General features: G+C 43.7%; 6 protein-coding genes across 10 annotated transcripts in view; 2 read left to right on the top strand and 4 right to left on the bottom strand.

Moving 5' to 3' along the window:
• LOC118782485 (PCNA-associated factor-like) overlaps positions 1-2,008 on the bottom strand; it is a 4,217-nt gene extending 2,209 nt beyond the window's left edge. The window contains exons 1-3 of the mRNA XM_036535869.1: positions 1,946-2,008; positions 927-1,010; positions 512-686 (exon numbers count right to left, since the gene is read on the bottom strand). Of these exons, the coding sequence (XP_036391762.1) occupies positions 512-686; positions 927-1,010; positions 1,946-1,991 (305 nt within the window). The 5' untranslated portion in view covers positions 1,992-2,008. The remainder of the gene's footprint in view (positions 1-511; positions 687-926; positions 1,011-1,945) is intronic.
• Positions 2,009-12,225: 10,217 nt separating this feature from the next.
• On the top strand, positions 12,226-14,363 carry ppib (peptidylprolyl isomerase B (cyclophilin B)). The gene is made up of 5 exons (XM_036534802.1): positions 12,226-12,439; positions 13,125-13,238; positions 13,364-13,457; positions 13,573-13,757; positions 13,976-14,363. Exons 1-5 carry the CDS (start codon positions 12,305-12,307, stop codon positions 14,096-14,098), a joined length of 651 nt encoding a protein of 216 aa, XP_036390695.1. The 5' UTR covers positions 12,226-12,304; the 3' UTR covers positions 14,099-14,363.
• Positions 14,364-15,223: 860 nt separating this feature from the next.
• On the bottom strand, positions 15,224-25,167 carry snx22 (sorting nexin 22). The gene is made up of 7 exons (XM_036535560.1): positions 24,812-25,167; positions 17,624-17,707; positions 17,409-17,513; positions 17,155-17,249; positions 16,653-16,685; positions 15,923-15,990; positions 15,224-15,486 (listed from the first exon to the last, which is right to left on the bottom strand). The coding sequence occupies exons 1-7, from the start codon at positions 24,893-24,895 to the stop codon at positions 15,320-15,322; spliced, it is 636 nt and encodes a 211-aa protein (XP_036391453.1). The 5' UTR covers positions 24,896-25,167; the 3' UTR covers positions 15,224-15,319.
• A 4,986-nt stretch (positions 25,168-30,153) lies between these two features.
• On the bottom strand, positions 30,154-44,728 carry snx1a (sorting nexin 1a). Of its 4 annotated transcripts, none has more exons than XM_036534806.1 (16): positions 44,588-44,728; positions 43,539-43,710; positions 41,281-41,548; positions 38,744-38,880; positions 38,256-38,322; positions 37,471-37,514; positions 37,104-37,245; positions 36,446-36,524; positions 35,984-36,059; positions 35,553-35,666; positions 34,920-35,013; positions 34,347-34,552; positions 33,399-33,542; positions 32,936-33,016; positions 32,759-32,830; positions 30,154-32,415 (listed from the first exon to the last, which is right to left on the bottom strand). In XM_036534806.1, the coding sequence occupies exons 2-16, from the start codon at positions 43,653-43,655 to the stop codon at positions 32,365-32,367; spliced, it is 1,692 nt and encodes a 563-aa protein (XP_036390699.1). In that variant the 5' UTR covers positions 43,656-43,710; positions 44,588-44,728; the 3' UTR covers positions 30,154-32,364. The 4 variants fall into 4 exon arrangements, with proteins under 4 accessions (XP_036390699.1, XP_036390700.1, XP_036390702.1 ...); XM_036534807.1 differs by lacking the exon at positions 44,588-44,728 and adding an exon at positions 44,274-44,336; XM_036534809.1 differs by lacking the exon at positions 44,588-44,728 and adding an exon at positions 44,292-44,310.
• Positions 44,365-54,874, top strand: sv2 (synaptic vesicle glycoprotein 2). Its single transcript, XM_036534810.1, has 13 exons — positions 44,365-44,613; positions 45,724-45,813; positions 46,890-47,051; positions 48,168-48,330; positions 48,475-48,596; positions 50,399-50,556; positions 51,478-51,558; positions 52,656-52,745; positions 53,152-53,240; positions 53,686-53,822; positions 54,028-54,123; positions 54,245-54,404; positions 54,522-54,874. Exons 1-13 carry the CDS (start codon positions 44,529-44,531, stop codon positions 54,703-54,705), a joined length of 1,617 nt encoding a protein of 538 aa, XP_036390703.1. The 5' UTR covers positions 44,365-44,528; the 3' UTR covers positions 54,706-54,874.
• A 1,995-nt stretch (positions 54,875-56,869) lies between these two features.
• On the bottom strand, positions 56,870-66,300 carry cpeb1a (cytoplasmic polyadenylation element binding protein 1a). 2 transcript variants are annotated; one of them, XM_036534991.1, is made up of 11 exons: positions 66,203-66,300; positions 65,836-66,024; positions 63,558-63,778; positions 62,610-62,853; positions 61,977-62,090; positions 61,624-61,740; positions 60,448-60,584; positions 59,506-59,704; positions 58,378-58,472; positions 57,962-58,042; positions 56,870-57,425 (listed from the first exon to the last, which is right to left on the bottom strand). In XM_036534991.1, the coding sequence occupies exons 1-11, from the start codon at positions 66,228-66,230 to the stop codon at positions 57,315-57,317; spliced, it is 1,536 nt and encodes a 511-aa protein (XP_036390884.1). In that variant the 5' UTR covers positions 66,231-66,300; the 3' UTR covers positions 56,870-57,314. The 2 variants fall into 2 exon arrangements, with proteins under 2 accessions (XP_036390884.1, XP_036390883.1); XM_036534990.1 differs by having other exon boundaries at positions 61,651-61,740.
• Positions 66,301-69,980: the final 3,680 nt, after the last annotated feature.

Below are 69,980 nucleotides of genomic sequence, written 5' to 3'. Positions count from 1 at the left end.
GTTTCTAGTTTGAAAGCGCTCTGACACGCGGTTATGCTGATGACTGTTGAAAGTTCTCGACCACTCCTCTTCCATCACGACACACATTTTAAATAACCAATTATTCATTACAGAAATGTAAAAGCGAAGCCATAGGCTGTAAATTAAGATAAACCGTTAATTTAACCGATTTTTCATGGGGTGGGCAAACGACCCTTTTGGGTGGGCAGTGCCCACCCACGCCCACCCACAGACACGCCCAGTGACTGGAAGAATCACCTGACACATAACTGCTTGCAACTTTGTTTTTGAAACAATGTTTTACGCAAATGCATGCAAGATACGGGTGTTTAAAATGCCTGTACAATCTAATGCCACTCATGCTGGTTACATTAATGTATGGAATTTAGAACCTTGAAAAACGACGGTAATAGACAAACGCATCATAGCATGCAGTTGTGCACACAGGACTACTCGACCTGAAATGTCATTTCTACTACAGTGCAGAGGGAATAGAGTAGGTCATACATACTTCCTTGGCGCCTTGGAGAACCCACTGCCCCCCGCTTCCTCGTCGTCGGATACTGGGACCTGAATCTCCCTCTCCGGCTTCCTGCTCGGGCCACCGAAAAAATCGCCAATCCCCTTCTGCCAAGTGGGTGTGGGCCGTGGGCACACGGGGTTTCCACCTGCGTACTTATTTTTGGCTGTTAAAGATGAAAATATCAACGTATATCGCTTGTTAGAAGCAATAGTCTAAAGTTTGTCAGTTTGTAATGCTGCCAAAACGGCTGGCATTACAGCTGGGCATGACTACGATAATGGCAATCTGTCAATGTCAAGCAAAGCGAGTTAAATCGGTCCATCTTAATGACAAGTTTTTTTTTGTTTGTTTGTTTTTTTTTTTTAAACAAAGTGAAACTGAAGACCAAACAGTACAGGCTCACCAGGCGTGCCAGCTTGAGAGCAACTTGCGGAGTTCGCGGAGCTGGAGGATACAAGCGACTTTCTTGGCGCTGTCGCAGCCACAGCTGTAAAAGTTAACATGTTGCGTTAACGTCAAAGAAAATTCTAATTACCAAGCAAATTTGTTCGCCGTACAATGCTGAACATGGCAAAAAAAAAACAAAGCAAACTTCAAATATCTGTCGGAAAAAAGTACCTTAGTAGCTATTCATTATTATTCATTACAAGTTCCTTGCAGTTGCATTCATTGTATACATCCCCATCTTGTCCGACACTGGCGGCAAATATAGGGCAGATCTGCGCCAATACACGTAATAATCTTTACGTCATCCAAATTGCTCATTGCAGTCCCTGTTGCCTTGTTATCTGCCGAACTAGAGGAACCAGTTTCAAGAAATCAAGAGATGCATAATATGCAAAATTATAAACAGGATTACAATAAATTCACTTTGAATGGGAACACGGGCTATACTTTTGGCGGGAGCAAAAAATTTAAATTACCTGGCATCTCTCGCAGCTAGCCTTGCTGATTGATTGCATTTCCGCAAGACACCTAGCAACAGCTAGTCAGGAGCGAGGTAGTTAGCTGACTAGCTAATGTTTTAAACAGCGTTTAGGAGCCAAACCAAGTACAGTAAACAAGCGGCTCCACCACAGAGCGAAATTCACTCAATTTGCTATTAACTGTACTAAATTTACTTGCTTAGATAATCGGCTAGTTAATCACAGGCAGCTGACTACGCAAAAAACGGCGGGAGTTAGAGCAACGTAAGATTCCAATAAAAATTAATGTTTAAAATCTAAATCTAACGCTACTTATACCTATGGAACAAGCTAAAACAATTTACTAGCCAATCAACCAATTCCGCTTTAGCAGTTACTGCTACCTGGCCGTAAGAACACGGTACTGTATACTACAGCAAGATGTCACGTTTGGGGGCATCTGAAAGCAACTAACTAGCTGACTACATGGTCTGCTAACTTGTAATTTCATACTCACCTTTTCTGTAGGTTCCAGGGACGCCATCGGCCTTTGTCCTCACCATGTTTTGATTCTCTCGACCTTCGCTGTTCCACAAAACAAAACTTCCCTAGTGCAGCAAATGATTATACTTATACTCCCCGCCAGTGTTTAAACCCCTCAACGTCATCAGGCTCAGCAGCTACGTCATTACCCTCCAGACCCAAATTTGGTTTCAGCACAGAGCCGGGGTCACTGAGGTCAGGGAAGAGGTAGAAAAAATAAAGCATGAAATCGCGTGAATCAAGTAATCAAATACTATATGTAACACACAAACATAGTTCTAAACACTGACAAGAATCTGCCTGTGTTAGACCTTGACTGAAGTATAGTCTGATGCGTTGATCACTAATGGGTACTCCTGACATTTTCATCTTAAATCAGTTACTACAGTTGCCAAGATGCCATCTATGCATGCTGGCATGGCACTCCTGATCTCTGATAAACATTATAAGCAGAGGTGGAAACCCCGGCTTCAGAAAGTAAAAATCCTTCCACTTTTTTGTTCCACCCATGCACCACACCAGCTGAATTTAGCACAACTCTTCAGGCAGGTAGAGGAGCTAATTAGTGAAATCACCTTGTTTAGTGAATGGCTAGAACAAATACAGGACTATTTAGGTAGGACTTTTACTTTCTGAAGCCGGGGTGTCCACCTCTGATTATAAGTAATAAGAAGAAACAACCTTTTGTTTTCTCGTGATAATGAAATAACTCGTTATCTTGACATAACGAAATAATTAACTCATGATCTCGAGATAACAGCATTAAAAAATAATTGCAAGCACGGCCATTCTCGGCTTCCGTAGTGATTCTTGTCAGTGTTTAGAACTATGTTTGTCTGTTATAATATAGTATTTGATTAGTTGATTCACAGCACCACATAAAAGCAAATTGAGTTACACTTCGAAACTGATTTCTTGCCTCAGATGCAATGTGCTGCTTGATTGAGATTCAGACCACAGACAAAGGTGGATGATTAAAGATCTGTCTGTCATAATAACCCTGAAGACGCTTTATCCAGGAGAGTGTGACACCTGAGGGATTGCCACTTACCTCTTGTGAGATTTCCTCTGTCACTATGGCAAGATGTTTTAACTAAATAACATTATTACATTGCATTATTATAGTGACTTACAATTTTATCCGTTTATACAGCTGGATATTTACAAAACAGCCCTGCCCCCTGTTTTAAATGATAAAACTACTCGCTGTGTACCACAAAATACTGGTCCCGCGTCCTCCAGGTTGCAGTTTAGCTTATTATCTTGTACTTTCTCCAGTTTACCAGACGTGAGCCTCTTACAGCTGAAAGCTTATGGTCTCTGTATCAGTTCAACAGACTCATTTCTTCATTACTTACGTCCAACTCTGGCATGTGCTCTAAAGACAATAAACCTAGTTAGCTCATGATTGTTGCCCAAAAGAAGTTTATTCATTCAAACTAACCAACTCCAAACTTGTGTGGTGCATTACTAGCTGTTTTGTCATTGGGATTTACAGCAGAGTTGGAGTTAGTTCTGTTTTAATTCAGTCAATTCAGGGAATTAATTTAATTTCAGTTAATGAATTGAATATTGCCTGGTATTTTAAATGAGTTTTCAAATATTGAATTGTTTTTTTTTATTCATTTCCTGAATTGACTGAGTTGAAATGGAAGTGACCTAAGCTCTGGTGCTCATTTTAAGAAATTACATACAGTGCTGAAAGATTCTCCAAGATATGCGTATAGGCGACACCCTCATTTTAGTCTTTTAGACGTTTTAGTTAGTATAAAAAAGTATCTCTGCTTTTTGGATGACAGATCCACCATCTCATCCAAAAAAAGTTTTTTTTTTTTTTACTTTTCCTGCACAGCAAATATGCGTGCCAATCATGTATCCACTATGGATTTTACGTTCATAAGACATATCTATAGTAATTGTTTGAATGAATTCACTGGACATGTGATTTATGAACAAAATTACTTTTTTCCCAAGATCAGCAATATTTTTTAGCGGATAACAACTAAAATGTACATCTTTCTGTCTTGCAAAGCATGTTTCGCGGGCTTCCAGATCCAATGGTTTGAATAAGCAACACTTTGTGTGGGCACTGCTTTCTTTTGGCATGTCGGTGTATTTATGCTTGGATTGCTCTGGCCATCCTACCATTAATTCCAGCCCATTTATCCCTTTATTCTATTCTGTTTACACACAAGTAAACATAAGTCTTAGTTTTCAGAGTTTATTCAGTGTTTTCAGAAAGACAGTTTGTCCCAAGTGTATTAGTAGCAGCTTGCACCAACCAGAGTGTGCTAATGTTTGCATCTATATATAGTATGACACATAATGAAGTCATATTATGTTCAGTTATTGCAGCACTCCACAAATAGTGCTTGCAGATAACAGTTTACATATTAACCTCAACTGTTTGTTAGTATTAAGGCAGAATGAAAAATGAAAAATTAGGCTAGGGTCTCATTAATCGGGGCAATGTGAATATGCTGAATTGAATTTCGCAATGGTTAATATTACAGCTGAATTGTGCTAAATAATGTAGAATATCTAACTGTTCACCCAAATATGTATTAGTCTCTCATTGTTATTAATATCAGTCTCTCGTTGTTTTTAATTTAATTTCCTGGCATAAAACTCTCACAGGAAGATACATTTGTACGCATGTATGTTGTACGCAAAAGTACATATACATACTGATATTTTTCACAAATCCACGTTCTGCCTGAGATCGTGATGTGAATCCCGGTTACAGCACAAGTTCATGGTACCTTTACCTACGCCAGTTAGCATCAGTGTGTCCCTGTCTGCAAGCTGGCCTGTCTGCTACTGCTGCACTGTTTAGCTGTCTGGGCCTAGGGGTCTACAGCTTGTGTTGTGCATGTGCTGTAACTCTGGGTCATAGGCTGTGGCATGCTTCATGTGTGGTTAAAGAGGTAAGACATTACATTACATTACATGTATTTAGCAGACGCTCTTATCCAAAGTGACTTCCATCACAACAGAACATAAGACAGCCAAGAATGCAGTGTATGCAGTGGAATGTTCGGCTTGGTCTGTGATTCAGATGTGAATACTTGGCTCATATTATGGAAAGCTCATTTCTGGCTTTTAGGCAGGTTGGGTTTTTGTCTGTGAGTGTTGACAGGTGCTCAGTACAGGTATGCTTGAATTGAAAGGATTCTTAATATTAGATTTAGTCAGATACAGGGTTGAAATAATTAATCTTAACAAAACTAATAATTAACAAAATGTATATGTAGTAAAAAAGATATATACAGTCTTAATCGTATCATTAAAGATGTTGTTTGAATGTTTGGGGCCATTTGCATTATATGGCCTGCAGGGGGCGCAGCTGATCTGTGAAATTCATGCTGCTGCTTAACCTTTCAGAGTTTTGCTTTCATGCAGTTAGTTTTTATGTCTGTTACAAGGCATCTTTACGATGATGGAGCCCAATAAATTATCTTAACTTCAAACTCAATGTACGTCTCTCCAACCGTTTATCATAATCTTTTGTTTCCTTTCAACATATATGTACCTAAATCACACTCCTTGTCTAACTCCTTTAGACACATAAATTCTCCGGTAGGTACTATACATAAATCCTCAGGGAGCACCCTATCTTCTGTCACTGTAACTAGATGAACAGTCAATTGGCTGTTCATATATATATATATATATATATATATATATATATATATATATATATATATATATATATACAGTATAAGGCGGGGGGGTGGCTTAGGAAATACAGTAATTTAGACTCATGCTTCACAACTTTAGAGCCTGAGGGTGCTGTGTCTGCTTGTATCCATGCATATGTTTTAATAAATAGTTGGCTGCAGATTGTAGTTCTGTCTCCAGCTGGGTTCATGACTCTGCCCATTCACTGAAGCTCCTGGGATGAAGTTTCTCCCTGTTGTTTGGCGTGACAAACAGGGTAAGGGTTTGAGTCATAACTCAGAGGCTCACTGGCCTTCACAGCCCAGGCAGAGCAATCAAGTGCACTGCATACATTTGCTAAACCCCTGAGCTACTGACAAAATATTTGTGGGAAAAGTACCAAACTGGCTGCAGTTTATCTCTGTGCTTGCATGATTATTACGCCGTGATATTGTTTTCTGTTATCGTCACAGAATGAATGGTTGTGACGCGTCAGGGAGGCCAGGAGCTGGCGCCTTGACCAGAGCTGTTTGCACCCACAAGAAGGCCACCTCACGCTTAGGCATCCAGTCTAGTTCCCCTGAAGACTCCCCCCCCCTCCTTTTGAACAACTCCTGTGGGGGCCATATTATTTCTGCAAACCTGGGGACCTACATAGTGGTAATTTAGTAGTTGAGCGAACCCACTATCTCTTGCAGATTGCATATTCACTGGTAGGGACGTTTCTGGCACTGTACTTCTCCTGTCTGTAGTCAGACACTTTTCCCCTTGAGAAGTGACTGTGCCCCAGTACACCACCTCTTTCTGTGCCAGTGGCGCCATCCTCAAGAAGACCTTGCACCCCCCCCTCCCCCTCCTCCCCAACCCATTGAGGTCTTCTAGTTCCCTAAACAATACTCCCACGTGAGCTACTTCTGTCTTGGTAGCTATCAGCAGGTCAGGTCAGGGCGCTACCAAAAACAGTCAGATTGACCTTGCTAATACACCTGCCATGGCCTTGTGAAATAAGGTGGGAGGAGCTATACAGTGGGCCAGCTATAGTTCATCTTGCTTTTCCCAAAATTCCAAACTGCTGTCATTGCGCTCGAGTCTATGGAGAGAACCAAGCATCTGCTGCCACTCACCGGGGGTGAAGACCTCATATCTGTAAATGTGTGTTCCAGCCTCCCCATCCGACACGGTGTCCACTGCATCCAGTTCCTCTCTCTACTTCTCACGGTTTGTGTGCTTTTCCCATCTTTTTTGCTTTTCAATAATTGTCATGGGGGTCATTTCAATAGGGTCACTGCTGTTCATCCCCTAGTGTTTTCCCTAAAAAACATCAGTGAGGCTAATGTTCTCACCCTATTCAATATTGATGCCCTGTTCGCTACACTTTCTGTCTCTTCTAACCCTATACCCTCTTCTAACCCTACAGGAACAAAGTACCTCACCCCACTTCCCTCCCAACAATCACCTGCCCTTATAGCACACTTGTCACACTTGAGTTGACCTAAAGAATGCAGGCAAACTGAGAACAATTAGAGAGACAAGGAAGTCACAGCGTGAGGCCACCTTGTTAACCAAAGATGTGCAGGTGAAAAGAGTAAAGGACATCCGTGTGAGTCCCATCTCTGCTTTCATGTCCCCTGAGGGAGGGGTCCCACACCGATGCCAGTTTGACACCTGCAATACAGAACCTGGCGGAATTTCACAGATGGGTCATGAAAAAAGTGACTGGGTCCCCAAGGCGGTATGGACAATAGTGGTTTCACAAGAAGCTATCATTCAGAAGGGTCAGTCACCAGCAACAGATTCATCACAGGCCACTGAGTTGGTTGCCTTAACTCGGGCCCTGAAGGAGAGGCATGGTAGGAAGATCATGCTGACAGTCGGTATGTCTTACCCACCTGATTCCTCTTCTTTCAAAAGGAGGGTGGCAGTGTCCAAGGTGGACGTCATCCCTCTCTTTTATAAATGCGTGGAGAACTAAATTTTTGTACTGCAGGCAGGCAACCTCCAGACCCCCCCAGTGATGTACCAGGAGAAACGTCCCAGAGGGACAAGGGTGAACAGGAAGCTCACTTTGCTGCTGGAGGAGTCTGTTGCAGTTACTTTGCTACCAGGGAGGGAGGGATTCTGTTCTGTATAGGTCTATTTATTCTTAGACCGACAGATGGAGCAAACTGTTTTAAAGGAGGGAGGATTGTAGTGGGAGCACTGGGGTGTCAGGTGTGACTGTGTGGCAATGGCAAATGGTTTACATGGCTCACGGGTCAGGTAGGAGGGCCCCTTAGCAGAATTTTGCTTAGGGCCCCAGGGAGGTCAAGACCGGCTCTGGAGGGACAAGAGGCGGTACCCAAACAACTGGGGCAGACTAATACGAGTTACAGGCAGTCGTGAAGATTGAAGTTTCGTCTCTGGCTGGGTTCATGACTCTAATCATTCACTGAAGCTGCTGAGGTGAAGGTTCTCCATATTAGGGAGATGGTGAGAGGAAATTAAAACCATTGACACTATGGGCTACTGAGGAAGTGAGACTGAGCACACAGGGCTGTCTCATATAGGTTGATTCTGTTTAACACTTCCTCATCAGCTTACAAAAACCAAATAAAATAAAGCAACTATACTCTCTGATATTGAAATATTAGGTTTTTTTTGGTAATGACACACAACCATTTAACACTATAATTTTTGACTATTCAAATATCTTGTAACACTATTCCTACAGTCTACAACTATGCAGCAAACATTGTTCACAGAAAAATCATTTCATATTCTTACATGCAGACATGTTACATAATTCACACCAGGCTGATTTTAGTCCAGGTATTGAAGTCAGCTGCTCACTGAAGCAATATTGTCTTGACTGGACAGCTGCAGGGAACCATTTGTCCGTGAGATTGTTCTGCGCATCCCTGAATTTGTATGATATGCTGCAGAAGCTTAACATAGAACACACCACAATGGGAGATGGAATCATAGCGGTGCACAGCTGCCACTTATGCCCAAAATACTTAATCTGTTTCACTTTAGGCATGCAGCTTTCTCCTCTTCTTTCTGCAAAAATTGCATCAGTAAAGAAGGCTGTACTTCTTGGCCTCAGACAGGTGTCTGGAGGGAAACTGATACTCCAATTAACAATAGTCCTGAAGGCATCTCAGTGCGATCTATAAGACTGATACTTCGTCTGACACTGCCACCTGTGATATCTCTCCATGCAGTGCAAGAAGTAATGAAACTATTGCACTGCAAAAAGTACAGTAATTGGGAGAGGTACTAATACAATACTAATCAAACCATGGTTATCAGTGCTGGACATTAAGTATATAAAGCACATAGCCCATAAAACATACCAGAACTTTATAGAGATAAAATCTCTAAATGATCTTGATAACTTACCTTTTTTGTGTCATCCAGAGCATAGCCACTCATTGGAGGATAGACACTACTTCACTGATGTCACCCAAGCAATTTGCAAGCGACTCATGTATCACAGAGTGCCTGAGAGTAGTGAGACAGGGAAGTCCTAGCCAACCTACCCAATCCCATCCTTGGCAGAATGAAGTCAATTTGCTCTGTCACTTTGTAATCCTTGACATTATTAGCAAATAATACGACTGGGTTTGAGCTCGGGCCAAAGGGTTCAGCCTACACTCAAAGTAAACGGCTTGTCAGCTTAGTCATGTGGGACATGGTACAATCTATTCTGACAAACACTTAAGCATATATTAAATGAGTCATCTGTGAATTTAAAAATGTTTAAACATTTCAATCATCTATTTTTGTGGATGTGTAGACCTCATCCAAAGCATGGAACTCAGATAAAAGCTCTGCTGCTGAGAATCTCAATAGAGAAATCAGACAGGTTAACATTAACATAGAGAAGGATATATCCCCCATTCAGCAATGACTGACAATGTTTCCATTGCAATCAATATAATGATGAGAGTGTTTTCTGATAATTCATATTCAGCTGTGTACCCCACAGACTTCAGTGAAAGGTTTGTAGAAATGATTCTAATTGTGTTCTGAAGATGCAGAATGAGCTGTGTGTTTTGGCTAGGGCATGGTCATTCATCTCCTTATTGATCTAGGACAGTCATGGGACAGCATGGGACTTTCAGAGCCTCCAGCACCAGCTAGAGAGAACCTACCACAGACTGCCAGCTGTCCACGCATGCAGGTGACAGTCAATTCACACTGATTCACAAGCAAAGGACATCATTTTTAAAACATGACCAGGTTTTGCAAAATGAACCCCCGGCAGTGCATGAAAAATATATATATATATATATTGTCATTCTGTCAGAGCTGAATAATGATACATTCCATTGATTCTGTCTCAGAAACTATACGGAACTGCAGACGCTGTCGCGTAATACAGCTGACACAGCTGTGTTATCCGTGAGGGCACATGTGGAGAACAAGGGCTGCTTTGCTCTCGTTGGTGAATGCACCTTTGAGACAACGTGGACAGTAGTGTGGCGTAATGGCAAGTATCAAGGCTTGTAACCCACAGGCTGATACCCTTCAGCATGTTATCTAACCTGAAATGCCTCAGTAAATGTCCCGTGGTGTAAACTGCTGCTGTGTAAGCTATTTAAATCACTTGAAAGTGTCTGCTATGCTAATAAAGTAAAAGCAAAATGTGAGACAGCTAAGTGTACTCTTCCTCTTCCTGCAGTTTGCGACTGTGTGAGAAAACCCGAATGTGTACACAGCCACGCTCTACACAAAGGAATTTTCTTATCCCGGTTCTGCTTCATCTGAAGCCCTGCCCCCCCATTGGAAATTACCTTATTGACAGAAGGCCTAGATAAAGCAAAATGAGTCCAGCTGCATAAACCACATGCTATCTTATAATGTGTTAGTGAACAAATAAAGAAAGGGGGGGAGTGTCTGTGATCAGACAGACACAGGGTGCTGTTCTCAGATTAAGAATTAAAACATTCCTTCCTAACCCCCCTTGTCTCAAGGACAGAATGACATCCTCTCCCTGCCCACCTCATTGTGGCCCACAGTTAATTCATTTACACTTTCCTGCTGCTTCCTTCCTCTAAGCAAGTCTCCTTCTAAGGTTCCAGGATGAGTCTGTGAGGTTCAGGCAGAGTTTGCAGTGGACCACGAGTAAACACTCACAGAAGACCATTCACTCCACATCAAGGCCTGTCACATCCTAAGCCAAATATTGTTCACAACAGGGGTTACAGAACTGTTGTTTTTGTCTTTGCAGACTCTAATCCACCTCTAACAACCTCTGGCATTCAAGACAACCAATTAAAACAGTAAAACAAATATGCACGGATGGTTCAACCTCATGTACACACATATGCACTGTTTTTCACAACCCTGCCAAGGTCTGCCTCTCTTACATGAGAGTGATAGCTTCAAAATTGCACCCATGACAAGCAGTCACAAAGCATGTAAGCAGGAAATTGGTAAATTTTTTGAAAAACAAAAGAGAATTTCCTCCTAAAAATGTGGGCAAAAGCAACTCCCTATTCAATGGTTAACAATTACACCAAAAATCTGATATTTTTAATGTTTAGATGGCGTATTGGACATTATAGACATGGATATGTGTGATCCTCAGCTGTGTTTCTACTCTTTTTTTTTTTTTTTTGACGTGATTTAAATTTTAATTTGACGTGTTCCAAGACGACTGCTCACTTAATGAATTAAAAAAAAACCTTTAACGTTCAACACTGTCCTAGTTTTTTCTGATATGGGCACGCCATAGAGACACTTTGCACGAGCCAAATTGCAGTAATAAACACTCATCGCCTGACACATTCCGCAATACCATTGGAGGCTTACAGTCCAATGGAATTTCGGAGTGGTTGCGATTCGCTGCCGCATACGTCACAAAGAGGATGTGACGTAAGGACCAATCAGAAGCTAGTGCGTGTTGCACAGAGCACGATGATCTTCAGTCAGAAGTTGCCCGCAAGTGCTGCTCTGGGACCAGTTTTGCTGTTTAATTATGATTGTTATGATTAGACTTGTGCCTGGGGAGTCTGGTCCTAGATCTGCGCTTACAGGCAACGTCTGTTGGGGGGCAGGTTTTGCCTGCTGACTGGACACGGGCAAATAAAAACCATGACCGTTTTATTAGCACCGAATAATACATTAAATTGTCTTTGGCAATCAATAATGACACAATTCAGCGTTCAATTTAAGACATAATTCAGAAAACACCAGATAAGTCACGGGCTACATTTTATCCACAATAACAGTTTTTTAAGTTTGCTACCCAACGAAACCAGCTAATACCAACTATACTACTGTGAATGTTACAAATCGTTTAAAAAATTATCCGCCGTAATGGTGCCATACAGAATGATCACATTTTAATTCACTACTAAATTTAACTAATTTAGGCTAACTAATTTTATTTACGGTGTAGTAGTCGCTGCAGAATGCAAATACCGTGCATTTGACAAGTGCGCTCATTGAAATAAACGCATTCAACATTGATTGGCTCAGTTGTTCGACGTGGGGAGTTTATCCACTCACAGCCTAACGCGTTGAGTTCCAATGGGAAAAAGTAATTACGCCTTTTCAGACAGGGCGGGCTTTAAAATGCTAGCGATCGTCCGGTGTCCCCTCCCCGGATATACGGCGTTTTTTTCACTGGGCTATACAGTAAGATACATATTTCGCCGCCACGGCTTCCTTTCGTTTGCGTTTCATGTTACGGATCTGCGAGAGAAGGATGAAGTTGCTTTTCGCCATTGCGATCATCGCCGGTTCGGTGATTTTTCTCCTTTTCCCCAGCGGATCCGAAGCCGAGGAGAAAAAGAAAGGACCAAAAGTCACGGCCAAGGTAAGCGGATAAAGCCCAAGCAACCAGCTTGTAAGGAGGTGGGTAGTTGTTTGCAGATTAAAAGGAGTGGCTAGCTCGCAAGACAGCCAACTAGACTGTATACTTAGCTTAGAGTTTCCAAGATACTAATAATTAGCCGATGGCAAACATTATGGATCACCCTACAGTATGATCGCTTAATTCTCCCCGCCGGAGTGACGTTCCACTTATAATGCAAATTTGATAAAGTAAGCATACATTAGCGGCTAAATACACAGTGAATGCGCACGCAAGATAGGCACTCGTACACTAGGTTTACAGTGACATATTGCACCTAGGTAGGTGTCCCGAATTTTGACTGCTTAACCCAGATTTGCTGAAATGGAAAACGCATTGTAATTCATTTAACTTTAGCCTCCCATAAATTAACTTGGTAATTTGGGAACAGATTGCAAGCAATCAGTGACAGCTGGTCATTGTCCAATTTGGAGCATGCATTTTAAAGAGAATACAGGATTAAACCATTCTATCTCAGTGTAGCCAAATCGCTTTAAACGAAAGTCAGACATTCATAAGAATTTTCATAATGACACTCGCAGCACTGTTACGCCGTATAATATCCATGTGCGTCGATGCAGGAGCAATCCAAAGACGGTAGGGCCATTCTCCCTTCAGACGTTGGCTGATTGCATTTCGCTTTTGCCAGGTTTACTTTGATATCAAAATTGGAGACGAGGATGCTGGCCGGATTGTCATTGGATTATTTGGGAAAACTGTCCCCAAGACTGTTGAAAACTTTGTCACACTGGCAACCGGAGAGGTAAGAACAAGGCCAAATCTACATTTACACCTCATATTAATTTTGCATTTCTGCATTTTTTTTTTCATGGAGGTGCCACTAAAACAAATAACCAATCAGTTAAATGACCTCAATGCCCCCAACAGAAAGGATTTGGCTACAAAAACAGCAAGTTCCACCGCGTGATCAAAGACTTCATGATTCAGGGAGGAGATTTCACCAGAGGAGACGGCACTGGAGGTAAGACTACATTACCCAGCCATACCTCAGAGGTGTCTGGCCTTTGAAAAGGGTCCTTTCCCCCTTTACAGTACTGGGGATTGTACTGAAGATCTTTCTCATTGTGTTCTGAAAGGAAAGAGCATCTACGGGGACCGTTTCCCTGATGAGAACTTCAAGCTGAAGCACCATGGCCCGGGCTGGCTGAGCATGGCCAATGCTGGGAAGGACACCAATGGATCACAGTTCTTCATCACCACCGTCCAGACACCCTGGCTGGATGGGAAGCACGTGGTCTTTGGCAAGATCCTGGAGGGGATGGTAAGTCATCCGTGCAGCAAAACACAGGTCTAAACCTTCCTGATGGAAATCCCCTTCACTAAGTATACTGCAAATGCATGAAGGTGACCGGGTGTTGCGTTTCATGCGTTTGCGTTTGGTCTTTTGTGTGTGGCTTGTGTCTGTCCTAATGGCCTTTAATGTAGAGTTTCTTGATCATTTTTCATTCATGACTACTATTGCTTTTTTTCTGCCTGCAGGATGTTGTGAGGAAAATCGAAGGCACCAAGACAGACGGCAGGGATAAGCCTCTCAAGGACGTCACCATCCACGACTGTGGCAAAATTGAAGTGGAGAAGCCATTTGCTGTTGCAAAGGAGTGAATGTGGGGGGAAATGGGATTGTGGCTTTGGGGGGTTTTGCCAGTATGGCGAATTCTAGGCGGGTATTTACCGAAGGGCTGTCACCACTAGCCCTGAGGCTCTGTATGGGTTCCCCTGATTGGACAACCCAGACTCTCCTCTGGATTTGTGTGGCTGCTGTGCCTATCCAATGAGCACACTAAGTTAGTCCACTTTTTTAAAAAAAGGCATTCAGAACTGTTGTCCAACCTTTTGTAAACAACTTCAATAAAGGATCAAGGTTGTTGTTTTTTTTAAGATCTTGTTGTAATTCTTCTGAGTAATAACTCATTAACGGGCATACAGTCCAGAAATCATAGCAGCAACGGTTTCATTTCAGATGAAGTTCCACTTTAATATTCTTCAATTTCAAGATTATGCTTTATTAAAATAACACATTTTTGCACATGTGTGAAAGAACAACCCTTCCAACCCTTGGGAAATGTCCTGGCAGTTGGCTGATATAAGCACATTGTTTCAGTACAAAAGTGATGTCTTTTTTTTTCCTTCTGAAAACCATTACACAAAGTCCTAATTGAACAAACTCATGCTTGCCTAAGGATAACTAGCATTCAATATATACACAGATGGCACATTGCATCTATGAGAACTTGTACAAACTTATATTCTGAGAAAAAGACCCATGTGAAGGGAAAACAGAAGACAGACTCACAAACTAACTGCTCTGCGGCTGCCTGTTGTGGATGTATAGATATTTTTAAACCACTGGCACCCAAGTGGACCCTGATGCAGAAGCACCTAATTACTAAGCTGTTGTACCTGCCAATACGTACTACATTGTGACTTTGGGGGGTTGAAAGAAAAGCACAGCAGTTTTATGCCTTTTTTGCTAATGAATACTTGAGATGAAACAGAATACATTAACACTCAGCGGTGTGTTTGAAGCACACATATACAAATGATGAGAACAAAAATTAAAGCACAGTCGACAGAAACAGAAATACTTAACAATTTGTTTTTTCCATCTTTGACATGCATGTGCTTATGTGAAGAGAGGAATTCAAAGGAAAAAACTATTCCAACTTTCGAACTTAAATAACTATTTTAAATAATACAAAAAACTAATCTCATGGCAATGAAGGCACGCAAAAAAAAAAAAACTCTGCAGAGGGTATAAACGTTCCAGTCCAATCCTTAGAGAAAGCTGATGGCTCTCTTCCCTACCGCCTCCACACTCCGGAATCAGTTCCTCAGAGTCTGGGGCTGTTTTTCCTGGCCACCCTCATCCACAATCCTGGGGGTCGAGACCAATGGACCTTCGTCAGGTTTGGTGCAAGCAGTGAAGCTGACCCGGATGTCCCTGGGATACAGGCCCTGGAGGACACCATCCACCACGATATCTGGCAGACCTGAGATGGCACAGGGGTATTTGAGTGGTACCATACCCTCACCACATACCCACACCGCCAACCCAAATGTAGTATGAAGGACAAACTTTAAGCAAAGTTATGGAGACCTCTTCACCATGACCCAAAGGGTGTATTTCTAAAATAAAAAACACTCCATTTCTGTAATAATCCCTCTGGTAACTTGTCAGGAAAAAAAGCAGAATATCGTAATGTCAGTACATTTCAAAACACTTTTCTCACCTAACCTGTCGGCCCAGCACTGATGACTAAGAACCGGTAAGGCACATGAAACGTGTAAATCTGGCACTGCCTCAATGTTATTCTCCACACTTCTGCTCTGAGTTGATGACATCATATGAGTGATGACGGGCTGGGGGAGGGGAGGGGGGCGTTCATGCAGCAGTCAGCATAAGAGGACACAGGACCAGTGGCATACCTGAGGTGGAGTCCAAGGTGTAAGGGTCCTTGGAGAAACCCACAACGCGCTGGTGTGACAGCTGGGTACTGTGGGGAAACACAGACCGGGGTGACTGGCGAGTCTACTGATAGCCTAATACTCACAGTATTCCCCTTATACACTCTTCCATTCTATCACCCCAGAGCAGGGAGGGGAACAGGCCCACACCACATTCATCTGGGCTGTGGAAAACAGCTGGGGTAGGCCATTCATCCGAGGGCGTGTTTGCCTTTTGTTCCAAGCCTACAATCAATGACATTATCGGATCGTTTCAATGTTAAGTTAACTGGGCGAATTCAGTCGTTAACTGCATTAATTTAAAGTTGGTGCCCGTGTGCAAATGGTGAACCACTGAGTACCTGGACTGAGTTAGTGCAATAATTGACCCTGTGTGATGTAATTAAGGGCTCAGTGGGAACAACACCAAGAAGCATCTCCAAAATTCCAGGCTTTCATGTGGCTCCTATATTACCTACCCCTTCATTACTGTGTCATTGTACTCATCACATATTGTAGCTGAGGCAATACTTTTTTAATAGCATCAGATTTCTTTGGATAGTCAGCTGATTAACCCACAGTCCCTGGAAAACTGGTCCATCTTTAGGGAAAATTACAAGGATCAGCCTGCAGGGGGTGCAGGTACCCCTGGAATACGCTGAAAAAGAGGCTTCATTAGGGAGCAAGTTTGCTCATTGGAGAGCACACTTACCTAAAGTCCTTTGACTGGGTGTTGCTGAGTGATCTGAAATTAGAATCAACCACAGTACAGGATTACTGCCTACTTCATACCCTACAGTAAGAAAAGAGAGACAATCACCACCTTCAGCCCCAGCGTGGGACAATTATAGGCTAAACTGCAAATGTGAAGGTAGTCATTTCACTAATGACTGATTTGCTCAGACTGATCTGTGGAACAGCTTTGAAGCTGAGGAGAAGGACACAGCTGTGAGGCTACAGTCACATTAGTATTGATGATCTGCCCTTTACTTCAAACATTCAGCAGCCACCATAAGGCCTGTGAAACTCAACATGACTAGCAAAAATGCCTACGCAACTTCCTGATTTTTGTGTGTATACAGGCTTTCTGCTCTGCATGCTTCTTCCCACTGTTCGTGCTTAACTATATTTAACTCATAATGCCATTTCAGTGCGGTAAGTTCTGAGAGAGTGAGGTCACAAGAGCAAAAAAAAAAAAAAAAACAGGTACGTACTCAAAATTGCAGATCTTGTTCACTGAATGGAAATGCTTGACCTGCAGAAAGTCCAGCATTTCTTGAGGAACCTCTTCATTTTGATACAGAACATCCTAATGCCCGGGGGAGAAGCAGTCATGTCAGGCTCTGGTGCTCATCAACCAAAATACAGCATGATCCTGGAGCTAGACAATGGCAGTCTAAAAGGTTTCCCATTTCAGGGGGAGGGCAGACAGCTGTGGTGGATCTGAGCCCAGGTGATACATCCTCACCTGTATATACTCCTCCAGCTCCTGCCTCCTCTGCTCCAGGGGCTTCTGTCTCAGGTGAGGGTTACGCTTGCTGGGAAAATCAGGGGTCTGCACAAGCTTTTTCAGCTGTAGAGGAGAGACAGGTGCTGAGTTTTACGCAGAGAGAGAGGGGCTTTCAGTGCTTGCTAGGCTTCAGACAAGCCCACAACGGAGCCCAGAACCAGAGACCACCTCACCTTTCTGTGAAGATTCTGGAATTCAGTGTGACGCCGCAACACAAAATGTTTTCTGCCGTTGAACAGTATCTCCACTCTGAAGAGCTGCGGGACAAAAGGGAAAATTAACAGCAAACAAACAAGGGACACATTCCTGACAGTCTACTAGTCATTTGATAGATTTTTTTTTTTTACATGAAACTGGGAAAAATCCCCCCCCCCCAAAAAAAAAGATACAAGAAAATAAACACTTTGTGAATTAAACATTTAGTAAATTTAACAAGCGCATGACGGATGTCTTCATAATCAATATATCGATGCACTGGACTCAGGCAGACAGCAGATGGAGTAAGGGGCCCACGCAGAGTTATGCACTCACAGCGCCCTCTCCTGGCCACACAGGGAAACCCCACCGTGGCTTATACTTGAACTGAAGGAGGAAATGTGAGAGTAAGCAAAGCAAAGATCCTATGCTAACACCACTCCCCAGCCTATGGCTGAATGAGGCAGGCTTGACACACTGCTGGTATGCATGTGGCTAATCCTTCCTCTCACCCAGGAGTTCACTGTACAACACCCACACTTCTAACAGAGAGTGCCAGTCTCAACAATGGACAGAGCACTTCCTCTGGTACTGCTAGGCTATGGCCCAGACTCGTCACTGCAGGGTTACAGTTAACACACAACACAGCATTTTAACAATGTTTGCATAACAGGGCTGTTCATGTCACCATGATAGCCCTATATATTCTTCCATGCCATATATCTTCCCATGTTTGCTGGAATTTTGTCATCTGTACACCAGGCCAGGTAAACAAAGCAAAGGAAAAAAACTATACTTCATCCCAACAATGTCATTTGATGTATGGTTTTTGGAATAAAAACTCCTTTTGTAGCCCCATGTAGGCTCATATACACCAGTGCTGCACAGGAGAATGACAGACACTTTAAAAAAACTGTCTGAATAAACTGCACAAAGAATTTGTTCCCTGAAGGCTATTTCCTTAAAAAAAAATACAAGAGGCACACAAGAGATATTGGAAATCACTGAAACAGCCAGGCAATTCATTATTTGTGACCTACTAATATATACAAATACATGAATGTGTCCACCTCTCAGAAATACTAAAATACTACCACCAAATATAAAGAGATAAACAGATAAAGTAGACTGTCCTTGAAATTTGGTAACAGACACTTGGTAAAAAAAAAAAAAAAGTGTCAAAGTTGTTGCTACATACAAATCATGGACTGACAAATCCAGAAAGACAAAAAAGTATACATATAAATGTGAGACGAAGAAGTGCACATAAGAAGGAGATGAAAGGAATACAAAAGGACTAGGCATGGGAGCAGAGGGACTGTGTGTGATGATAACATCTGACTCCATTAAGCGCTTACTCACAAAAGCAAAAAGGGAAGACCTTTCTGTGGGTGAGAGAAAGAGAAAGGGAAAGACGGAGAGAAAGATAAGAGAGTCCCAAAAGAAAACTGACTGGCGCTCTGCTATCAAGGGTTTCGGTGGCTAGGCCAGCCAGCTGCAGTAACATGACACTAGGAAACAGGTCCGATGTGCTCGTTGACCTGAATGAAGACCCTGCAGGGCGTAGGCAGTGGTGCTGTCAGAGACGCCACACTAGGGAGAAAAAAAAAAAAAAACAGGCCTGCCTACACACAGACCAACGAAGAGCCCTTGCTGCCCTCTCTCTGTCCCCCGCGCCCCCCCCCCCCCCCCCCCCCCCCCGCGCCACAAGGTAAAGTGTCAGCTGGAATCTGGGTTGAAAGGACTTGTTGTCCTGAAATGTGGTTTGGCAGAGCCATCCAGAGTTGTTTTTGTTGCCCCCCCCCCCCACCCTTTCTGTTAAATATAGTTGACCAGCTACACTAAAGCTATAATTAGAGTGCTGTTCCCCTTCCCGTAAACCCCCAACACCAACCCCCCCCCCCCCACCTCACCCCTCCCACACTTGTTTGCACAGGACCATTGCTTCCTACCAAAGCATTAAACACATAAAGGCCTATAGCCACATCTCTGTTGTCCCTCAGGGAACAAAGTTTACCCAGACAAAGGGGACGCCCGCCCGGCGTGCAAAGCAGGACGGGATGAGTTTGAGCAGGAAGAGGCTTTATGCATGCGATCTGGTGTCTGCTTCTGTTTGAAGCGTTTCTATGAGAGCACCTGGGAGAGGCACGAACTGAGTGCCCTTTTGCAGTGCCAACAGCCCCCACCAAAAGGGAGCATTGGTGAGGGCTGTTGATCTCTGCTCCCAAACAGCATGTGGCTCCTATAACCAGTGTCACGCAAAACTCGCTTGTCTCTGAATAGCCTCTTCAGGCCATAATTATCTAAACTGGATCATGCGCCGGTCAGTCACAGACAGCTTGGGAGGCTGTAGGACTGTGACTCGGAGAATGGCTTTGAAGCTGCAGGCTGGAGAACAAAATGGATCCGTCTTGAGTTCAGAGTGACGGAAGGTACACTGTGCAATGAGTCTATATTTGTTCCGTGTTATTACAATTTGCGTCTCCACAAGGAAGAGGGTCAGGTTCCAAGGTGAGCTTAACTGTTTTATAGACCCTGATCCCCATGTACACAGGGAGTGCTAGACACGGCAAACAGCTGGTTAATACTTGATTGGTTTTAGACCTTACATTCTCTAGCTATTTAAAACAGGTTTTTACGCATCAGTTTTGTCATAGCTGAATTCTTCACAGCATATTTCCTTTTAACAGTGATGCAACTAACATCCAATTTAAAAGGTAAAAAATAAGAACCAAAAATACAACCACGTATAAGTAAGTTCATTGTTATTGGAACTGTTTACGTCCTTACTCGAATACCCAACACAATGATGTCATGATGTAACATATTACAAAACACATCGTGTAACACAAAACTGATGATGACACAACTGCGCACCGTAACACTAAGTGTTAAACGTGTCTTATGAATGTAGTTTCATTTCATGTTGGAACTTCTCACATCCTTGGAGCTTCCTGTTCCCCCTCACGAGCTGGAGGATTCGCTGGCTTGCTCGGTTCCCCCTGCTGAAGGATCGCTATGAGCAGACCAGGATGACCAGAGCCCCGCTCCTGTTTTTAGGGCTCTCGCTTCCCTCATCAATAGTTCTCGTGCGTCACGGGCAGCAGGAACAAACAGCCTCAAAGATCATCGATGCCATCCAGAGACCGGGTTTATTTGGTCTAATGCACTAGGTGCAGGGGACTGAATTACTCTCCTCTATCTTTGAGAATGAGTAGGTATTTGTAATATTTTGGAAGAGCAACGCTGCCAGTTCTATTCGTGGGATGAAAAAGTACAGCGTCAAAACCAAACTAAAAATGAACGGCTTATGGAAAGATCGAAATTAAAAAAAAGGCTATGTGGTGCACGTGATAGCACAACTTGTGCTAGTCTTGTTGTCTGTTGGTTAAATGAGTAATGGTACAAGAAGCATGAAATTGCATCATTTCAGTTGAGACTGAGAAGCATGACGTTTTTAGTTATTTTAGTTGAGGCTTCTTGAGAAGGAACTATGAAAAAGAAGGTAGTGTACTCAAAGCCAATTAAAATGTTGAAAAACGGCACTTAAAGCCAGAGGGGAGAAACTTCAGTCACCGAGCCATCACCAGGCTTGGATTTTACCACAATTGAATCACAGTTTAAAATCAATTTCACATCACTTTCAAGCCCCCATTTAAACCTTTGAGCACTTTAATCAAATATCCTAAAGAATTTACTGAACTAATTTCAGACCTTTTCAGATTTATCTGGGCAAAATGATTACTGCCATGAGAGAAAGGCCAATGTTCTCTCACCATATGAATGACTGAGAGACATTTCAGAAGCACTGCTGATTACAGCTATTACACCACTTCATCTAAAAGTAATTCGTACTTTCCTCTTTCTACATTATTACCCTTTTATCTGGAACTGTAAGATACAATGAAACTGACATTTCTGGTGCCTAACTGAACACAGGTCGACCTCAGACACACAATACATTACATTTATTACACGGCATTACACAAAAGGTAGAGACTGTATGCTGTAAGATGAAAATAATACATATACTACGCCTAATTGTCCATATAACTATCAAGATAAGGCCCATGCAGTACTGAACTTAGAAATGTTCTTAGTAACATAAAAATGAATTCCCAACAACGGCAGTGATTCCACAAGAAGCTTTATTTTTTAATGTTGATTGCCCTCTTATTCTCAGTGCTGTGAATCCAATGCTAACTGCATGCTGTGATTTTATAAGTCCAGCATTAGAATTTGAGGCAAGGGGCTTGGGGATAGGAATATTTTTTTTTTTTTTCCAAACGATTGATTGTGCTGGAGACCATGGGGCCTGTCGTGAGAGAGAGGTATTCAGGGCGCTCTCCCTCTCTCTCCCCCTCCAGCACATTTCTTCCCATCACAGAGTGCTCTTTGTTAACGATGTGGAGACGTCCTGCCACTTCCGACGCTGGGCAAACTCCCCCCCCCCAGTACAAGACTGCAGTGTGTTCCGGGAAGCAGGCGCATGCCCCTCCGAGGGGAGTCAACCTGCGGGTCCCCTCCTCGACCCCATGCCCAACGCCCAACACACAGGGTCCCATTCACACTCAACCAACCTGGTACTCCCCACACCTGTGCCAACACACTGTAGATACCTCACAGAGAGGGCTAGGTGCAGCATTCACTACAAGGTGAGCCATGTAAACACACTATATATGATGTTAAACCAGGAAAGGTCCTTGTATCTGCCAGTACAGGTTGGGCAGTATTGCATTATATATATATATATATATATCTCACCCACGATTAATTTTTAACTGTCCCGACCTTTGCTAGTAAGACTCTTGAAGCAGCAGAACTATTGGTTTACATACCGTACCCTGGTTTGACCATGGGAGAGGTAGGGGCAACTACCTGAAAAATCATGGACCACTAACTGCAATGCAAGGCATATGCATAAAGTTTTATAATGCAGACAAGATTTCTTCATTCCTCCAAAATCAGCAAAGTGGATGCAATGAATCTAGCTTTAAGAAATATTATAACATCATACTCAGCCATCCCAATGAAGTTAATATTTAAGAGTGAAATTTAGAGCCAAAAACTGGACTCTAATCATGCAGTCCAGACAGCCTTCTTCAAGATGGGACTATATAATCAAAATAATAATAAAAAAAAACAAATACGGAAGGGCTTACAAGAGATACAGAGAGCAGACAATACCAAAGGAAGACTGTTAAGACTGGATTTGTAACAGTGACAATAATAACCACAGTATTTCTGGCATCACTGGTACTGCATTCAGACTCTGAATGAAAGCAAAAGCCTGCCAAGGCCCTTGTTTCAGCTGTCCGTCGGCAGCTGTCCAGAATTAGCCTGCAGATGGATTTGCACTTGCCCCGGAGTCTCACACCAGCCTTGCTCAGGGGCCCTGAATATTTTCCCCTTGCATCAAACTGTCTTTTTCGGACAGAGTGACCAAGAGGCCACAGTCACACCACAACAACAGGGGCCACGGAAGGGTAAGAGTCAACAGAGCACGCAACTTACACACTCCGTCACGGAGTGGCTTCTTAGGTGCCTCATGACTTTTGCCACCATTTTAAAAGGTATCAGCTACACTAAAGCACACCCCCTGGTGTGCATGGAGTAACTGTGAACCACTTCAGTAAGTAGGGCAATGAGCCTGAGAGAATAGACAAGCAGAGCTATGACGGCAAGCCAGCAGGGCAGAAGGCTCGTGGCTCTGGAGGGAGAACTCTGAGCTCACAGCGAGATCCCTCTGTGAGTTAGGATGCTCTCGGAGTCCGCCCGCCATCAGGAGGAACCAGCATGCGGCATTAAATACAGCGCATTCTACATCATCAGCAGAGCCTTTCCATCTACGCCCCTGCAACTGCAGCTCTCAGAAATGAGTACACTGATTGCGCAAAGCAAATTCCAGGGCCAGTGTGGCAGTGGCATGGGGCTATCAGGCAGGCAATGATGCAAATCAGTGCAGGCTACGCTTGGACTCTTGTGTCCCATTTCCACCATCCCCTAAACTAGACAGACGAGTGCACCTGTGTGCTCAGCGGTACATGTCAATGTAATGGGGGAAAAGAGCGACAACCAAAGTGGAAAGACCAGATACAACTATGACACAGCAAGGCATGTAACTGCATTTTCTCCCTGTGACACTAGAACAGAGTGTCCTGGGGCTCAGCTTTGATGACTCCTGCAGTATTAGCTGTAAAGCGCCCCACGCATGCAGCAAACCTCATGCACAACTACCCCTGTAAACATTAACGCTCCATTAAGCAAACTGGCTGGTTGGTCTTAAGGAAGACCCTGCCGCTGACACACTTGCATTCCCTCTCCCAAGACCAAAGTTGGCACAAAAGTCTACTTGACCAGCTTCTGTTGTTCTGTTGAGCTTCAGGCATATCTTCCTTTACCTGTCCGACACGCATGAAGTGCTGCGGCAATGGAGTTACCCTACGGTTCTGCAATTCCATTCATTCTTTCTAGTAGGTGTAGCCTCTGTTTTAGACAGCCCACATAATAGTCTGCCTTCACTGCTACAAAGGTAGGCTGTTTGACCTCTCTTTGCTGCTGCAAGCTGCTCGTTCCTAAAATGGACTTACTTAATCCACTGTGCATGCATTCCCACCCCAGAATCGGTTGTATTGACTGAACAGAAACAGAGAATCAATTCCCCACTTACTGACGATGTATGACATTGAAGTTCAGAGGAAACAACAAAAAAACTTTAGAACGAACATCACCAAGTTTTAAAGCACAGTTTGTCAGACTGCTGCAAAACTTTTCAAAGAGGCAAGGCTTTTAAAAACAGCCATTCCTTTATGTATCTTCTTGAAGAGCAAATGCATTTTCAGACTAGCTACATTTAGCTACAAATTACAGCATAATTTGCTTCACTGTGAAGAACCTCTCAAAGCAATCACAGCAGAGACATAATCTAACCATGTCATTTTAAACGAATACATATAACAAGGTAAGTGCATTCCAGAAACAGGCTACAAGGGTAAGCACAATTTAGACTGCACTTGTGGGGGGAAAAAAATCAAAATCGCATCACGGTTGACAGAAGACTTGGATTGCGCGAGTGACGAAACAATTGTTCGCGTATTCCTTGGAAATGCTAGAAACCAATGGACACGTGGACGTGGTATGTACAGCACCTGTGTTGTTACACTTACTTTCCGTAACTTTCCCGATTCGTCCACTTCCCTCTCCAACGACGGGATGGACACTTCAATCATTGTGAGACAATCCGATGGCATCTTACACCATAGAAGCTTCTGTAAACCGGCTGCGTTTGCGAGAGGGAATACCGCCGTTTCGGAACTTTGGAACTGCGCGTGAACTTAAATTTACGATTTCTCCGCTGCTAGGTTGTAAGGGCGCCTCTCCCTCTTCCCCGTGTTCGTTCTTCCAACTTTCGAACCAGCACAATAAGAAACAGCCACTTATAAACGCGAGCCGAACACAAACTGGAACCTTGCTCTAGCGTGCTGGTGCTGGTAGTTTCATCTGGTCGCACGCTACCCCTCGGAATGCTCCTCCCAACACGCCAATTGGTGCAATTACGCGTCACTGTCACAAACTGCCCCTCCAGGCTCGCTATCCCTACTAAGGGATACATTTCGACACTTACTGAGATGGCTGAAGAGTGGGAATGATAGTGTCCTGTTTTCCACGTTTAGGAAATTCACAGGAGAAATATGATGCTAGGGTTGTTTATCAGATTTAACTAAACGCGTCTCACATACAACTTGATAGCGTAAATAAACGAACAAAAATATTATTCAAAATTACCACAGACCTTTGGCAAAACAACCTGTTGCTGCCTTCATATCTGTCATACCAATGCTTAAATTACTGAACGATGAATTGAAAAGTCTGTTCAGTGAAAACTTTCTGAAAAGGCGTTTTTGAAACACAACACAACCGTTCTCAGAGACGTTTGGGAAGGGTGAAACGTAACGAAACATGGAAATGGCAAAAGTTATTTCATTTCGCGAATTGGTTAACCAAATAGCCTACAAGCTCAAACACAGCCAAATACAAACGCTCCGTACGCACTCAATTACAGTCGATATGAAAAGGTGAAACACAAGGGCATATGTAAATATTTGTGACAATAATAGGCATGTTCTTTGCGCAACTTTGCGTATGCTGTATATACTTTATAGACTTCTGGTTTCATCATAAACGATTGCATGAAAACCATGTGCAATCAATCAAATCAAAAACAATTTTTTTCTTTCTGCTGAATTATTGTCTTTGTGGTGTGTGCGCGTTCGTTTATTAGAGGCATTACCAATTAAAACCATGTCACTTTCAATAGAGGGGATTCATTGAGCAGATGAATACACAGCAGAAACAAAACTCCGTTATGTGAGGGAAAACCGGGCGTCTGTAAGTCGGAATGATTTCATTTCATGCACATGCAGCTACGGCATGCAGTCTTTTTTCGACAGAATAAAACAGGAAAAAAACCGCATAGGCTGTTGCGCAAAGGGACAATGGCAGCCGTTGTTCGGTGTTAAATTGCGCTATTTCGAATGTAATGAGGGTAGATAATGCAAAAATGTCAAAGAATAACAAGTACTATCCTGTGACCCTGCCATGTCGACGGTACACGTAGTTTACAGATACAGTATTTCTATTGTTTTTAGGGGAAACCCACTGCTCTTAGTTTTGTTTCTGAAAACCAAAGAAGGTAATAGTCATTCAGAAAGCACAATAAAACCTGCACCAATTCCGGTTCGAAAACCACTGAATCTGGGATGTAACGCAGTGGAGGGAGGATTCACATGTGAAATACTCCCATATTTGAATTGCTTTGTGTTACGGGAGACAGCTTGTGCAGGGTGCCTAAAATGATCGCAGGTTTGGTTTTTTATCCGGCTTCTGGTTTACATACGTGATTGTTGAACCATGTTTCCTTATTTTTGGCTCTTCCTGAGAAAGCATTCAAAAATAAGTTTCATTAATAGGGACTAAAATGCAAATTGGAGGGATGGCAGAAACGGGCGTTTCGACTTTCTTCAAAACCGTGTGATGATTAACGAGAATCATCAGAGAATGACTGCAAATCCCGTGACCTCAACGTTCACGAGTCGCAGTACTGCTGACCCAGACCATCGAGCTGGTTGCTTGTGAGATTCCCTTTCATTTAGGGAACAAGTCATTTCAGACTTCAGTGAGTCAAATTACTATAAAAAAGAATGAGGCATATTTTTAGCTGGAAAAAAAAAACAATAAAATAAGATACCAGTGCTGGATTTCTTCACTTAATCGATCTCGACAATTATTACAAAACTATGGTTTTTATTACATACATGAATTAGAAAGTTGTTAAAATGACTTATTAAAACGGTATGGAAAAAAAGCTGTTGCTCACTAAATGGTTCTGAGGGTAAGAGATAAGGACGCACCCATTGGGGCATTCTGACTAGACAAGCGAAGGAGCTCATTTGAACTTTATGAATAAGCCTGCAGAGCATGATTAAAGGGACCCTGGGTGTAAACATGAGCTCGGTAGTGTGGAAATGGGGGAGGGCGGACTGTTGAGAAGTTGAGCAGAATTAGGTCCATTAGGCTAGTTGCAGGGCTGGGATCTGAAGCATTATTCCAGGCCCACTGGCTTTGATGTACCCAGGGAAAGGGGCCTGTGATGTCCAAGGATGGAGTTTGTAAACACATTACACTTCCCCCGTATCGTAACTATCACTGAGAAACAAGGGTGCATTGCTGTGTTTTAAAGAACAGCCCCACTTTTGACTAAACAGTACCGCAGGAAACAACTGGAAATTTGACAGGGGCTGTGTACAAGCTTAGTATGCTTGTTTGTTAGTTTTTTAAACATACAGAAGATTGTGAGGCGAATTATGTATAAAAATCAGGCATACCAAGTCCCACACCTATCCCCCAGCAAATTCATAAGGAGATCAAAAAATCTAACAGGACATCTTAAAGGGGGAAATTTTCATCAAACTGGACATAAATATCCAGTGTTGGGAAGACCATATCAGCAAAGTTTATGAAATTGATATGAATGTTTTTTTTTTGTTTTTTTTTTCAGAGAGAGATTTTCAAAAATCTCAAATGGAATCTGACCTGGTAGCCAAAATCCAAGACATCTTGGACGTCTCTGCTGCAACACAAGATCCCATTAGTATCTGCCTATCTCTGTTATAATATCTTGAATGGCATGAGTTATTTTTATTAAAGTGGCAGAATAATAATAGGAGGGAAATGGAAAAATCACAGGAAGAAAAAAAAAATCCACCTACAATCACCGCTGATGCTCAGCCTCTGAATTATTGTATGTTATGTTACAAATCATCACAAGCTCTTACTGTGGTTTTAAACACTTAGCCTCATACCCCTTTGCACTCATTTAATACACAACAAGTGCGTTGTGTCCCAATCGTCTGCACCGCTGAAAGTCACGGCATCAGCAAAGCGGTAGACCATGTGCTTTGCCTGACAGGAAACTGGCTTCTATTCTTGCGGTGGATACGGCACGTGCGGGGGCCGAGTCATCACCCCCCCGCCGCGGCGGCTGCGATCACGCAGACACAATTATGCTGGAGCCTCCCGCAGTTGCGTGCAAATTATATATGTGGGAGAGGTATATCTGAGAGTTTTACGTCGTGGGGCATGTGGATTTACCTGTCTCTGTGTGTAGTATGTGTTAGCATTATATTTGGAATGATAAAGCCCTTAAGCTGTGTATTATTGCTTTGCATATTGCTTTGCACTTACACGTTGATCCAGGCACATATTTGTTGTCTTGTCTCAGCAACATGGTAAGACCTGACACTTGTGTCCTGTTTGTGCTGCTGTGTAAGTCACTCTGGATAAGAGCATCTGCTAAATGACTATAAATCTAATGTAATCCCTGCACAGGGCCAGAGTCTGCTGCAAACCAGTGTCAGAAAGCACATGTTTACAACATGGAACTGCATCCTCAGTCCAACACCATGGCAAACCCATGAAGCCTCAGCTTTGCATACAGAGGTTCTTCACTAATAAATGTAACATTAAATAAAGCACTGCGCATTGAATACAGACACAAGGCCAGTAATGCTCTGATTTATTTCTCAGATATTTCTTACCTCACTGATAACTTGTGATGGGAAAAGGAGACTGCCACGCACTACCTTTCACAAGACACTGCATGGTGAAGCTCTGTGATTAGGTAAAACTACAGAGAGCAACTGAGGAATGAACTCCTTCCTGTACTCATGGTCAATCTCCTACTTTTGCTTAGAGTGATCAGTGGTAAGCGAAAATGAGAGAAGTGTGACCCCAGATTTTTCTCGTCACAAATGCAGAGTCTCACAATATGAGCAGTTCACTTTCTGTAGTATTCATCTTTATATTAATCATAAACACTCCAGACAGCACCAGAAATATAAGCACAGATCATTATAAGCCCATATGGTTTCAAATCCATTTGTGACATCAAGATATTCTATGAAGTGTTCCTGTTGAAACGAATAATGCTTGTGCTATTTACCATACAGCACCACATGTATACACACCCCTCATTTTCATACATTCCTGACAGTGAAACTGTGAAAACCCAACCAATCAATCTTCTGATTGTGCAACAGCCAGCTCTTTTAAACAGCATACCATCAAGTCCTGTTTAGACTTGAAGGCTCCCTAGCAAAAGCATGGCAGGGTGTTCGTTTAGGCTTGTCACAGTGGTACTTTTCCACCAGAGTTGAAAGCCACTCAGAACTGCAAAACCCAGGGGAAGCATAACTTAACCTTTTTGTATATACCAAATTGTGAAATACCATTAGGAAATGCCATTCATATGGAAAGCAAAAAAGACAAGACAAAAAAAAAGCTCAGTAAGTAGAAAAAGTTGTTGCTGATCAAGGTCAAGATGGTGCAAAAAAACAGATGGTAGCACACATTCAGATAAAATTTGGGAATTCCTATGACTGGCAGGAGGTGAAAGACTGACAAGAGGAGAAACAATACTTGGTTCCTCAAAACAGGCTTGAACCCTGAAAGCAGGAAGGCTTAGAATTCTGGTTCCCTCTTGACCACAAAGCCCTGGGGGCAGGGAGTGTGTGTGTGTGTGTGTGTTGGGGGGGAAGGAAGGGGAAATGGTGAGGAAGGAGCCCTTAACAGGCCATCTACTGACACTTTGAGGGATTGGTGATAACTGTTGCCCGTGCCTGTAGAGAAAATATATTATGAATAAAATCAAATACTGCACAAATGAATAGATTAAAGCGCTTTACTTCTTAATGGAAAAAGTGACTGAACCGAACTGTCAGGGCGTACTGACTACAGGTTTCTTGGTCTCAATCCATGAAATTTCATCACAACTTTCAACGCTGTGAACTTCACGTCACTAGACTGAAAAAGCAGCAGGTCGGCATACTGGAAGCATTAGTAATTCAAGAATGAGATTTAATCTCCTAACATTGAAATAAATAACCACAACATGAATGAAGCCACTCCAGGTTTTTATTAACCAACTTTATTTTCAATAATTTATGGCAGTTAAAGCAAACTATCTCATGACTGAGCTAACATAAGAGGCATATTACAAACATCCCCAGAGTAAACATAAAATGTATGTTCTCTGCAGCGTGGCCATTACTGATAAGGTGTTAAAGAAAAATAAACCTTCTCAACAGGGTGAGAGGGATGTGGAGGAACAGATATTATATGGTTTGAGTTGCAGCAAATTAGCACAAGAAAAAAGAGACACTGACACCTAACCTTAATTCACATATTAGTTAAGTAACAAAGGAATTGACCTGTTCTGACCTCCTCAATTAACAGACCTGCATTTCTTTGTCATACATTTCTTTCTCAAAACAATGTAGAAATACATGGCATCTTAGATGTGTACAGAGACCTATGGTACATAAAATAACACTCTTCCAAGTATGGCCTAAAACAAAACAAAACAAAAAAAAAAAAAAAGCATGGAAAGTTGGTACAAGCCAAGAGAACAAACAAGGCTAGTTCTTTATCAAGTCTGGATTCAAGTTATGCTGGCTGTAGTAGGTCAAGCTGTAACCAAAAGACCCAGCACTTCTTAATAACGACCACTAGCCATGAACTGTTATGAGAATCACCGGCTTTGGTGTTGTTGTTCTGCGTTTAGCTAGTGAGACGGATTCATGGGTGACACGCCAAACAGGCTCGTGTGAACAGAGAATGGGTACGAAAAGAGCTGAGCACTGGCACAGCAAGACCATTCACCTGCAACCTGCCTTTACACCACTACAATTCAAATTACCAATTAAACATGTGCAAAAACATAACATGGATGCTTCTTAATATGGACGCCATTCTGCCATTCCGTTGGTGTGAGCACATAAGGTTTATGTGTTCCGTACTGTTGTGGAAGTGCATTCGCTTCTTGGAATTTCAGAAAGCAAGTGTGTGGATAATGGGGAAGACTCCACCACAAAGTCAACAAAGCTGATGTCCCTGCAAGGCATTGTGGGAACAATGTGCTGACGTCATACCCTCGGGGTGTGCACTGAAAATGCCTGTGAAGATTTGCTCAATAGTCCCATTATCAAGTGCAACATATCATATTTCTCCTCAGTGCATTTAATATGCCACCTTCAAAAGAACCATGCATTTTTTTTCTGCTGCTTTGACCACTCAAACAAACTACATTGACACTTAGTGGTTAATCCTAAACTACAGAATACTGGATATTCAAACCAAGTTAGTCTGCAAGGTCCAGAAATGGTTTGTGTCACTGAGACGTTTCACCTTTGATCTCCAATATTACAGTGTACAGAGAGGTCCTTCCAAATGCTCTACAAGATTGACATCAAAGAAACTGTACCTTTTATTTTTTTTTTTGTGAATCATCACTGAAGACAAAAAAAAAAAAGTTTCAGTTAATGTATACGCAATACATTAGTTACAGGACAAATTACAAACTGTTTCAGTAACTGGAGACGGAATTACTCTTCAGAAACAATAGCTTTGTGAAAGAACAGCACGGCTTGCTGGTTGGAGGACTTACTTTCAGCTGCCAATAACAGGAGTGGGCTACTTCATCAGCTAATCACACGCGGTCTTTCCATCCTCTAAGATTACTGGCAGTAACCCACCGTACCCTTGCCACTAACCCACACTCGCTGCAAACCCTGGGTGTAAAATCTGCAAACTACAGTGTGGAAGAAGAGTGGGTGTAAACTTCTGTCATACCACTAGGGGGCGTGCACATTGGGAGAGGGCCGTCTACTGTAAACAAATAGCAATGCTGAACTGTGCAATTTTCCTCCTTGATATCTCAACCTATCAAAACCACTACGGCTGCACAAGCACCAATACAATTAGTGGTACAATTACTATGGATTTTCTGATGGGGCACAGCCTCCCACCCCATCCCACCCTGCCCCACCTCATAGATCCTCCCCTGCCCCTAATATAGAATACATTTCCATACATAAAAAAAGACACCCTGCCACCAAGCGGTCATATCTGTCAGAGATAAAGTTGTTTTTTTTGTTTTGTCATTAAGAAAATATATGTGGAAGTTAAATGAAAAATATACAATTATCAATACAATAGTTAAGATGATGAGCTATAGGTTTATGATGAATTAAAAAAAGATGGATTAGATTGTATTCTCTTTCTCTTTGCAGAGTATCTCGGGTTCTCTTCTTGGTTTATAGGCGAGAGGTAAAGTGTATAAAAAGGCAGCCTTTTCTCTCTCTCTCCGAGTTCGTGCTCGTCATCACGCGATTGCTTTTGCTTCAGGTAGGAATGCTTCCCAGTATTTTATGAGCTATGAATAAGAGAAAAAGGAACTCGATGAGGTATATGTAACACTTGGCAACGTACAGTGTGAATTTCTACTGTTGTTCCTCTTGAAGGGAAATACCAAAATATCAGGCACAAAGCTTCAACAAGACAGCTCATAATCTTAAAGAATAGCATCAGTTTACACTAGATATAACATGCATAAACACTGAGACACACACACACACACACACACAAGATATATATATATATATATATATACACACACACACACACTTTTGTAAGTCGCTTTAGATAAAAGCGTCTGCTAAATAAATAAATGTAAATGTAAACATTATATTATATATATATATATATAAATTTCATACCTGTTGCTGTGAACGTAGAAGAGACTCCAGGTATTTGACTATCTGGTTTTTGAAATCTCTGGCCTTCTCTCTCTGCGGAACAAAACCAACAGTTTTAAGGTTGATCTCCCATGTGCTCTCTGCCCAGCCTGTCTGTAAAGACGAGCGCGTGCTTTAATTAGACCTAAGGGATGTTACCTCAAAGCGGAGCACCTCCTTGCGAACAGTCGCAGAGATCCTCTCAAAGTCTCTTTCATACTGAGTGACTTTGCCCTCCCACTACAGGGGCGAGAAGAACAGAAATGTAGGGCGTTAAGATGACTGGAGACTCTGAGGAAGTAGCACGCAAACCACCATTACGCGCTGACAAACGCTGGCACTTCTAATGAGCTGCGCAGTACTATGCAAGCCGCTTTTATACATGTGTCCAATTAACCTTTTGCCCAGCACATGCTTAAAAAAAAAAAAAAAAAAAGAGGTTAGGGGGTTGCATGTGATTATTTTTTTTTACAGTGCAAACTAGACAACAGTCTTGCTTTGTCTGCCTCCTGTTTTACATGTAGTCCCTGGAGTATCAGCTGAGGCTATTTTTGTGCTGTGTACATCCGCAGCGCTCAGGGCTGTGCTGCGTGTCGCTGTGGCCTGGTGTGTGGTGCAGCACCTCTGTGATCTCCTCCTTGGCCTGCTGAAGTTTGTCAGGCTTGTTGGCCCACAGCAGCTTGGCCTCATTCTCACGTTTCTTCTGCAGGGTGTTCTGAGCGTCCTGCCAGCGCTGCCAAGTTTTCATGCGCTGGTCGAAGCAGCTCTGTGGGTAAACACACACGCAGACGCAGACACAGACACAGACACACACACACACACCCACACAGACACAGACACAAAAATAAGAGATCCCTCCATGTTATTGGCCATTCAACAGCACACTCCACTGCTATTCAGACCATGGAAAACTACTATCTGATGCTTCAGAAAAAAAGATTATACTGGATGATTATGAATTACATAACATCTAAGATAGCAGAGCATTTAAAATATGGACATTACATTACTTTCATTTAGCAGATGCTCTTTTCTAAAGGGACTTAAATAGGTTACATCTTTTTTTTTTTTTTTAACATGTTATCCATTTATACAGCAGAATATTTACGTACATTGAATATTTAAGTACCTTGCCCAGGGGTACAGCAGCAGTGCCCCAGCAGGTAACTGAACCAGCAACCTTTTGGTTATCAGCCCTGCTCATTACCACTATGTTATACTGCCACCCCCAGGATAACAGTCCTACACACACACACACACACACACACACACACACACACACACACGTGAAGTATGTGTAAATATGAGTGCACTGATTTCTCATGGATTTGGATGCACTATAATGTGCTGTGAGAGTGGACTATGCACTGAGTGAGCATATGCGTTGTCACATCCTTTGATAGGGGATGCACTGGGAGTGTGAATGGAAGGCGATACCCTATGAGAGTGAATCTGCTGGGAGAGTGGATGTACTGTGTAATGTCCTGATAGCGGAGCTGTGCTGGGAGAATGGATGATTGTGAGTATGGACTGCACCGAGACAGTGGATGCGTCGTGGGAGGCTCCCTACCCGCACAGCCCCCAGCAGGCGGATGTAGTCCGCCAGCAGCTCGGCGAAGATGAAGAAGTCGCTGCCGGCCTGCTCCTGGTGCAGCTGCTCGATCTTGTCCTCCACCTCGGCCAGCTGAGACAGCGCGCGGGACAGGGCTGTGTTGTCCTCCGAGCTGCCCAGCATCGCCACGCTCTTCGCAAACACCGCCGTGTTGGCCGAGAGCTCTGCCACGGGGGGGGAAAGAGACGGAAATGCAGGCTGATGTCACACGTCTTCCGGGCCACGATCACTGAACGTCTCAACTGGCCCGGCACAGGGTCCAGAGAGCTGTTATGACCAGTGAAAGATGCAGTGCCGAGGATCGTGGCACAGTGAATACCCAACATTCATCCAACACTGCGGACACTATGGGACTAACTACGTCACAAAATTGACACAGAATGGGTAACAGGTAAACGGCTTTGATCAGGAGAGGTCACTCAGATTTAGTCCATACAAGAAGCTACAGACACATCTACATGGTGTATCAAAGTCATTCCACACATTACGCTGGCACCGTTTCCATTTGAATGCAGGGGCTTCATATCTCACCCTTCCTGTGGTTGACGAGGGAATCCACCACAGCATGGAGTTTTCTGAGCTGCTGGTCCTCAACCTCCACCTCCTGGAGCTTCTCCTCAAACCACTGCAACAGACAGGAGGGCACATTTTTAGAGGACAACAGAGGGAGAAGTAGACCTGGCTTCTTCCGCTGCAAAGCTACCTTTATCATCTTCACTAAACCTGGCATTATCTGCAGAAATGCTTCATTCACACTGTCATTCACATCATTTTTCTGCAGCTTATAAACCGCCACCCTGTGAGGGTGAAGTGACAGGTAAAAGCAAGTTAAAAGAAACTAAAAATGCCATGGCAATCTTCTTTCATTTTACAGATTTCAACAGTCTGTTCATTCAACTAAAAGCAACAAGTTCCCTGAACAACTTTTTTTCTGTCAGTGAGCCAGCTCAAGAAAAGTCAGCATAAAATGGGTTATTACTTCTATTTTGTGTGAAAACTTTTTTTTTTTTTTTCCTTGTTCTCACCAGTGGTAAAAAAAAACTTGAGACACCTGACTGACCTAGGACTGTTCCCATGTCACTCATTTCCTAAAGAAACGAGGGACATCTTAAAGAAGCTCATTCTGTACTTGCTGCCTTACTAACGCCTTATAATGACACTTACAATGTCTGACTCATTCATCTTGATGGTCATCTTGTTGACTGCATCTGTGGCCTTGTTTATCATCTTCAGGAAGCCAGCTCCACTCAGCGTCTGCGTGCTCACCGCTCTGGGCAACTGACACACACAAACACGCACAGACGCACCGGTTTTAAAAATAGTAGGAAGCACCAGCAGCAGCAGCAGGAAGCTGTAGCCCACACCTATGTCATACGAGATTCTACCTCTTGTTTCAGTGAAACCAAGTCATTGACAACACAAGCAAAATGCTGCACCTGCAATGCGATACATTAAAATGGGACAACTGAAACATTAGTACAGTTTATACAATGTGCAAGTCACCAGATCCCTCGAACCTGTGGTATTTGGTCGATAATAGCCTCATTTTAAAGAAAGGGTAAGCCGAGTAGCCCTCAGAACAAAGGACCCCCTACCTCGTCTTTTTCCAAGAACTCGCGGACATCTGGGTCTTGTAACAGGGACGGATGACAGACCACTCTCTGGAGATACCTGCGAGAACAAGGCACTCAGTCCATACTGGCAAAGGAAAGCTTTCAGAGGCAAAGTCAACCACTACAAAGTCATGCCCACTGCCTGGGAGACAACTTTTTGGAGGCACACGCTGGCCCATCTGACCAGCTTTAATGCCTTACATTTCCAATTGTAGCAGAGTGCTTAAGGAGTTGGCCTTGTAAACCAGGTCATGGGTTCAAATCCCAGATTGGCATTTAATTAAATCGCTGCAAATAATTGAACTGCTTTAAATGTCATGCTGCCTCAACTGATAAGCTGTCCAAGCTGCCTCGGATAAGGGCATTTTCTAAGCAAACGGGATGTTTAAAAAGGTAGCACGACCTCTGGCAGCGCTCAAACACAAACTAGTGCTGAAAACTCACCTTTCCAGGGCCGCTCTCCTCCTCTCCACAAACTCTGCAGAAGAGGGGTCCTCTTTGCCCACTTTCACTTTGGTCATCCCTGTTGAACCACAACACAGGGGGGTTTATATACAGAGAAAAAGGGTTAAGAGCCAGGGCTGTTCCCCAGAATGACAAGATCGAAACAACAACTCTACATTATCAGACTTGGGGAACCTCAATGGGCCAACATGACTGACAGACAGGGCTTTTTTCAGACTGATCAGACGTCCTAGGTTTCAGTCTCCGATGTGCGATTACTGTGCAAGACTGAAATTCGAGCCAAATAAGCACTCTGAGAGCGTAACAGCCAAATGTCTTACAAAATCAAGATGAGAGCAGTAAAAATAAGCTACATGTCGCAGCAGGACTAAACTGAATAACAACTGACCAGAAAAATCTAATGTTGACCAAGACAAAATAAATCACCAAAACAGTAACCTGGGCAATACCACAATTGATCTACTGCTCAAAGGGCATTTATTGTTGTCTTTACGTGTTACTTAGCCCCTTAATAAATTAAAAGTAAATTGTGGTGTCATGACCTCTGATGTGTAGGACATATAGTTCTAGTTTCACCCTTAGGCTATCAGGGTTTGAGGTCTGGCCGAAACACTGTGACCCAGATGCTGCTCCTTACCCACAATGCTCTTCTCTGGCGGTGGGGGCACGATGTATCCATTCTGTGAGTGCTTCTCAGAGAGCTTCTCATACAGTCCCAGGAAATCGCTGAACCTCCTCCTCACTGTAAACGTCTTATTTCTAAACATTGGCAACGTGGTCTGAAACAGAATGCCAGTGACAAGGAAACTCATCAGGTCAAACCAATCAGATCGCATTTCTAAGGCACTCACGGTAACACAGGCAGACCTGTCAGGACAGAAACCATTCATGTGTACAAGAAAAAACCATGTGTATAACTGTAAATTATTCATTATTCAATAAGTTCACAATCACCAGTTGGACTTGGGTACATGTTTCAATGCTTTATAAATGCAGAGACATACCTGTGTGGAAACTTTGTAGGCCATATAAGCATTCATGCCATCCCCTATGCACAGAGAAATATCTGTTACTACAGGCAATTTTCAAAGAGCAAAACACTCAAACACAACAATAAATATCTACCCAGAGAAAGAGATGACGAGTTTACATTTCTGACTTTCAATACGGCCATGACACAGCTGCCTGCACAGAAGAGTTATAAGCATTCTCCTCTGTCCTTAAAGGTTCAAGCGGAGTTCCAGAGCTGAATTATGGAAAACTCCGCTGGAAGGAAAGAGTAGGGAAAAGGCCAGCTGGACGAGGCATTCATCCGAGCACAGCAGAAAAGAGCCGGTCGGACAGTAAATGATGGGGGCAGTTCCATTTCAGTGGCATCTCTACCTCCGACCGCAGTGAGGGCGGAAAACAGGAAATTAAAAACAACTGCCGGTGAGTAGGAGGGAGACAATGAATCAGATACAGGTGTGATCCGATTGGCTGGGATGATACGGCCAGTTATTGTTTTGCAAAGCCAGGCATTATCAGGGCCCCGCATTCTGAAGCAGACTTGGCCTTGGTACTCAGCTGCAATCATTTCTTTTGAGTGGACAGCCAGCTCATCATCTGGATACAAAGATGCTAATTAATATGATTAAATATTTATTGCTACATGCCACTGAGGTGACAGTACATGACTGGGGACAACAGGACAAATGTTTTCATGAGGAGGGGTTTGTCCTCCACATTTTTTTGCAATGGTACAACTGACTGTTAGTTTTGGCTCTTGAATGAGAAGCGGAACACTTACCAACTTTTTCAGGGTTAGTAACAGCAATGTTCAACTCGAACTTGTCCTCGCTCTCCTCCTCTTCCAGCTGTGTCACATCAAAACAGTCGTTACTGAACAATGACAAAGACGCTGGCTCTTCCAGAACTATGCTTCCTTCCTCAATTCAAGGCACCTGCTCAAAATCGCACATGTACTGACCAGGCAATCCTGTTTTTCTTCCTTTACACTAAAACTTAAAAACACACGTATGCACCAAATTTATGCCTGACGGTGTACATAGATAAGTCAGTGGACTATCTTTGCACTACCCTGTAAACCTGTAAACATTAATTTATATTACATTTACATTTATTCATGTGGCAAAAAAAACAAAAACCATAAGGACTCAACAACAGAGTCAAAGATAGTGTGTTTCTGCTGCATGCTCGAGTGACCCCCCACCCCCCCTCCCCCCGCCCAGAGGGGGGACTCCCCACGAAGGTGTGGCACCCTGCTGAAAGCCTCACCTCCTCCAGAGACTTGGGCTGCGTTTTCGAGGTGCTGGGCGCGACGGCGGCAGACGGGACGGACGCAGGAGGCTTGGCCGATTCCTTCTTCTTCCTGTCGTTTGCAGGGCTATCCAGGGACAGCTCCACAGTGGCCTCTGAGAAGACGAGACATGGAGCATAGCACAAGATCCACAGTGCAAGCGGTTCTGACCCAGCATGTGGTAAAGACAGAACCATCATCCTGCCAGCACAGCCACTGCGAGAATAGAGTAACGCAGAGTTCCACTGAGCGTATCACACCTACAATTGACAAGGAATTACTATACCTATGAAACCAACTACTAACAAAACCTAATTATGCCAGGTGCTGAACTACTGTAGACAACACAATGAAAACCATTCTAAATATATGCACATAATATAACATATAGTGTGTATATAATAGTATGTTATCTATGTATTGTATAGAGATCAACTGTGTCACGTCTTTCAATTCAGTACTGACTACTGCACTTAAATACACAACATGGTTCAACGGATATCTTAAGAGCCACATTTCCTGTCTTATCTAGTAAGATTTAACCACGTTAAATTCCTGAGCTCAAAATTAAGGCGGCAAGGATTTGATTAAGGACAAGGTCTCTAATGCAATAAGCTGGACAGCTGAAATATTCACTGATTCAGTGGTCTTATTTACCTGACTAGGTCTCTGATTTATTGAATTTGTATCTGTTAACATTTTTGAACAACTGACCAGCTGGTTTATTTAAAGCAAGATGCCTTCATTTAGGACAGAAAAAAAAAAAAGCTTTAGCTCAAGATTTTAAAATTCACAGGTGGGGAAAGAGGTCCTGAGAAATGTATGTGTTGCCCTTTAAAACACAATTTCTCTAAGTTTAGCAGAGTCAGGGAAAGCAGCCAAACATGCTGTAGTCAGATGTCCATTTATAGGATACGCAAACAAAAAAAAAAAAATATTATATTTCACATTTGAAAGGATTTTTACACAGCAATATCCTGGTGTCCAAACAAAGACGCAAAATCCACTCCATCAGCACAATTAATAGGAGGTCAGACTCCCGGATTAGGCACTATTAGCCCCGAGTCTCAGTGTCAGTGGAGGGCATTTCAAGGCCTGGCTTCCCGTTCCTGTGCGGCAAAGGCACACAGCTGAAACAGCCGTTTCCTTATCAACCAGCACTCCTCACATGACTAGAGCTGCATCCTATCTACTGCGTCAGGAAGCATAGGAAGGATACACAGGGGCTGAATCTGTAGAAATCTAGACCTTTTTTTTTTTATAATTATTTGTTAACCTAAACAAACCACTCAGGATATATGCACTGTGCAAGTCACTCTGGGTAAGGGTGCCTGCTAAACAGCAATAATGTAACCTAATGAATCTTTGCCAGGGTTGAAAATTAAACTGCATGATGGCGTTCCAGTGATTAATTCCAATTACACTGGCGACCCCAGGGTCAGAGAGGTGTTAGGACCTGAGTAATCAACTTCCTTCACTGTGTGGCTTGCGTTAGGCTGTACAGTGCTGGGGAAAAACCAAGATTTCGCATCGAAATCGGTCTGTAAGCACAGGTGGGGCTTTTTGGGGAAGCTATACTAGCAATCCCCGAATCACCAAATGTGCACCAAACCAGTCTTGAGGAACGCACCTGTAGAAAACATGGTATATTGATTAAAGTTTGTCTGAGAGAAATGTGGGCGAATGTGTCCACTCAAGGCAAGTATTAACACTCACAGCTCTAGCTGTGTCTGCATACACATGTACCTCAGACTTTCCAGTGGGAAGGCCACTGTTTTAAAGCTTGCCGTTCAATGTCCATACAACGGGCATGTGTCCAACCTGCCTGTTCCAACATGTAGCGTTACTTGTTCACCAACGCGTACAAGGGGAACTAGCAGGTCAAAGCGATCATCAAGAGTTGTGATTTTTTTTTTTGTGTGTGTGGGGGGGTGCGGGGGTTGGCTTCCTCAATTAAGCTCTCATAGTAACTAACTGATACCTCCCACCTACAGTGGAGATGAGAGCCTATTATCTGCATCCAGTGATTTATGCTCAGTGGAGTACCGAAAAGGTCTATATTGGATAAGCAAACAATAAACTGGCTCTAAGCCAATCAGGGCACAGAGTGGGGGGGAATGGGGGGGTGAAAGAGGTGTGAAGTTGTGATGGCTGGAAGAAGCCGCTCATGCCAAAGCCTGCAGGTGGTGGGGTTCTCAGGAAATGACAGAGCTGTCGAAAAATGGGAAGTGTGCAAGTGATAAACTTGTTTGGTGGGAGTTTTGTAACCTTCATTTCAGGGAACACAAAGGGTGTTTTTTTTTTTTTAAACAGCGTAACAGCCAAAGAAACGCAACCGTTTTCTGCCTATAAAGTAACTTCTTCATCCCTCGGGGGACTCTTCTAAGAGTGCGTTTGAGGTAACCTCCCTACGTGTACAATTCAGCAGTACCCTCCCAATACCCTCCAAAAACTACACAAAATGGGGCTGATTTTCTTAAAGCTGTCTGGGCACTTGAGAGTGAAAGTGACATACCTGCAAATATATCTTGCTCTTCATCGTCTGAATGTATGCCATTTGTCTTGGAATTAGTATGGGTGTTAGTGACCGTGTTGCTGGAGGTGACGGCAGAGGTGGTAACAGACTCTTCAGTGAAGATATCAGCTGGCGGCTCGCTGAAGAGGTCGGCCGGCGGTTCGTTGAAGATATCAGCAGGAGGCTCATTGAAGATATCAGCCTGTGGTTCGCTGACAGCCTCAGTTGGTGGAATAAGTGACTCTTTCTCAGTTTCCACTGGAATGCTCTGCAGAAATCGAGAAAAAAAACACTGAATAATAACACAAGCAAAAAAAACCCTTTCTACCCTTTCTTCTTTGCTGGTGAAGGTCTACATGGCTTTGGTGACCCACTACTGATGAGTTTTTTCTTCCTCTTTCATTCTCTATGCATGCCTTTTTAAAAATGTAGGACAAATTGCTTCTTTTTTTAGATTGCGGAGCTGGACATCAGGGGGAGACACAGTGTTATACACATACATAAGTACACACTCTCAATGTCCTTCAGCGCTCTCTCTCCTTCTCTCTCTCAGGCCGAAACTTCTGAGAGTAAAAATCCAACAGAAAGTCTGCAACTGATGTGGGTGGAACTGAGCACCAAACTGAATGAGCATTTCATTCCAGCTCAATCACTGGGCAGCAAAAACGCTACAAAAACACCACACTAACACGACTTAGGACTGTATTCCACTGGAACCTCGTGAGTCTAATAAACTTTTCGGATGAGGTTATGCCTTATGAATTTCTGTCTGATTTGCTCACTTCGCTGCTCTGCTGGTCTCTGGCTCCTCCGCAGTGCCTTGATGACTCACAGCTCAGCGGCTATGGTTCCCTCCTTCCTCCCGGATTAGGACTAAACCTCTTACATTATCAGGCTCCCTGCCTACCAGGAAAACCCAGCCCCACTTTAGTATTTCACAATGTGTCATATTAGCTGTTTTGCCTAATATTGAAGAAACCTTTCTGTTCCCGGACCTTTGAAAAACATCCCTTACAAAATTCAACATGTGGCCCGCAAACTTTTCACTGATAACCATTCATGGTTTAAATAAACGATCGGAGCTGTTCGACGTGCTATAATCGAAGAAACAGGTCACTTCTCCAGCCTATTTCTAAATACTTCTAAAATGAAAACGTTCATTTGACTAGCTGCAACCGGTTTACAGATCAATACAGAAACAGTCAACAGGGCGGCAAAGCCAGAGCTGGTGGGGTTAACGGCGTTCACAGCCTGAAGAGAGGGCGACCCGTGGGGTCAAAGTCGGACACCAGCCCCCGAAAAAATGGCAATAAATAAATAGCTGTAGATCATTTCACCGAATGCGGTTGAATTAGCAGTCTTTAACGTGTCCCCAGATACACACGACTGTACATCTAGCCACCCAGCTAGCATTGTTTGATAACTATATGCGCGACAGTAAAAGATAAGCTACTCTCTTTGCGAAAATATTCTGGCTAATGACCACATTTCCAACTTCGTCCCTTTCTAAAGTCGGGGTAAACGGTAACAGTTGCTAGCGCAACAAACGGCTTCATAGAGGTAGCGTGCTAGCTGGCCACCCTTCAATAGGTACTGTGGAAAAACACCATATTTTCGGGCAGCTAGTTCTGATTTACGAATATTATGCGACCAGCCAGTAGCTACAAAATATTTTCCTTTAATGCTCTTCCGTTGTCTTGCTGGCTATCTACTCAGCTAGCTGGGTGGCTACCTGGAAATATTCAGCTAAGTTAAGTGGCTAGCTGGTTGGGGCATAACCCTGTCGGTGCGTTTCGGTGGCTAGCCACTGTGATAAATGCATTAGAAATGTCATTCCTTTGGCAAGACTATTTCTCATTACTGTGACAAATGCATTACAAATACATTAACCCAGATGGTTAGCAAGCGAGAAAAAATAAGTAGCTAAGATAAATAATTACAATGCCTGGCTACGCGGAACTTCCCTGTTGTAAGCTTGCTATCTATCAACTCGTGAAAGCACGGTGCCTGGGACTACATTTTAGCCAGAGGAAAAGACAACTATCGTGTCTCAGATGGGACTTGAAGCGAAAATCCAGCCGCTTTCAGACGCCTCGCTTTAAAAAAATGCAGCCAACAAGACAGTTTGGCTAGCTAACGTTAGCTGTCTAGCTGGGTGGGCACAGGCAGCAGAACTTTTCGCCGACACTGGGGGTACTCCACTTTAGCAGTGGGGATCCCAGTGCATGCAGAAGCATTGAAACTACCCCCTTACTCACTTTGCCGGTGAAGATATCCTCTCCTTCGTCGCTGTCTCCATCCCCTGCCTCGGGGTCGGGCTCCTGATCCTCGGATTCGGGGAAGGGAGGGGGACTACGCTCCGAACTGGCCGCCATCTTTACTCAATGTAACTGGCTGGAGACTGCAGCATCGTAAAACTTATTGTAGGCGCTGATCAGGGGGAAAAAAAAAACTTGAAGTGGAAACAAAAAGTACAACGACATCTGCTGGTGACAGTGACGCATACTTTTTGCATGCTACAACATAGAAGTGGGGCGACGTAAGCTTTGCCCGCTGGTTACATGTTATTGTAACAAATAAAGATGCATACTGTAGCATCAGGTAAACAAAATACATCCCAAATTACAATTAAGCTACCTTATGTGATTTCTTTTATCATTGTAACAATTTGCATGTATTACAAGACTGTTCTATGATAAATATAGTACCTTGGCACCTTTCAAAAACGCATTTACAAATACCCATTACAACTGGTGTCCTTTCTTTTGTAGCTACAACAGTAGAGATACATAGTATTAATAACCAGTTTATGTTAAAATGATGTCGAGTAGCTAGCTATATGCACGTGATGCCAGCCGCATTGTTGACAGTAGCGGGAACGTTTCACAGTTTACTCGCAGAATAACTATCACTCTTTGAAGTTATATCAATGTCCAATGCAACAAAATTTATTATGTTTCAACATCCATCGTTGAAAAATTACTTGCACGCACAGCCACTTAGCGAAATACCACATTCATCAAATGCGATTCCCTTTCCTGGTCCATCAATACTGAAATGAAATTACGGAAGTAAGTAAAGCGCGTCATCCGGTTGCTTTGCTTTTAGCGTCCTCTGTGCAGTCAGCTGGTTTAGCTAAATTCCGCATAAATGCTAAAAACAAATAGCCGTCGTTTGTGCATGGCAGAACTCCATGAGGCTTAACAAAAAAGCGACCTAGCTGGCTTAGCCTCACGTTGCGAAAATCGATGTCTAGGCGTATTTTAGAAGAAGGGCTCGGCGATTCAGTCCAAGAGCCGCTACTCACCACTTGTGTGGACTCCGACACAGAAGGTACAAATTGTTGGCATTTGCAGGGGTTCTTGTCTAGCAATATTGGAACAGAGAAACGTATTACCCTGCTCAAACCTGGAACACACAGACCAGGTTTCTTGTATGTTTCAGAAGATAACCGCTACGTGAATGATTAATGATATTTGTTGAGCTGCTTTACGGTAATTGCAACAATATTTTCGACAATTGTAGCATCACGGTGATAGCCGCAGAAAATATTCCCTGTCTGCCCAAAATCGAAAACATGAAATACATATTTGTTTGAATCAGGATTGGTACACAGATAGAGTTCTATCTCGACATAGCTTGACTTGTTGTGGTTAACATTATAAGCAAAATATCCAATTTTCGAGGTTTTAGGATATTCGCTATTCGATATTTGCCAATTTAACGTGCCAAGTCATGTTTTTTTGCCTATTGGTCCCCTAGCTGAAGTGTTTCGTGCGATATTCTACAGGCCGTTGTGTGAATAGAGAAAACGACAGCGCGAGATCCCGTTGATGTATTACAGTATTTCGTGGAAAGAGCTGTCAGCAAGGCAATCCAAGAAATTAATTGTAATCTTAAGAGACACGTAATGACCGACGAGTAATGTCTTAAACGATGATATTAGTTCTAAAATGTTCTCTTTTATTCAAGTAGCAAATTGATCAAATTATCTGATCACATTTTCTTACTTAGTCACGCAAATGCTTTGAAAGTGAATTGAGTTTTATTTCTATTTAAAACATAATGTCATTATCATACATTGAATGTGATATGCCTTTATTGTTAGCATTTAAAAGGTTACGTTTTTAAAAGGTAAGATTTTTACCCATTCGGAAATTATGTAGTCCAAGAATTTATGCAGATTCTCTCTCTCTCTCTCTCTCTCTCTCTCTCTCTCTCTCTCTCTATATATATATATATATATATATATATATATATTACTGTTATATTGCGGTTAACCAAAACGACTCTAATTTACATATTTGGATATGTTGATTGAGCTAAAATATATTCTGTGGATATATTACCAATATATTGTTTTGTGTGGATAAAGTTAATTCAGAAGAAGACGGTTATTATAACAGCTGATTTTCACTCTTAATATGCCATGCTTACTTACAGGTGAGGTTGTTTTTGAGCGGACACAAGCATATACTGGTGAAAAGAATGAACAAATAAAATCGTCTTATGAAGAGGCAGTTGAAGAAGCAGGTATGGCAACTCTATATTACCCAGAATATTTTAGACATGATTTTGTTTAGGAGTCAACCATATGTTGTGACCGAGAGGCAATTCTGTCTGGACACCTGTTTCATAACTGTTTTAAAATCCCTGGTTTGGAGAGAATATTTTAACATTATCTACACTATATGGACAAAAGTATTTGGCCACACCTGTTTTTCAGGGTTTGGGCTAGGCCCCTTATCTCCAGTGAAGGGCAATCTTAATGCTTCAGCATACCAAGACATTTTGGACAATGCTATGCTTCCAACTTTGTGGCAACAGTTTGGGGAAGGCCCTTTTCTATTCCAACATGACTGTGCCCCAGTGCACAAAGCAAGGACTATAAACACATGGTTTGATGAGTTCGGTGTGGAAGAACTTGACTGGCCCGCACAGAGCCCTGACCTCAACCCCATCCAGCACCTTTGGGATGAACTGGAGATTGCGAGCCAGGCCTTCTCGTCCAACATCAGTGCCTGACCTCATAAATGCTCTGCAGAATGAATGTGCTCAAATTCCCACAGAAACACTCCAAAATCTTGTGGAAAGCCTTCCAAGAAGAGTGGAAGCTGTTATAGCTGCAAAAGGGGGACCAACTCCTTATTAAAGTATATGTATTTGAATACAATGTCATTACAGTCCCATTACAGTAATGGTGAGGCGTCCAAATACTTTTGTCTATATAGTGTACCACTGGATCACTTATTTGGATTGTATTATGTGTTTGTTAGCATTGTTGTTTGTTTTGCATAGTTGCTGTATGAAGTAGTGGTCAGTGATTTTTTTTAACATGTTGATATACTTCAGCATAGGCTGTTTGTTGGTCTGTTTTCAGCCCTTAAGTAAATTAAGAAAACAGTTCCTTGTCAGCTCAGGAGTCTGTGAATATTTCTATCATTTATCTTATATGAGTCCATACACTTCTATTGAAACCGCTTTTGAAGTATTTGTACAAACTGTTCATAGTAAATCTGAGTTTGTGGCACAATCAGAGATTTCTCTGCGAATATATTACTGTAGTCTCTGCTTAAACTTTGCGTTCCACGTACACCCCTCTTCTCAAGGTTTTGGTTGTTTCCATGGCCTTCTGTTGGTGGTCTGTGGCTGGGCCAATGCCAGCGATGCAGTGGAGATCCTGTGTGTGTCCTTCCTGTTGCCTACGGCTCGGTGCGATCTGCAGCTCAGCTCTGCTGACATGGGGCTGCTTACTGCCAGCATTTTCCTAGGTATGCACCAGAGTAGCATGTGTTGTTACGCATTCCGGTCTCCTTCCCTTAACCCTCGCATGTGCACTTTGCCTGATGCTGTCCCGGTCCCAGGAAGACAGAATCCTTACCACTAATTGAATTCTTTAGCTCTTCTTCCCAGTGCAGTTTTGTTTATCTGCATTGTACCTATGAAAGGAAAAACAAAAACCATTGATCGTAAAAAAACAAAATCCTACAGATCCCATCATGCACAGAATCAATCATCTGAACATCTCTTGCAGATTTTATGATCTGTGTCTTCTTTAACTTGAAGAAAGCCTAGACGTGTCTCTGCCTGTCGGCTTTCAGACCTCTCTGACCCAGTCGGTGATGACAGCTGGGGTCGTGGTTAGCATGTGGGGGTGAAACATTAGCACTGTAGAGATTTCACTCTGTTGTTGAAATGAACGCACAATTAGAAGGTCAATACACTGTACCATGGTTAAAAAGAAACTGCAGCCGCATCACTTTCACTTCTTACTTTCCTTTAAATACAGCAATTTATCCCCAGCTGCTCTTTTGCCAAGCACGGGGAATGCTACCCCTTCGGTTGGTGATTGCTGCACATCTACTTTCTGTTCATGTTCTTGTCTTACTGTTGCTTCAATTACATGTTAACATTTTAAATGTTAACATGTAATTGAAGCAACATTATGAAGTAAGATGATCACAGCTGAGTTTTGAAAGATTTCAAAGGCTTGACATAATATTATTAGTTGAAACTGGATTGTACTCTGTGCGGTGGTGGTTTGTGGAAAGAGTTAGCGTGACGATTCCAGAAACCCATAAATACATTGAAAAAATCTGTAAAGCAGCACAAAATACTCCTGACTAAACGGAAAAGACCATGTGTCCTGAAAGTCACCCTAGACTAATGGCACGTGGTTGATCTCTTGGGATGTACTTCCATTGTTCAATAGGATGAATTTACAATTTAGCCACATAAATATAAGTGGATATTTTGCTGTTGTTGTACAGTAGATTCTCAGGACAGCACCAAAGCACTTGGGAAATGGATCTGCCTTATCACTGACTTTCAGGAATGTGCTTGCCCTGTTTGACTGACTGCACGCTAATCAGGCCTCTGCTGTACAGGAATGATGATTGGCGGGTACGTGTGGGGTTACCTTGCTGACAGGAAGGGGCGACGAAAAGTCTTGGTGGTCTCCCTGACAGTGAACGGCCTGTTTGGGGCGCTAGCGAGCCTTGCACCCGGATTTGGCCTCTTCCTGCTGCTGAGGTTCATCAGCGGTTTGGGGTAAGCTGCCACCTTGTCCTCTCCTTGCAGTCAGAAACTTTAAAAAAAGCACAGCACTTAATGGATGTCAGCTTTTGCATCCTCCACACCCCTGCGTTAGCGCGTTGTGTTTGAGTGACAGGTGTCTCCTCTTGTCTGCCCCAGGGTAGGCGGCTCCATCCCTGTCATCTTCTCCTACTTCTCAGAGTTCCAGCCATGTGCCAGGAGAGGTGCCATGATCAGTGCTCTGGCCACATTCTGGATGGCTGGAAATATCCTAGCTGCGGGTATGTGACTGAATGGCTTGTCATGACATTAGATGAGCAAACTCCTGATCATTTTTAAAATTTTAAGTTTTAAATTATGTTTTATTACTTAACTTGTTGATGTTGTTTCAATCCATACCCATCTCTGAATGGACGATAGCTTCTTTTGCCTAATTTCCTGAAAAATTGCTGCTCTTACCAAGAATCCACATCACCATTACGTGGGGGAAAAATAAGAATGGCTTCATATATAGTGCTCTGAGTGCTTCCCCCCCCCTCTCATTCCATTGCCTCGCTTTCGGTGGATGGTGTCCAGCGTGCTTTCATGCTTTCAGACGGAAACAAACAGAGGCAGCGATGTGAAAGTGCTGTGTCACAGTGAGGTGGGGTGGGGGTGGGTGGGGGGGGGGGGGGGGGGGGGGGGGGGGGGAGACAGAGAGAGAGAGGAGAGAGGGAGAGGCAGAGTCACACCATTGTCTAGCACACAGCTAACTCCCCCCCCCCCCCCCCAAATCTAGTAGCATCTGCTCCAAGGACTGGGCAGCACGGGGTTGAATATTGGATGTTTGGTATGCCGTGGCACTTTGGCAATCAGACTCAGGGTAATGAGCACGCCATCGATTCACTCCGATGCAAACTCCAAAACACCCAATCCCCCCCCCCCCCCCACCCCCAAACACCCCCCCCCCCCCCCAAATTTCCTCCCCCGACCTCAACCCCCCATCTCCACTGCAGCATTAAACGGCGATGGACGTCAGCAGTGTCAGCAGAAGGGCAGATCCAACGAGGGCTCTTCGCTTGTGGGCGCTCTGTTAAAATGCATGGCATCTGCTCCCTGTGTGACGCTGCCCCGGCCGAATAATGCTGCCTTTGTGAATTCCTTCTCGGAGTATCACATGAAAGAATAGACCGCCACACCATGTATTACACAACACATAACACATTTGTTACACAAGGTCTGATTCGTGCAGACATTGCAGAGAAGTTTTTTTTTTTAACTGTGCACAAATAATAAACTCTTATACAACATGGCATATTTAGTCTAGCGCAAAGAGACATTTGTATCATTCAGCTCTGAAAAGCTCTGAAAATCTTTTCATTATTAGAGTACATGGAAGCATTGTATTTGCCCTCCAAACAAAATCAATAGACAAGCATTTCCCAGTGAATTAATGTAGGCGTAGAGTATACTTCCCTGATGGCTATGTGCTGCACTACAGAATAGCCCCTTAACTAATGATGGAATCCTAATTCATAGGAACTATGGCTAATGACCCATCAGTTTTTTCAATGTCTTTTTTTTTGGTCAGAATGTTAAGCCTCTCTCATAGCCTGACTAAGACCCCCGAGGGGGGGCTAAGGGTGGAGTTATCAGACTATGGAATGCTGCGCTGTGAGCTTTTTTCGACAGCATTTTTCATCATCAGCGCAGTCCCTGGTTTTTTCCATCCATTACCAAATCATCTAATGTGTGAAGTTGTGAGAAGATGGCTGAGGGAAGTTGTAGAGTCTATAAATCTGTCCAAATGTGTGTAGGATGGCAGAGGATATGCACACTCTCCTGCTCCACTCTCTATCTGAGCAGGCGATCTGCAGCAGTTTGAAGGTGAAACTAGAAATGACAGAGTTGGGCAGAATCTACTGTGACGTCAGGTTCCAGAGGTCTGGTCTTGGAATGGCGCCGGAAAAACAGAAACCTGTTGGATTCCTGCCCAAGTTCTTGGCTGTTGTTCCTAGCTTGTAGTGATTGGTCCTGTGGCCCCAAGCGGAGAAGCAGCTGTTAATGCGAACCATGTAACTGTTACTGTCCTGTCTGCATGCAGGATTGGCCTGGCTGGTAATTCCTACCACCCGGTTCCAGCTCGGTTCCCTGGACATCCAGAGCTGGAGGCTGTTTGTGGTTCTCTGCTCTGTCCCCAGCCTCTCCTCGGCCCTCATCTTCTGCCTGGCCATGCCAGAGAGCCCCAGATTCCTCATGGAGGTATTACTACTTCATTTTTATTTGCTATGCAGTATAATTACTCTTTAATGAAAGAGGTTGTTATCTGCCTATTTCAATAACCTGCCAGATAATGTAGCCCATGACATGAGACATGGCAGAGTATAACTGTGAATCTAAGAATTGAATGTGGAAAATATCTGTGTGGAAACACAAAACTCTTATAATTCTTCATTTAGTTGCTGTGCTATTACACAACCCAGCAGACTGGCACAGGATGAACAGAGATGGAATGCTAAATTGGTATAGATCAGCCTCAGGGGCTTACAAGAGAGGAATTAATCACTGTCGTCTGGCAGTGGTGCTACTCTTAAACCCTGTGAATAGAGAGGGCTAATTCACTCTTTCTGTTCTTGCCTTATTTTTTAAAAAAATTCCTGTTCAAAGAACCTTTGTGGCATTATACTGTTAGACATTAGAGTGATCTGGGTGCTCCTTTTATGTAGGTGGGTGAAGTACTTAGCGGGCAAATTTCCAGGCTTACTCTTAAATGTTAGGTGTTATTGGTTTCAAGAGTGAAGTTAATAAGAAGCCAGGGCAATTATATGACAACTTATCCTGGCCCATGAATCCAGCTCTAAAGGCAAACTGTCGGGATCTGTCAGTGTATCTGTGCTTCTCCTTAAAAGACATGACAGTCAGATCCTATGAACTGCAATTTCCCTTATTGCATGTTTTGAAAACGTTTGCTGGTAGTGCAGTCATGTTAAGTACACCTAGACTGACTTAAGATTCATAGTCTGTTTTCCTGAAATTGCACCTGCCAGCTATATTCAGTCAGCTGGGAGAGTTTCAGATAGTCCTGATTTTTGTGCTGATAAGCCACTTTCTTAAAATGTCTCGGATGTTTAATAAGCAAACAAGGGGGTTTCAGCTTCTGCTCTATCTGGGTTTTGTCCATAGGCTGGACAGGAATTAGAGGCGCTGAAAGTGTTCAGGAAGATGTTTGCACTCAACCAGAGAGGCATTTCCAGGTCTTTTCCAGTAAGTAGAATAAGCCGTTCTTTTTTCTCGTCCTCTTATTGGTCGAAGGTGTCCTTGTTGTTCAACAGCCAAATCCTGAGCATAAGCAAACCACAGCTTGTGTCCTTGGACATGTTTACCTATCAGTCTGACCACGCGGGTCCATTGTGAAACATAAAAACGATTAGTGCACTGTTGCTCATCTTTATCTTGTGCAGTTCTCTGATAGCTCTATTAAATGGCCTTCACGTATCTTATGATTTTCGATCACGCATAGCCCTAGACTAAGATGAAGAAGACTTCCTTGACCAATGTTCCTGTAGATGGAAAATTCCGCCTTGTCTGAGATACTGTGTCGAGCACATTCTTTTAACTTACCCAGTCATGCTCAATGCAGCCACCAGAACAATGCTACACAGAAATGTGACAGATGAGTGGTATTGAACTAGTTGAGAAAATTGAGATGGTCTAAGTGTTAAAAATACTAAAGCCACAATTCTTTTGGGATGAGACATGAACCAGCGCGGTTGAATTAAAAATATTTATTTCATGCAGTTGCTCTGAATTTTAATGATCAATCACTAGACACAGAAATGGATATAGCACTGTAATTCCAAATGTAATAGCAACTAATTTTCAAGAACTTGATGACATCTATAGTATTTGCTCTAAATCATTCCTTACACATTAACATTTATATGCATGCATTTATTATAATGTAAAAATCCATTTTTCTCTTTGGATGCTGCATACAACTTACACCTGCTGGTCCCCTCTAGTGGTGGGTTCAGGTACTACAACAGTTGCCTAACCTTTTCAGGAATTTGCATTCTAGTGGAAAGTTCCGAAGATGGGAATAGTATTTCCAATGCATAGCAGTTTTAGCCATTCCTGGTTTTTAGTGCTGTATGTGCTATTCCATCTCCGAGTTGTCATCTTGAATACGCTAGCTCAAGTGGTACTTTTTGTGGTGTTGAATAAATACGATCCTCTAAAAGCCAGCACCAGAGGACATTAACAGGAAAGATGTTTCAGACATATTTGAAAATGTGCATGCCATACAATACTGTTTCTACCTCAAATGGGCATTGGAGCCTATGTGTTACACACCCTTTCAGATATTGGGACTTCGCACTTCTGGCTGTGAGAAGAAGGAAGAGGCAGTCAGGAGTTTGCAATCGCACCGCCTGGTGCACGCTATCAAAAAGGTACTGTGGAGAGTAAAACGCTTCTCTTCTTTTAATGGTGCATTAGCAAGCTAACCCAGTATTAGATTAGATTTCTGCATATGCAAAGTGATTTTTTTCTATTTGAAATGATGGTACTTGCTGTTTATTTTGTGTGTAGTATCGTTTCAGATTCTCCAATCTAGTGACTGTGATGTATGGTAGCATACTTGGCTTCCCTTGTCTAGTCAGATTGCACAAGTTAACTTGTGGAAGGGCTTGAATGGTGTTACGATCACACTCACTGGTCTGGGAGTTTTGTTAGTGTGGTTCATTCAACTTGAACAGATAGACTTCTGTTGTGCTAGAAGTCGCTCTGGATAAAAGCATCTGCTAAGTGAATATAATTTAATTTAAAGAGTAGAAACATGTCTCCCTTGCATTTCAGGGTCTGGACCCTATCCGACAACTTTTCACCAAGCCTCTGACCACAAGAAGTATCGTCCTCTTCATCATATTCTACTGCATATCATTCGGGTGAATATTTAGAGCTCATTTCAAGTCTGTGCTTTGAACTCAAAAGTTTGATGTGTTTTGCCCTTATTCAGGGCATCTTAAAATGCATAGGTAGATAAAGAAGCACAGTACAAGACTGTATACTCAATTCCTGTGACGTTACAAAGTTTATACAATCCAAACAGGCTACTGATTAGTTTAGCGAGAAGTTCTGGGACATAGTTTGAACGTCCAGTGTGTGAGGGTGCATCCATGCTTGTGCCAGACCAGAGGTGGGTTTTCAGAACATGACAGCTAATGGCATGTGAGTACTGCTCTAACAAAGCAGGTTTGTACACATTTACTAAGTGGCACATGTGTAATATTTTACAAATCTGAACCATGGAGTCATACTGCACTTCACTGACATGCCGACAGATACGCACAGCTGAGTGGTCACCCGTCGCTCTCTTCTGTCGGCGTGCAGGTATTATGGTCTGTGGATGTGGTTCCCAGAGCTCTTTAAAAGGACGGAGGATGGAGGATCCCCATGTGCCAACGTGTCCCGCCCCTCCAACCCCCAAGCCCCCGAGAACGAGAGCTGCTCCTCTGTCAAAACCGCAGGTGAGCGCTCGGCTCAGAGATTGCACACCTTTGCCTAAAGAGGCACGACCAAATGGCTGAAGTACAATCCCAAACATATTAGAACAGCCAAGGATTCTCTCACTGTGTACATACATTCAGTTCAGGTGTATGCCATAAAACCTGTTTCCAAGATTAACTGTTGATTCGTTGAGATTGTTAAGAGCCGTCCTCTTGTTTTTGGCAGTTTACATGGAGGGCTTTGTCACTGCTGCCTCCAACTTACCTGGAAATATCTTTACTATCCTGCTGATGGACATCGTCGGAGGAAAGATACTGCTTTGTGAGTGTCCTATATGAGAGAGATCTTAGACTTGATTTAACTTTAGAGTTATGACCACCTGAAACCAGGAAGCTTCACTGTTAGAGATGCAGACTAATGTGACTCTGTTTCTCTATCCCAGCATGCAGTCTGCTAGTGTCGGGTGTCAGTGTGTTCTTTATCTGGATGGTGAAGACTAAAGCACAGAGTCTGGTCATGTCCTGCGTGTTCAGTGCGGTCTCTGTTGCCTCCTGGAACGCCCTGGACGTGGTCAGCACTGAGCTCTACCCCACCCAGCTACGGTATTCACTACTCCTGTCCTAGTGCCTGTTGTGTGTAGGCGCATTGTTTATAGTAGATAACAATCCAAGTTGCTCACAGGTCACAGATTCATTTTGGAAATCTGTCTGGTCTTCCAGGTCCTCTGCTTTGGGGTTCTTCACCGGCGTGGGTAGAGTTGCAGCCATCATGGGTAATGTAGTCTTCGGTCAGCTGGTGGACTCTAACTGTGCTGTGCCAGTGCTGTTGGTATCTGTGCTGCTGTTCACCGGGGGTCTGGCTGCACTCCGACTGCCCCACACCAAGCGGACAGAGCTGACCTGAGACCAATGGGGACTTTTCCCTCTTTACACGTGGCCTTGTATGAAACCACAAGTTTGACCAAAGACTTAAAAACTGAAAGAATTTCAGCATGCTGCTGACGCTGGGATTTTTATGCGATCCTGACTGCTGTTTTGTAATGCAAATGCACTTCGCCCGGAAATCTATGCCTTCGCTCCTCATGTTATAATAAAAGTATTTTTGAATACTGCGCGAGTTGTTTTTGAAAGGCTGTTGTTCAGAAAATAAAAACCCTGGAAATAACTGGTTGTACATAATGAACAAAAGGCTGAAACAGAAAAAACAAAAAACAAAATTGGTTTCAGTCTATGGCAGATTAAAGATACAGTTGCCAGTTATCTGTATGAAGCAGCATAAAACTCCAGCGATCCAATTACTCAGATAACAAAATGAATACATCTCCCTTGTGAAAACCATTCAGCAAGCACATTGCATTGTAAAGCACAATAGGTAGGGGTCTTCCAATGATTACATCAGCACTACCTACACAAGGTGCGTATGTAGCTGGTGGAGAAAGGCACTGTAGTTAGCCTTCAAATTACCTTACCAACATTAGACAGCAAATCTTCACCAACCACAATAATCACCATTGCTGAGAGATTTTTACAACTGGACAGTCCTCAGAATGCTGTAAAGTTACATCACATCACTTACAGGTGCACATAATACAGTGCAGGATTGCCTCGTCAGATGAACATCAATATCTACTCTGTGGAAAAAAATGCAGCAATTAAATCTGATGCGTTACATGACAAATTCACTTTTGGAGGCCACAATTTCAGATGTCAAAAATGTCTTAAACACTCCTTCAACATTCCTTGTAAAGGCCACTGACTTGTTTCCAGGTTTGAGGTTTACCTAAATATGTGGCTCTGACACATCCAGAGTTTCAGGAATCAGTTTATGGGTTATACCCAGATACAGTACAGTGCCATGTTAAATGAATATCGGTTTAGTAGATTGGTAATGGCAGCTATAGAACTTTCTTCAAAACCACTTGTTTTCCACAGTCCAGGGTTATGCAAGCTGTCATTCATTTATTCACTTGCATTCCCCTCATTCTAACATTCAAAATCTAAAGCTGCATAACCAGAGTCCTGAAACCGTTCTATGCTGCCAACAACCTTCATAAATTGAGGGTCATTCTGAAAAGCTGAGGAAGGACATGAAAGTGAAGAAAAAAAAAAAAAAACACAAAACAAGGTGCACTGCAGTACATGTCCTACCAACTGACGTTTTTTTTTTTTGGGCCGTTTTAAATAAACCACGCAAGTCCACGCAGGTAATGCTTCAACATCTTTATTGTGCCCAATCAGAACATACACCACATCTGTAGGTAACCGCAGCAAGGTTTGCAGACCACAATGAGGTAGAGACTTCCAAACTCTAAAAAGCAGCTGGGCTAGGCAACATGGCAACAAGCTCTGCATGAGAAACTGGGATTGTGAGGAGGGACAAAGTACTGGTCCTTTGGCACACAGCTTCATCTGCAAAAAAAAGGGAGGGGGGGAGAAGAGAGGGAAGGAATACAGGAAGATGGGAAGGGAGAATGTGTGTGTGTATGTGTGTGAGTGAGAAAGTGGGGGGCCGCGGGGGGGGTGGGGGGTTGGGGAAGCTGTGTTAAGTCTACACTGGCTCATACATTCTAGGGAGGTTAGAGTTCTCTACATTCAACATAACAAGCAATTTTCAAAAAAATAAAAAAAATAAATAAAAAAGGGTTACACTCATGATGACAACACCTGCCCTTCTGCCAATGTACGAAAAAGAAAAAAAAAAAAAGTGATTAAAAACCCACTGTCACCCCTTTTTGAAGTAAAAAGTAAAAAGTGCAACAGCTGAAACTATGTACACAACCTCCAAGGTCAACGTCCGTTCTGGTTTCAGAGCCATAAACCCAACCATTGGTTTGAAAACTTGATAGTAAACCATCTTTTGTGGCGTCCAGCAGTGATTGTATTGTGAGTAACTGGGACAGCCTATTACATACAGCAATGCTTCAACAATAATTAGAACATTGGTTTCCCAAAAAATGATATACCAACAACCCCAGACATACCATGGGGAGAAAAAAAGAAAAAAAGGGGAAAAAAAATATATATGAACAGCCGTCAGGTAGATTCTCTTCAAATGTTCAATGTCACAACTTTAAACCGTGTAAAAATTAGTATGCAAAAATGTTTGAAATGCATCTGGTTAAATGAAGCCCAACTCTCACCTTTCAAAGTAAAAAACACCAGCTGGCTAAAAAGGAAAAAAACAGCTGGCCGACTTGGGGAGGGGGGAAAACAATTTAAAGGCACTGTATGGCATCTGCCGAGGTGAAAGGCAATGAAACTTTCATGATCATTCACCAATATGCAAGGAATGGAAAAAATCCAAAGGGGGGGGGGGGAGGTGGGGGAAAAAGCGCTTCTTTACCAAGGAGAAGGTATTTTCATCAACACCTTCTGGGCCCTGGACTGAACCAATCCTCCTCTCCAACTGTGGCCACAAGTCTGCAAACTGCCTACCAGTGGAGCCCCCATCACACCAACACTGTGCATAGTGCCATTGTGAACAAGTAAACAGCAAGAAACAGCAAGTGCAGCTTAGCAGGAGTCCCGGCTCCTCTGATTCCGCATTAGCGGGCGGTGGTGGGACAGGACGTCCGAGGAGTGCTGCCAATGCCAGCAATGGCGGCAGTAGTACTTGAAGCAAGCCTGAAGCACACAAAAAAAAAACAGACCAGGGGGTGGCTGGGTTAGACGCTTACCCAAGTCAGGGTTGGCTACAATGCTGACTCTTAAATATGGGGTTGGGTGGGGCATATGGGGTGGGCTACGCTGACCTCTTCCTTCTCAGTGGCTCTTATAAACTAAAAAGTTTGCCACAGGTTGAACAACTTGGTGTGGTCAGGTGAGAATTTAAGGCATGTCCACCACCACCTCCCCCACTTCCAACCACAACAGACCTATACCTTCCCATTAGATTACATTAGTCATCTAGCAGACACTTATCCAGAGTGACTTACATAGGTTACAGTTCTTTACACATTATCCATTTACACAGCTTATTTAGTGAGGCAATTGTGAGTTATACTTAGCCCAAGGGTCCAGCAACAGTGGCCCAGCGGGGAATCAAACCAGCAACCTTTTACTTACGAGCCCTGCTCCTTAACCACTATGCTACACTGCAGCCCCCTCTTTCATCTGCTTTTGTGCTCTGGGTGGACAAATCATGCAACCTCCCTCCTCACCTGTTCTCTGCAGAAGAATGGCCCAGGTTGAAGTTTGCACATTTGGCACATGGAGTCCTCCAGATAAGGGTCAATCTGGACCTGGGGTGGGGGGGGGGGTGGGGGGAGAGAAGAGGCTTTCAACACCAATCCGCAACAGAGTGAGGGAGACCTGCTCTGTTGAGCCACGTCAGTGGGGCTCCAGGGTATTAGTCATTTATGGGGTCATCTAGTGTGACTTACAACAAATGAGAATCATGACCTCAACGGCACGTGTGTATACACTGGACTTCCATTTACGTATACACCATGACTCAGTACCCACCGAGCCGGGGAAGAAACAATAATGGCTTGTGGAACAAACTGAGTCACCAGGGATACCGGAGATGCCAGAGACAAGACAACAAAAGCCTGACTTTAACGAGTCCAGCCCTTACCTTCTTAGAAAACTTGGGGGTTTTGATTTCCACAAATGCTGCCTTCACAGCCATCAGATAGCTGCGCTGGCTGTTAAAGGTGACACGCCCAGACCCTGTTATGACAGGAGAGAGACTTGCTCTTCAAATGCTTTCAGGTTGCCAACATAAAAGGTACCAGTCAAAAGTTTGGATAATGGGGAAACGTATTCAAAAGCATTTTGATCTACATACTTATGCTTAAATTTTTTTCTTAGACAAATATAAATGTGAATATAAATATAAAAGTGAAGTTGATGCCTATGTATGAATTTCTTCCCAAAGAAATGTCATTTTCAAAAACGTTTTTGGCCACTTTGAATAATGTAAAATTTAAGATAGTTTTGATTTCTGTACACTTTTTTGGACACTGCATAATTCCATTTGTGTTATTTCATAGTTTTGATGTATTTACTATTAATCAATGTGGAAAATATTAAAAGTAAAGAATAAAAGATGTATCCAAACTTTTGTCTGGCATTGTACACTTTCCCGTTCTTGTCATGCATGAGCCCATTTTGTTTTCAGCACCTCCAACACCCTACGCAGATATTACTTCTAGATCACAAAGGGTAGGAATGAGCTATCCGCTGCTGTCAGGAAAGTGACACAAGAATTCCTAAGACTCACCTTTACATATGGAGAGCTGGCTTTGCCCAACGTGAGCAAACACAGAAGCTGTATCGAAAAGTGCTGATTCACTGAGGCTGATTGTAAACTGACCTGCAGTCCACTTGTGCTGCGTAACAGGTCCTGCCTTTGAGCACTACTGAAATTCTGAAATTATACTGAGCACTGTTCTCTCTCTTCAACCTCTTTTAGAGAAGGTCATCTGACAAATATTAGTTTAAAAATCAGGATGGAGAGACTACCCAACTCCCTAATGAATAAAGCAACTCCACATGCCAGTGTACTAGTACAAAGGCCACACAAACATTCCTTTTTCCTGCTACACAGTCAACCTCCCGCCCACCGGGCAAACTGCAGCTATAGCACAACACACAGCCAGCCACTATTAGCAAAGACAGGGTGGGACTAATTAATACATTCAGTCAGAACCACAAGGAGGAAGCAAAAACGGCATGGACGGGAGGCAGCACAGCTCCCCACCGATTGGATATTTGTGCTTGTCCGTGTCGATCCCGGCATACACCACTCCTCCGAACAGGTCGTCCATGACGCCGGCCAGAACCTCTGCGGTCATCATGCCGTGCAGAGCGCCCACAAACACAGTCTTGTTGGGGTCCAGGCGATGGGAGGGGACGGGCATATAGTTGCTGTCCGAGATCACCCAGGGAATCACCTGGACCTGTGGGGGGGGGGGGGCGCAGAAGGGAGCTGCTTGGTATCCCACGGCAATTGAGCCATCCGCAAAAGGTCTCGTGATGTCATGCCAGTAAGAGTAAGGGTGTGTTGGGGTTATGGTTAGTGTTGACGGGAGTGCGTTTGATTCTTAATGCTTGATAGCCAATCGTCGTCCTGTCAGGTTACAGCAGTGAGTTAGGCGTGCAGATTCTTTGTACAATATCCGAAGCATCCATCCCTACCTCACAATGTATTCTATGCAGCTCCTAGTTCAGGCCCTGGTGCTCACACACCTGGACTACAGTAAACTCCCTCTCTGCCCATCTTCCACCAAACCCTTACAGCTAATCCAGAATGCAGCAGCACAACTTATCGATGACCTCCCTAAACATAGTCAAGTTACTCCCCTCCTCACCTCGCCTCACCGGTTTCCTGTTATCACAGGAAACTCGCATCAAGTTCAAAACCTTGGTTCTCGCATACAGGACAGTAAAGACAGCCCCCTCATAACTACAATCCGGGAGTGTTGTTAGCCTGGTCTGACACTGTTGCTTGTTTAAATTGAATGGATACACTTATGTTCTGTTGTGCTGGAAGTCACTCTGAATAAGAGCGCCAGCAACTGCTAAATGCATGTAAGGTGATGTACTGTGTGCGTGCTCACGCACATCCAGTCAGTCAGTCAGTCAGTCGGTCAGTCAGTCTGACCCCTGGTTTGGCGAGCATGGCGGACCCCCCTCCACTCACGTCCTTGCAGCGCATCCTTCGGCTGGACATCTTGAAGTAATACTCGCAGTAGTCATCATGGGGGAACAGGTCCTGAGTGCATGCCTGAAGCAGTCCACGCACCGACTTCTCGGACTCAAATACCAGGTACGCGTACCCTGAAAGAGAAACGTCACACACTGAAAACCATAAACCACACTTTCCGTGGGACATCACACCTACTTTTTTTTTTTTAAATGGGCCTACCACTCCTAGCCCCCCTCCCTCTCCTCCTCATGCTGGCTTCTGTTCCAACCAAAACTGCAATTCCCAAAGTGATGAGCGATTAATTGATGTCTGGTCTGAATTAGCCATTTAAAATAATCTGCCCTCTAAGGCCACATCCTGTCAGAAATAGATGTGCACTACGGATAAGGGATGTGATATTTCAAGGGCTTGGTAATCAATCACATAATTTCTCAGGCGCTGAACGCATTCATTTCTGTAACGTGTTCCGTGAAGACTCCTTTGACAATGGGATTATACCGAGAGGCTGATGGATTAAAAAAAAAAAAAAAAATCGTACTGTCGAAAGAGTGGACAGCAGGGTACCAAAGCTGAAGACCAGCTTGTGGGGGAACCGAGTCAGAAATAAAGCTAACAGCAACAAGCCAAACCTACATGTGGTTCGTTTTTTTTTTTTTTTTTTTTTTTTTAAATCATAGAATTTACATGCAGATTCATCTGGCTCGGAACAAAAACCAGAGCAGAGGTACCATGGCACAGGGTTGGGAAAACACAGCTCTGACACACACCCCCCTCTCCACAGCAAACGTTACCCAGAGTCTCATTTACACCACTGATTGTCAATCTAAAAAGGAGGGCCAATCCTCTTCAGAGACTGTGCATTCCACGCCTCATTGCACATTCCATACTCATTCTTCATGCCAACAGAAACCCTGTCCAGCTATGCAGGCTAACGCAACACCCCAAGTTAGGGTCTGAATATCAAAATTAATCCCCTACATAATGAGCTATTCAGAAGAGGACCCGCCTTCTTCAGTCCAACCCAATGTAACCCTCTCCAACACACACACACACACACACACACACACACACAGTGTAGCTAAACATGCTCTCACCAGACGGCTGGTACCCACCGCTGTGCCCATCTCCACACCCCCCGTTAGTGTTCTGGAAGGAAGAGAAATGATTTACCCGCTTCTGAACCTTTGGGCACATTACCTCTGGGAGGGCACCGTGGGTGCTTATCTTCCTTACCCGGCCACTCCACACTGAGATTGCCATACGCACTGAAAGTGGTAATCAAGCCAGCTGGGGGGGGGGGGGGGGGAGAGGGAGGGAAGAAAACCAAGTCATTTCTGCAAAAGGGCTTAAATGGAACCACACACCTCACCTGCACTCGGCAGGACACACCCACCAACCTGCGATGCGTGCACCTTACGCTGCCAGCTGACGCACTCCGCAGGTACCTCAAGGTAAAACTGACACGCTCGTGACACCATTACACATCAGCTAGGCGTAACCGTTACGTCCAGGAGCAAGCTCACCTTCAGTTATGTCCCAGGGGACTCCGCCGAGGAACACCTTGCAGGAGTACAGTGGATTCTTGTGGTTTTTTGGGGGCAGCGGCCCACTCCAGGTGAGGGTGGGGTTGGTCATAGCTGGGGGAACACACGCAGCAGAGCATCAGAGAAGGAAAGGACATGAAAGCTTTGCCAGAGACACAGAAAGGGCAGGCAGTAACTATAGGCAAAAATGCTGTTTAGACACTGTCAGACAATCAGGCCGTCCTTGAGGAAATTTTCAAATGGGGGGGGGGGGGGGGGGGGGGGGGGCGACGAGACAAAAACCCCACAAAACCTTAATGGTTAAATGACCTCAGTTCTCAGCACTAGACCATGCAACCTGATTCAAGCCCTCACTGCTAGCTAAACATCAGAAAACATCAGAAAACGGAAGCAGTGATTTAAAGCCTTAAATTCAGGATTTGCATAACGATGGAAAATTCTATCAATGAATTCCCTGCTGTTTTTGCTGGAAGTAGTAATCAACATTTATGGATTAGAGAAAAACCTAATTTTGGCAAGCACAACTAATAGTAACGTCTTGAGCCAAGCCATCTGCCAGCAGTCATAACAAGTCTATCCTAGACCAGCTGAACGACTCCAAAAGCAGTTTACCAGCAGCTTGTTTATGCAGCTGAGCATCCCTCTCAATGCTGAAGGAGCTGTCAGGGCTATCCAGGAGGCTGCCCAAGGGTAAGGAGGCCCCCGGCTTGGGCTTGAGCAGGGTATTTGAGAAGCCGCCACCGGGAGAGGGGGTGAAGGGCATGCTGTCCTGCTCCAGACGCGGCCCCAGCTTCATGGCATCCTTGGGCATGTTAGGCATCATGAAAGGCACTGGGGGAGAGACCCTCAGGGAATACTGCAGGGGAAAGGTCGGGGGCAAAGACACACACTCAAACCCAACCGCAAGGCTTCCCATTTGGGGCATTTCTAGAGCAACTATGAAATTAGGGCATCTGCCTCACCACACCACATCTACAGCAGGAACGGAAAGGTAACCCAAGTTCTTGGAGAGCCACTGGGTCTTCTGGACTTAGTTGAGACACGGCATAAGATTTACATTACATTATTTTCATTTAGCAGACACTCAGCTGGACATTTACTGAGGCAATTGTGGGTTAAGTACCTTGCTCAAGGGTACAATGGCAGTGCCCCAATGGGGAATTGAACCAGCAACCTTCCCGTCACAAGCCCTGCTCCTTACCGCTATGCTACACTGCTGCCAAATATTTAAGATCTCGAGGGAGAGAATCACCTCACCTGATGTTCCAGGTGTAAATCGGATGCTGAACAAGACTAAAGCCTAATCCAATCTGTGACAAGGCCAAAAAGCTAGCGGATCCTGTATACCCTCCAGAAACATGGTTCTTCCCACCCCATCCCTGTACAGTGCAGGTCTGAACATGCCCGGGTGAGACAGCTGTGTGCTCACACCTTAACACTCGCAGACGTGACCGTCACCTTCCGTCAGTAATAGCGCAGGAGCTGCAGGAGGTGACGCTGCAAAAGCAGTGTGGCGGCGTCCGCCATTTTGAAACGGGCCACGCAGAGCTGTGTACTCACCAGCAGGTCACAGAGGTGGTCGGAGCTCGAGCTGAAGCCGCTGGTCTCAGAGTCCACGGGGCTGCCGGAGCGGGAGTCCAGGAGCGGGTGCGACTCTGGTTGGGCGTTTGCGCGGGCGGGGAACTTGTCCGGAAACTCAGGGGTGCCCATAGGCTCAAGGGTGGGGAAACCAAGAGGCTTGCCTTGAAAGCTGCCCAGGGGGTAGCCAGTCCTACCCCACACTAAGGAGAGAAAGGGGCTTTGAAACCACAGCTGACGTCGCCAAAGGGGCCTTTTCCCTGTGTACAAATGCCTCAAACGCTAAGTGCCTCCCCTTTCAAAGCTGGACGTCAATTAAAATGTGTTAACTTGACCCATGTTCTTATAACAGGCAACAAATGTCTCACTTTCATCGAGATGTCATTTCAGGAGCTGTGACGCACCCATGTAGGTGGGGGCATGACTTTGGAAATGAAAACCAAAAGCCAAAGATGAAAAAATGATGCTTAGGGGATTTTCCAAGCAAGGCCCTGAGATTCAGGGTATCAACTAAAGCACTACCAGCAAGCCTTGCTTGACGTACAATGGCCACCTTCCCTAAGCTCTGCCCCAGCCTAGAAGTGCTGGATAGGGGCTGCCCTTCACTTCAGCTTGCCCTGAGCACCGCAGAGAGGTACGAGATTGACTGGGTCGCCCACTGCAGTCGGCTTGCAGTCTGGCATGCGCTGTGGGCCCATAACCCACAGGATGTGTGCTGCCCAGGGAATCTCACCCTGGTAGTGATATCCAGCCCTCAAAGCCCTGTCCCACTTTGCAGTCCCAGTTGGAACAGCACTTTAATGAAATCTCTGAATGGTAGTGTTGTGATGCAGTCTATTGCAGGAACTGGGTCAGTACAACAGGGGAGGTTGGGGGGGGGGGGGGGGGGGGCTGGGGGTGGGGGGTTGGAGGCCTGTAGGGACATTTGCACTCAGACGGATAATAAAATTTGGGGGAAAATCTAGACCCAAAAATGCTCCACGAATAGAAGAACCTCTAAAGCCAAAAGGCATACATACATATGTGTGTATTTGCGGCAGCGGATGGAGGGTGGGGGGCAGCAATATTGAAACCAAAAATTAAAATCAGAACCTAATGTCCCATGTTTTTTATGCAAAAGGAACACTTTTCTGTAAACCACCACTAACATCACTGACAAACAGAATTTCACTTTCATAAATTTAAACCGGGTTATAGGTTAATCAAAACAGAAGTGACCAGGTGGTTGTCTAGTCAACTGTCAATAGGGTCCCCTTTGTTAACTGTTGCCTTGTAAGTGCGTGTAACTGGCAATACGGTAAAAAACGAATCCCATCCTACATAAGACCTTCATACAGTTTCATGCAGAATCGATTCTAAAGGTAAAATGTCAAAGGGATCAATTCAATATTCAATTTCAACTTCCTACCCGGATTTAAAATACAAAAATTTCATGTGCGCTAGATACTAAATGTACATAGTTTAACAAGGTTTTGTTTTTTTAAGTTCCATCAAAGTAAAAGAGTTCAGGCCATTACAGAAATTACTTAAGAGCCACAACTGCTTGAATACAGCATCAGGGCAGCTTGTATAGACATTAAATAGGCCATGTTACTTTGTTCCCTGACCAAAATAGAGGACAGAATCTTCCGTAAACACATACTGCAAGCAACAAGCCGGACATGCCACCAAAATATTTTTAAAAATCCACAATAAAGCTTTACAGTAATACTGAAGTACTGCGCTGAAAAAGGAGACTAGGACTGCTAGGTTCAGCAGGCAGTGACTGACATGCCCAGAAATGTGAATCCCAGGCTAAACGCTGGTCAGGGGTCACATCTTGCCATTATTAAAACTGGACACACAACTCACACACTTCAATTAAAATGTTCCATTTAAGGTATACAGCATTTAGTGTCAGAACAAGATGAGCCGACTTAACCCCGTCCTTCCCAGATTACATCTAAAGCAGCACAGAGGCTCAACCCGAACCTTCCAGAACAGTCCATTTCAGAGAACATTAAACCCGAGACACAGCACTGTGGAACTCTCGGAAGTAAGGGCCAGGCCCAGTTCTTTCTAGAAAGAGCGTCACACAGAAACGAGTCTAACGGCATATCTCACATCCAACTCTCCCTGTCCCTGGCACCGAGAAACGAACAATACAGAAAACATTGTTAAACCAAAGCTGTCTGATTAAACCTGAGGCCCCAATGCCAAACGAGATGAAAGCAATAAATTCCACACAGAGGGGAAAAAGTTGACAGAGGGCTATACTCACTGGAGGGGCTTGCCGGGACAGAGGTCTCAGTGAGTGGGCTGTTCCAGCTCCGGTCCAGCCCAGACAGGTAAAGGGACTGGAGGCCAAGACCTAGGTCGTTCACATCAGACGGGGCCCTGGGAGACTCCTGCCTGCTGCTAGGGAAAAGCATCCTGCTACCGGCTGCAGCCTTGCCCGAATCCTGCTGGTCTGTGGATGTGGACAAAAAAAATAAAAAACAGTGTTTAGGCACTCCGCACTGCCTGTGGAAGTTGAGGAGGGTAGACGAACGGCTTTCCTAATTCTTGCCCGAGAAGAAGAAGGAGGAGGAGGAGGAGGAGGAAAAAAAACAAGCTCAGGGTCTCTGCTGGAGAGTCTGGTAGCTAACCTGCGACTGAGCCTGGTGCGGCTGCCATGCACCTCCATCTGCATCACTGACCCACCTAACATGTGACCCGGGTGCTGATGCACTCACACTCCCCTGCTAATGACATCACCCCCCCCTCCTCTCCTCCACTGGCAACTGCGTGCAATACAAAAGAAAATTCCTGTTCAATTCTCAGGCTGACAAACAGCCAGTCTGGCTTAGCAGCAGCAGCAGCAGCAGCAGCAGCAACAGCAGCAGTGGCGGTGGCGGCAGTAGCTCCGTCTCGCCCGCTTTTCTCCCGACAGCAGGAAGGGAGTGGGGAGGGAGAGCAGAAATCCCCGCTGTACTGTGCCTGCTCCTGTCTGCCAGTGTCCCTGTCACAGGCAGAGACGGCAGACAGCTGCAGCAGCAGCAGCAGCTGACTGATCAGAAGTTGGAGAACGAGCTATTTGCACCGCCAGCTCCGTCGCTCTCCAGAGCTGGAAAGCATCCAACTGCTAGCTACAGCCCTGATTCAGCAACTCCGGTTGAGGGTGGGGAGGTGGGAGGAAAAACAGCAAGCATAATCTTTGTTTCGGCTTGGATGCCATCGCCTGACTGGTGTAGCGATGCATGGTAAACAAAGCCGTCTCAGGTGTATAATTGGCACTCGAAGGCTAGCACTGCGTGTGTTTTGGGACAAGGTGAAACCGGGACTTAACCCACTGGAACCAAAGCCGACCAATTAACAAGGAGTTGGATGTTTTCCCTCCAAGAGATTTACCACCTCCCCACTTCCAAACAATCCACACTATTCAGTAAGGAATACACCACACACACACACACACACACACACACACACCTCATGATCCCCAGTCAGCCAGATCAAACTGTACACATTAACAATTGTAAATCATGACCTCAGGGAAACCTAGTTTGGGACAACAGTTCCGTGCAAACTCACATGGACCTGCAGTGATCAGGAAAGCAGTTAAGTGGTTCCAGGCTTAAACCCCAGGTGAAGCACTACCGTTGTACACATAAGGAAATTAACCTGAGTTAATCTGTTAACCCATGTCAGTAAATAACCACCTGTATAAATGTATATCTTGTAAAACTGCAATCCGAGTACGCCACCTTAGTAAAGGGCTCCTGCACAGAAAATTACACTGAACTGAATGTTTACTCACCACGTTCTTCCCCAGGGCTTGCTGACTCAATGTCAACTCGAATATCTACAATATTGGAAGCCCAGTGTTAGATTAGCCACCCAACTGGTCTCAGTTTATTTGCTTTCTCGTAATCACACACAGTCGAAAGTTAGATGGAGAGTGCAAAGCTATAGGAAATTAAAGCAGATTTCCTGTGTTCCAGTGTTTTCTACTTCTATTGACTGCAGTTAAATGCAACAGTTGACCATCGGATTCATTATTGTAAATGCCTGATAGCCCTGAATCAATCTCGTGACTGGATTCTGCAAGTCATTCTCACAGCTAGGATAAAGGGGTCAACAAAACACCCAGCCTCCACCTTAAAACACATCAACAATTATAAACCGTAGTTGCACATGGGGGGGGGGGGGGAGAGTTCACATGACAATCAATAATGAAAAACTTGACTTGAAAGCAAAACTTTCTGCCCCAGATCTTGGCCGAGTATTCTCCACTTCTGGACTGCTTACAAGAGCAACGGTGCAGTATGAATCAGCTGGAATAGCTGTCCAAACAGCTTTTTAGGGAGCCAGCCAGTGCTACCATTTTGACGCAGACAGCCAAAATTGATGCAACAAAAGGAAAGGGAATATTCAAGAAGTGCATTTTTAAAGTGACCTTGCCAAGAGAGTGAACCAGAAATCTACGTGGGACAGGAGTTGGTATTTAAACAATACTATAAATTTAAACAGCTAAATGCAAAAAAAAAAAAAAAAAAGGAACATTAGATACCTGCACCCTTACATGCCTTTCTAGTTGCCTACAGTAGCCTCAGAAGAAGGGGGGCTTACCGGTTAAAAGGTTTTTAGCTTTCTCAGGTAAAGGAGTGCTGCATCCCTTTGGAAATTCCAGCATGTTTCCAGGCAAGGCGCTGCGGGGGGACTCCACATTGCTCCCTCGAGAGGCGTCTGGAGACTCAAACTTAGGTTTAAAGGTCCAAACATCGTCATTCTGGAATAGGAACATGTCACAGGGATTGTGGGGAAACTCAAGGAAAGCCATTTTATTTGCAACAGCTTCTTTACTTCAGGTTTGCTACAAAGCCACTGATCTTCTGGGAGACTGGACATATTTATTTATTTTTGCCAATGAAGACCACGACCAGAACAAACCTGGCTTGGTGATCATGCTTGAGGCCCTCAGTCAAATACCAAAATGCCATAAACACCATGGCTAATGTGATGGATGGCCTAATATGATGAGTGACCAGGTGGGGGGACTCCTTACTTTAATACTGAGAGTACTTTAACTTTTATTGAACACACCGGGGAGACCCGAATGTCTCAGGGGGGTGAATGCAACACGATTAGTTGGTGTTACATACTGTAGCAATTTATAAGTCCAAAGTTTGTTTCAGGTAGGAGATGCACCCATGCTAGACAATTTTACACAAATTCAAAGAGCCAAAAATCACCACACTACACATTTTTCACTTCAAATACCTTCCAATATAAATAAATCCCTAAATAATGCTGGAATAGCTCATTGCCAAGTAGCAAACTAGGCACTACCATTGTAAACGTTACCGTTCAGTAAAAATGTTGGTAGAAATAAACTTTTTTAAAGATAACCCAATGGGTCTAGGTGTTAGGACAAGAAAATCAAAGGATTCCCTCCCTAGATGTACCAACAAAAACTACTTCGCCTAAAACTTCAATCGTGACCTTCAGTTGATGCACGGCCAAGCTAACCAAAAGTAATCGTTGCTAGCTAACGTCCCAAATAATTTTTGACATACTCAAAGTGTTTCGTGTAAGTTCTGGAAGACTGAGGTTCTACAATAAACAAAACATGAAAAATACACTAAACCCTCCTCGTGTTTGCGTTACAATACTTACCCAAGGGAACGCCATGACATGAACCTCAACCGAGACAACTCAAAGAAGCGCTTCAAATGAGACCGGCTGCGGTGCCAGACAAACTACTTAAAACATCAGGACGCACAAAATTAACTAGCCAATCATTGAAATGCAAGACCACAACTGCCAATGAATCTAAAAACAGGGTGGGGCTGTACTTTTAACAGCCAGTTAGCTAATGGATATTACTCTATAACCTAATCGGAAAGGTGTTTCAAAAGATACCGTCCAAGTGGCTACTGTGGTATTTTGGCAGACGTGTTTTGATAAGTTATTTAATTTTTTTCCCCTATTTGAGTAGCGTCTCCACTCTGTGTACTCGGGGAAATGTCTTCAATTAGACAATGCCTCAGACTGTTGCAAAATCAGGATGGGTCTGTTGAAGGCCACACGGCCAGCAGGGGGGTGATGGAAGCACGTGACGTGCTCTGTAATTCGTTTTTGTGACGCATCACGTCTGTACCAGGTGGATACAATGTACAGTGTGCAGGAAGGGAGCACTAGCACCATAACCACCCGAGAAAGGGAATATGAGGACAGCCATTTATTATTTTTTCGACATCGCTGAATTAATAGAGAGTAGTTTTAAGAATAAAATGTAAACGTGATACCAGCAGGAAGTTAATATATGGAACTACATCATCAAATTAAGAATATGTAAGATTATATACCAAGACAAACATTTAATTGTGCATCTTCAGCTTTTATTGACAGTTTTAAAATAAATAAAGCTGTAATACACCACTTTTT

Source organism: Megalops cyprinoides, chromosome 8 (genome assembly GCF_013368585.1).
Source record: "Megalops cyprinoides isolate fMegCyp1 chromosome 8, fMegCyp1.pri, whole genome shotgun sequence".
Lineage (NCBI taxonomy): Eukaryota > Metazoa > Chordata > Actinopteri > Elopiformes > Megalopidae > Megalops > Megalops cyprinoides.
Note: the sequence above shows the minus strand (reverse complement) of the source record. Positions and strands in the feature narration are given on the sequence as shown.

What these genes read in the sequence shown, in the direction of transcription:
- snx1a (XM_036534806.1), bottom strand. Translation starts at nt 43,655, where the DNA reads ATGGCGGCCAGTTCGGAGCGTAGTCCCCCTCCCTTCCCCGAATCCGAG. An exon ending in AGAGCAAGATATATTTGCAG is followed by an intron (nt 38,881 to 41,280) that starts GTATGTCACTTT and finishes TCGTCTTCTCAG; the next exon opens with AGGCCACTGTGGAGCTGTCC. An exon ending in AGGAGAGCGGCCCTGGAAAG is followed by an intron (nt 36,060 to 36,445) that starts GTGAGTTTTCAG and finishes TTGTTCTCGCAG; the next exon opens with GTATCTCCAGAGAGTGGTCT.
- ppib (XM_036534802.1), top strand. Translation starts at nt 12,305, where the DNA reads ATGTTACGGATCTGCGAGAGAAGGATGAAGTTGCTTTTCGCCATTGCG. An exon ending in CAGAGGAGACGGCACTGGAG is followed by an intron (nt 13,458 to 13,572) that starts GTAAGACTACAT and finishes GTGTTCTGAAAG; the next exon opens with GAAAGAGCATCTACGGGGAC. An exon ending in GCAAGATCCTGGAGGGGATG is followed by an intron (nt 13,758 to 13,975) that starts GTAAGTCATCCG and finishes TTCTGCCTGCAG; the next exon opens with GATGTTGTGAGGAAAATCGA.
- cpeb1a (XM_036534991.1), bottom strand. Translation starts at nt 66,230, where the DNA reads ATGGCAGCCGCACCAGGCTCAGTCGCAG. An exon ending in ACCACCTCTGTGACCTGCTG is followed by an intron (nt 62,854 to 63,557) that starts GTGAGTACACAG and finishes TTTCCCCTGCAG; the next exon opens with TATTCCCTGAGGGTCTCTCC. An exon ending in GAAGGATGCGCTGCAAGGAC is followed by an intron (nt 59,705 to 60,447) that starts GTGAGTGGAGGG and finishes CCCCCCCCACAG; the next exon opens with GTCCAGGTGATTCCCTGGGT.
- sv2 (XM_036534810.1), top strand. Translation starts at nt 44,529, where the DNA reads ATGTCTAGGCGTATTTTAGAAGAAGGGCTCGGCGATTCAGTCCAAGAG. An exon ending in AGGTTCATCAGCGGTTTGGG is followed by an intron (nt 48,331 to 48,474) that starts GTAAGCTGCCAC and finishes TGTCTGCCCCAG; the next exon opens with GGTAGGCGGCTCCATCCCTG. An exon ending in TGGAAATATCCTAGCTGCGG is followed by an intron (nt 48,597 to 50,398) that starts GTATGTGACTGA and finishes GTCTGCATGCAG; the next exon opens with GATTGGCCTGGCTGGTAATT.
- snx22 (XM_036535560.1), bottom strand. Translation starts at nt 24,895, where the DNA reads ATGCCATCGGATTGTCTCACAATGATTGAAGTGTCCATCCCGTCGTTG. An exon ending in AGCTGGAGGAGTATATACAG is followed by an intron (nt 17,250 to 17,408) that starts GTGAGGATGTAT and finishes CCCGGGCATTAG; the next exon opens with GATGTTCTGTATCAAAATGA. An exon ending in CACCTTGGACTCCACCTCAG is followed by an intron (nt 15,487 to 15,922) that starts GTATGCCACTGG and finishes GTGCCATCTCAG; the next exon opens with GTCTGCCAGATATCGTGGTG.